We start from the raw sequence: 72089 nt of genomic DNA on the forward strand, positions 1-72089 counted from the left end.
CCAGGGTTGGTAAGTTGAGGAAATCAATACCTGCTGTCCACTGTCTCACAAAGCTGACAGTAATAGCAGTAGTAGTGACAGTAGTGGTATGGCCGGAGCAATACTACAGTCACTAAATTTTAAGTTTGATACATTAAATAATGTTTTAAATACAGCTGTGTACTGGCGGCCTCATGGTTATGTATTGCAATTGCAATGTCCCTGGTTCAGATCTGGTTGGGAACTTCTCTTGCCTCATTTCCTCGGGTTCCAGGTAAAGTGTCACATCTCGACAGGGGAGACAAGTCCATGAACGAGTCGAGAGGCCATGGCTTGCTCAGACATGTTTGTCAAAATACCAAGACAGACAGCAAAGCACACTGTAAATGTGTTTGGACAGCTAAGATTACAACTAAAGTTGTTTGAAATATATTTTGGATATAGATGAAAGTAGCCATGCAGCCACACTGGTAAATTTAATGGGAGCTGTAGTGTTTTTGGGGTGGAACAGTGGGCCCTGCTGTGCAGAGTTTGCATGTTTTATCTCATACAGGCTTCACCCTCTACTGGACTCTATGGGTAATACTCTCTTCCAATCACAACCATGCATTACCCACTGAATTTTGTATAAACGTAGCCAGCCAATCTACCCGATTACGAGCAGAGCCCAAAGTACATATAGGACACTTATGACGGTCTCACCATCCTCTGTTCTACAGTGACTGGCAATTTGCCCACTGACCAGCCTTTTTATGAATGGAGTTACTGCTTCTACAACCTCAACATCATCCATCAAGTCCCGACCTCATTGCTGGAACAGACCTTCAGAACTGCCGTTTCAAGTGCCTCAGACCACACAGAGAGCAGTGTTCAGCAGCCACCTCCCAGCGAAACCTGTCAAGAGCTGTCCAAGATTCGACCCCAACAGCAGTTGGATCACATCAGATGCTTTGACGTGATGCTCCGCTGCAATAAGAGTTAGCCAGCGCGTAAGATCAACAACACCAAGATCCCAACTCCGACAACACACTGCTAAAACGTCTCCTCTGTTTCCAGTACTTCAGCATTCCACAGGAGTCTCCCGCCGATATCTCTGTGCAGGGACTCCAGCTGGTGATGACCATTGGTTCCCATTGCCTGGGCCATTCTGTCCAGTTCTGCCTCGTTCCTCTTTTGTTCATGGGCATCAAGGAGGTGAATCTATCCTCCCAGGAGACGACTGATTATCACTCAGCAGAGATCCAATACTTGTGACAGAAATAAGCTGTGTCTGTTATCCCCACTCATGCCGAACAGAGGGGGCTCTACTCCACATACTTCCTGGTTCCCAAGAAGACTTGAGTTCAGACCCATTTTGGATCTCTGCATCCTAAACTAATGCATGCCCACAATATGTTACATATGCAACCATCAAGCAGTTACTGGAACTGGTCCAGCTGGGCAATTGGTTCACCTTTATCAACTTAAAAGGCATAACCTTCATCTCGAGGTGTCTCCCAAAAACAGGAAATTCTTATATTTTGCTTTCTAGGAGATAGTCTACAAGTACAACTGACTGCCATTCAGCTATTCCCTGGCACTCCGCACCTTCAGCAAATGTGTGGATGTGGTGCTCCAGCTACTGCATGACCATGGCATGAGGGTCTTTTTTATCTTGATGACATCATCATCATGGCCAAATGTAAGGTACTGGCTATGGTTCACACAGCCCAGTTGATCTTACACGTAGTCAAATTGGGGTTTGTGATCAAGTGGGAGAAGAGCAGCCCCCTACCACAGCAACAGGTGGAACATCAGGGGGTTGTGCTCAATGCACCCAGCCTGTGAACCATTCTGTAAAACACATACAGATGCCCCGGCAGCAAGCCGTTTGCAAACTGCAGCTTGGTGAGACAGTGACGGCATTGACCTTCATGCAGGCGCTCACGTCCATAGCAGCTACCCACCCATTGTTACTGATGGGGCTACTGCACATGCAGTACCTGCAGAGGTGGTCTGCCAGCCTATGCTAAGATGCATAAGCAACGCTTAGTTACCATTCCTTCCTCAGTACAGGAGAACCTGAGATACTTAGGGTCCCCATCACACCAGTCGTAGGGAACACCACTGGGACAAGTGACCTCCTACATAAAGGTGTTCATGGATCTGTCCCTGACAGGGTTAGGAGGGACCTGCCTGGGAATAGTGGTAGGTGGTGTGTGGCCTCCAATAGAGGTCTGACACATCAAGCTCTTTGAGCTATAAACTGTGGTTTTGGTCCTTCAATACTTCAAGCCCTTGACACAGGGAAAGCACATGTTAATGAGGACCAACAACTGCACCATGGAGGCCTACATCAACAGGCAGGGCAGAGTTCAGTCCACTGCCCTGATGAGGATGGTGGAGAACCTGCGGTTGTGGGCCTTAGGGCACCTGTTGTTTCTGAGGACTCATCACTTTCTGGGACTGGAAAACCTCATGTTGAGGGGTGGTCCCCTACCTGACAAGTGCTGCCACCCCGAGGTGGTAAAGCCCGGAGTTTTTCGACTAATGGAATTGCAGGGGCCTCAGCGATCGCTCACGCCCTTTACTTCCGGCGATGCCCCCAGGGAATCGCCGTGTTGTTTACAAATACTTCGGGTAGAAAACCAGCAGAGTTTAGCTATATCACATTTTTCACGTCACTATATCACCATGTAGACTAATCTGATGTTTGTTAAGTCTATAAACACAATGACTGAACAAACGTTACTATCTCTGTGTGCACGTTTTGTAATTAATAACATGGTTATCGTAGATTAGCTGGGCTAACCATTAGCTGTTAACGTTAGCCATTAGCATTGTCTGTAATAACCATAGACTGTATAAAAATAAGGTAGTAACTCAATAAATGGTCCATGAATAAAATATTTGTTCCAGCAGATATCTTAGTTACAACATGATTGAGCTAGCAAAGCAGTTTTGTGTTGCTATGTGTGGTATTTATTCAGTTATGGGAAATCACGATGTCTAGAAAGCATCAGTGGCTGCAGCTGACAGGGACAGTTAGCAAAGCTAACATCAGGACGTCGTCTGTTAAAAGCCTCCCGTTGTCGGATACAACATGAAACTACTCCAGTTAGCTCAATCATGTTGTAACTCAGACATCCGCTGGAAAAAAATTTTTTTTTTTCACGTTGATGAGACAGCGGAGCGGTTGCTATGGACGCAAAGTTTGCTGTTTCTGTAGGTACACATTTCCTGGGGACACCCGCATGTCTTGACCACGCCCCCTCCATTGTGATTGGCTAAAGTGCAGCATGTTCAACCCCCCCCCCCCCCAGATTCTACACTGTAAATTGCAGAATCTGTCTTGACAGATTAATCTGGACCCAGTTCAAGAAAACAAAAGTGGATCTGTTCTCCAGCTGATGCAACATGAATGCGTGCTCCTGACTGGAGGAGAGTATTACAAATAGAGTCCAATCAAGGGCTTCACCTGTGTTTATAGAACTAGGTTTACAATATCGTATAGTAACCTTCATCCTCCCTGAGTTAGCGTGGGTTCTCTCCAGGTTCTCCAGCTTCCTCCCACAGTCCCGAGACATGCAGGTTAAGTGTTGACTCTAGAGCTGCCCATAGGAGTGAATGTGAGTGTGAATAATTGTCTATCTCGGTGTGTCAGCCCCTTGATACTCCTTAGGGTGTACACTACCTCTCACCCCATGTCAGCTGGGATCAGCTTGAGCCCCCTTGCGACTCTGAATAATAATCATTGGTTACAAACAGTTTTTTGTGCACTACAAAATAATCATTAGTGGTTTTTAGACCAAACAGTTCTGGGGACTCCTTTAAAGGAATGGTATATGGACCTGCATTTGTATGCTTTCTAGCCTGCGACCACTCAAAGCGCATTTTGCACTACGACTCACATTCAAACCATTCACACACTGGTGGCCAAGGCTACTGTACAAGGTGCCACCTGCTACTCAGTTTTTGATACACTCATACACTGATGGAAGCAACATTGGGAGCAATTTTGGGTTCAGAAGCTTGCTCAAGGATACTTTGATATGCAGACTGGGGGTGCCGGGCATTGAACCGCTGATCTTCAGATTAGTGGACGGCCCGTTCTACCTCTGACCCACAGCCACTCTAACTATTCTCTGAATCAAAGCTGAGCCTTGTCATGGCACAGCCACACTAAGGTCTGATAGAATTAGCATGGCACATTTACCAGAGTCAAGAGACAACAGCGGATGGGGGAACAGAACCATTCGCTTGACTACTGTTTAGAATAAGTGAATTTGCAGGACCTACAGTACCATACACTTCCTTCAACAGGCATGTGGGAAGAGAGTTCAGGGGACAAACAGACAGCTTAGTATATGAAGCTCTTTTTTTCCATTTGAGTGAGAGACACAACCTCGAACTTACTGAAGACTGCAGAGCAAGGGGGAACAACAGAAAGTGCATAGACAGGAGGTTATCAATTTTACTTAAAGGGAAAGTGCACCCAAAAATGAAAATTCAGCCATTATCCACTCACCCTCATGCCGAGAGAGGCTCTGGTGAAGTTTTAGAGTCCTCACAACACTAACAAGATCCAAGGGGGAGTGAGTAGTAGCACAACTCCACCTTATGCAGGCTGATGGCGCCCCAGATTAGAACGTCCAAGAACACATAATTGAAATCACAAAATATCTCCATACTGCTCGTCCGTAGTCATCCAAGTGTCCTGAAGCCCAGACATAAAAAGTTGTTTGGAAAAACGCCATTTGAACTCTGTTTTTAGCCTCATTGTAGCCTGTAGCTCTGACTGCTTCCCTGTGCACCGCGCTCACATGTGAATTATATTCAGATTGCACTTAAGGAGTTTTTGGGAGTATAATAGAGGCCAGTAGGTTTGTAAATTCTGCACATGTGAAAAGCCAGCTGTGTCTAAGTAAATCCCACACCTTTAACTCCTTAAGTCAGGGGTCTTCAGCATTTTTCAGGCCCCTTGCCTGATAGAGAGGCAGCCATACACAGGATTTACATTTTTGAAAAAATAAATCCTTTCAAAATATTATCAAACAATATTTTGTTGGACCCTGTTGAAGACCTAGGCTTTAATTCACACTTTACTCTGCTTCATCTTTCTTTTCTTTTTTTCATTGAAGCCCTCAGACCCCTGGTATTACTCAAACTTATTTGTTTTAATACATTTACTAAGTCAAAATGTGAAAATTGTTTTAAAATATTCTTTTTATCTAAAGGTCTTATAACCCTACGTTAGTAGAGTCATTTTTAAGAGAAGTGGTCTAGCTGCCAGAAGTTTGCCATCCAGAGGAAGACGTCGGGAAAACCATGCATGGTGGAAATTGATGACAGGATGTCAAGTCCTCCCTGTGTGCCCTTGAGCAAGACACTTAACCTTTATATTGATTTCTTTCATTTCAATTTGTAGCTCAATCTATGTTAGATACTGAGACCCTAGGTATGTAGGAAAGAAGCCCAGGCATTTAAGGGTTTAAGCTTTAGATGGCGTTTTTGTTGATGTCTTCACAGGTTCTGCCACTCCTGAAAGAAAAATCTTGCTTTAGGGTCCTTCTTGAGAAGCCTGAAGAACCCAGTGATATTACAGCAGCTGTTGTGGCTGCCCTCCTGAAACCCAACTACTCTGTTCTGTTGCTTCTGGGAAGCAACAGAAGACCAAGAGAGGAGTTAATGGTGGTTAAATTCAGAGAGTTTCTCCAATGTGTACAAGGTAAATGGATATGATTATGAAATTTGGCTGAAAAATAAGCTTTTCCCTGATAAGCTTTAAGCCTTCATGAATCCAGAAATCACTCCATATTACAGTCCTGTAACATCTTGTACAAGTCAGATGCTACACTCTCCTTATGCAAGAGTCATTTAAGCAATATCACACTCAAGGTCGTGATGTTGTACTGTATATCGTCACGGCTGTGATTCAGTCATAGACAATTACAGCCGTGACGATATACAGTACAACATCACGACCTTGAGTGTGATATTGCTTTTATACAACAGTTCAACAACAGCTTAAACAGCAATGCTGAGTAAGGAAATGTTAACAAAAGATGATGAAATAAATTATCTAAGTATGTTATGGAGCTCCGCGAAAAAAAACAGTTCCCCCAATTTGTTGCCAGGCAACGCAGCACACACGCGAGGACTCACAAGCTACTTTGTATTTACATTGATCTGCAAGTGTGTAACTTCGGCCACTTCAGCTGATGAAACGCTGATTAATTCAAATGTCATTTTGGGGAAAATATCCATCTTCTTGGTGTAATGCTAAAGTGTCAGTTTGTGTCAATGTAGCGAGTGTGACAGTTTGTATTTATATTTATAACACCTGTGAGCGGAGTGATTTTACTGTTGTAAATGTCTCATGTCCCAGTGATGTTGTACTCTATATCAGCACTCATGGAATGCCTCTCACCCAATCAAATTACTCAGTCGGAACTAACTGTTGTATAATAGAGTATGTAGTAGAGGATATTGCTGTCTGTGTAAAACTTGTGCACTATCCTGCTACAGTTGTAAGTGCTACAATATGCGTGTGGTGTTAAGTGTTTGTTAGGCCTTTTTTCTACATTTTCCTACCTATGTTGAAGACAGTTACAATCATTTCACTGTCTATAATCTGTGACAGATATACTTTGAAGATATGTAGAGATAGCTTGGTTTTGTACATATATTTGTAATGTCTATATTTCCTGGGTTTTGTATCTTTTTCACCCTTGTAGAGAAAGAAGTTGTTGAACGTCTTCATGCCAGGACCCTCACTGAGGAAGAGCAGGCGTTTATGCTGACATTGAATCCTGGACACATCCTAGCCTTTGCAACGGGAAGCATTACCATTTTCTGGTGGCTCTCATGAATGGTGCCATTTTCAGTGCAGTGTAGTGTTCCTACCAGTCCACTCTGATAGTATTCACAGTGCAGCATTTGTTAAATGTACACCACTACTGACTGACATGTTAACATTACATTCTTTAGTTCAGTGCCTTCATTAGTATGGGCTCAAGAGTTACAGTTAGACATTTACAATTTTGTGGTATACAAATTCCCGTACTCTGCAATATAATGTTTTTCCTTTGTTACCATCATTTTCAAGAGGGTTTACTGCAACAACCAATTCTTGCAACTCCTGCTGGTAAAGTGGGCAAAATTAGTTTGCGCTTTAAACTTGTCTAATGTGTGATTGATCCTGGGAATGTACACAAGTTTTAACTACGTAACTTAACATGAACAGTGTGGACGGTACCGGCGGAAGTGCACCTTGGAGTGCAGCACGCACACCTGCCATGACCGCCCATTCAGTCTCTCCTAATTGGAGAGAACCAGCCATGTTTCAGTCCTTCCCTTACTTAACATCCCCATCCACAGCACGGTCGGTCAGAGGTCAGAGGGCAGGTCCGTGCGCACTGAGAGGTGTGGGCTATTTGCATATTTTCTAAACATTTAGCTTTACACTTGGCCACACATTTAGATTTAACATTTAGATTTAGATTTAGATGTAACATTTAACATTTAGATTCACCATTTAATTTCTACCTCAAATGTGAAGAAAATGAGCTAAATGTGAGAAAAGTGAGCTAAATATTCAAAATATATCAGCTAGAAAAGTGTGACTGAATTTTTACATTCGGCACCCCATATGAGCTAGCATCATGACTTAGAACTCAGCTGGTCCATTACCTGGTAGCTAAAGTAAAGTTACCTAGTTCATCAACTTTTTGTAGTTTTAGTTGAACATATATATATACAGTACAGGCCAAAAGTTTGGACACACCTTCTCATTCAATGCGTTTTCTTTATTTTCATGACTATTTACATTGTAGATTCTCACTGAAGGCATCAAAACTATGAATGAACACATGTGGAGTTATGTACTTAACAAAAAAGGTGAAATAACTGAAAACATGTTTTATATTCTAGTTTCTTCAAAATAGCCACCCTTTGCTCTGATTACTGCTTTGCACACTCTTGGCATTCTCTCCATGAGCTTCAAGAGGTAGTCACCTGAAATGGTTTCCACTTCACAGGTGTGCCTTATCAGGGTTAATTAGTGGAATTTCTTGCTTTATCAATGGGGTTGGGACCATCAGTTGTGTTGTGCAGAAGTCAGGTTAATACACAGCCGACAGCCCTATTGGACAACTGTTAAAATTCATATTATGGCAAGAACCAATCAGCTAACTAAAGAAAAACCAGTGGCCATCATTACTTTAAGAAATGAAGGTCAGTCAGTCTGGAAAATTGCAAAAACTTTAAATGTGTCCCCAAGTGGAGTCACAAAAACCATCAAGCACTACAACGAAACTGGCACACATGAGGACCGACCCAGGAAAGGAAGACCAAGAGTCACCTCTGCTTCTGAGGATAAGTTCATCCGAGTCACCAGCCTCAGAAATCGCAAGTTAACAGCAGCTCAGATCAGAGACCAGATGAATGCCACACAGAGTTCTAGCAGCAGACCCATCTCTAGAACAACTGTTAAGAGGAGACTGCGCCAATCAGGCCTTCATGGTCAAATAGCTGCTAGGAAACCACTGCTAAGGAGAGGCAACAAGCAGAAGAGATTTGTTTGGGCCAAGAAACACAAGGAATGGACATTAGACCAGTGGAAATCTGTGCTTTGGTCTGATGAGTCCAAATTTGAGATCTTTGGTTCCAACCGCCGTGTCTTTGTGAGACGCAGAAAAGGTGAACGGATGGATTCCACATGCCTGGTTCCCACTGTGAAGCATGGAGGAGGAGGTGTGATGGTGTGGGGGTGTTTTGCTGGTGACACTGTTGGGGATTTATTCAAAATTGAAGGCACACTGAACCAGCATGGCTACCACAGCATCCTGCAGCGACATGCCATCCCATCCGGTTTGCGTTTAGTTGGACCATCATTTATTTTTCAACAGGACAATGACCCCAAACACACCTCCAGGCTGTGTAAGGGCTATTTGACCAAGAAGGAGAGTGATGGAGTGCTGCGGCAGATGACCTGGCCTCCACAGTCACCGGACCTGAACCCAATCCAGATGGTTTGGGGTGAGCTGGACCGCAGAGTGAAGGCAAAGGGGCCAACAAGTGCTAAACACCTCTGGGAACTCCCTCAAGACTGTTGGAAAACCATTTCAGGTGACTACCTCTTGAAGCTCATGGAGAGAATGCCAAGAGTGTGCAAAGCAGTAATCAGAGCAAAGGGTGGCTATTTTGAAGAAACTAGAATATAAAACATGTTTTCAGTTATTTCACCTTTTTTGTTAAGTACATAACTCCACATGTGTTCATTCATAGTTTTGATGCCTTCAGTGAGAATCTACAATGTAAATAGTCATGAAAATAAAGAAAACGCATTGAATGAGAAGGTGTGTCCAAACTTTTGGCCTGTACTGTATATATATATATATATATATATATATATATATATATATATATATATGCAAAAATAAATGTCTTTGTCCTTTTGGTAAGGCTATTAGGTGCTGCATAGCTGACAACCAGTTGCTGCCTACAGGTGCTGATTATAAACAATGCCCAGGTAAGATGGCGAATGGTTATCCCATAAGTTACGACGTATGCCAATCCAGTTATTATATCTATGCTTGTAGATGCACAGAATTGGTTCCACTGTGACAGAGACAAACCAAAGGTCTTTGCACACTGACCAACCTCCATCATCACTGGAGACTGGGCAGAGAAATAAACTGTTGTTTATCAAGAAATTGTTCCAAAGTACCTCCAAAACCGCAAACTGTGCTTTTTACATTTCTATTTGTGAAAGGATTGAATGAGATACAGCATGTTAGCCAAAGAGCTTCAGAGCTGTTGGTAGATGTATTGTTGAACTTTAGACAGAACCAAGCTAGCTGTTTTCACCTGCTTCCAGTCTTTATGCTAAGCTAGGCTAACTACATCTTGATTCTTTACTTAACACACAGACATTAGATGATATTCATTTTTTATCTCATCCTTGAAAAGAAGGCAAATAAGTGTATTTCCCAAAATAGTGAACTATTCCTTGAACCATATCTTTATGTAATGATTATAAGACATTCTCTCTATGTTCTTTCATCCCAGATGTTGAAAGCACCCAGCAGGGTCACTAGCTATGTTTCCATCCAAAAGTGATGCGAATCATTGGGAAATGCGCATTAAAAGAAATACGAATCCTGTGTGTTTCCATTAAATGTACGGACTTTGGTGAAAACTACGAACTTGCGTGAGTTTTCCGCAGAACCGGAAACAAAACAAGTCTCGCGTTCTTCTTCTTCTACGTTTTCTGGCGGTTGGCAACCAGCTTGTAAATGCATTACTGCCTTGCCAACCTGGACTGTGGATATCACCATGGAGAGATAATTCGAACATAACTGTTTCCTTCCCCTGTTTTGCGAATCAACATTTTTTCGAATCAACCAAAACCCGGCTAAAGTTAGCATATTTTAGTTTGTGCAAATCAGGGAATTTTAATTTGAATTTTGGTGTTTCCATCACAATTTTCCGATGTGATACTTTTAGATGCACATCTAAACAGGCTGATGGAAACATGGCTACTGTAAGGGAGCGCTGAGTCCTTAAATCCTACTCTGGTCACCATTTGGTTAACCCTTACCTCTGACGGTGAGCCTTCAGGGGGAATTTCCATAGTATCAGTGCAGGAGTGCTGCTCCAGCTAGCCTAAACAAACACAGAGTAACCACTGCAGGCACCTGTCACACATGGAAATCCACCATCCTGTGACTCATTCCCTTTCACACAATGGCTAACCTGTAATTTACCCCTAGCACTTAACAAGACCATCACCGTAACATGAGGAGATGTAAAGAATCGACTGCTGTTTTCTTTGGCCAAGTTCACTGGAGCTGAATGGAGCGGACAGCTTCTCTTTTCACTGGATGTGAGGCTTGTTTCCTTCAGCTCTGAGGCTGGGGTTGATTCCTGGCTGCAGCAGTGGCAGAGACAGAGGATAGGATATCAGAAGCAGCTCACTGCTTGTGGTTTATGTGGTTTCTGCACAGATTATTGGGTTCTAAGTGTTGGTTCAATAAGCAGTCTGTCTTTTCTGTGACCTGAAGAGCTTCAGTTTGGCTTCAGAGGGCTCTCTGACTGTGAGAGTCCCATTAAGACATATTTGTACCAATGGGGCCATCTGGTGTTCATACACTGAAGTAACATCTTGGTGTTAACAGATACACATGTATACACTCTTTCCCTTGAGATTAAAACCAGGTGTTACCATGGGTTGTTTCACCTCTTTTGCCATTTGGATATTTGAATCAATTGAACCCCCACTTTGTACAGTATATTGCTGTTGATGTGAGAAAAACATTTTTCGGGAACACATATGAAATTTACATTTTCAGATGTGAAATAAATGAAGACTCTATGTGCTTATATCATGTGTTTCAGTTTTATCTGAAACGTCAAAAAGCACATGTATGCCTGATTATGTTTGAATTTTTCACTTTGAAAATTTCTTTGAATTTGTAATAAAAGTACATGTTCAAATGTGAAATTGATGTTGTCATATATATGATGTCTTGCATTCTTACATTTTCAGATATTTCACATGCAACAATCAATCATTTATTTGTCACATGGAATTATAAGATAAGATAAGATAAGATAAGATAAGATAAGATAAGATAAGATAAGATACACCTTTACTGATCCCACAAATTCCAGTGTTACAGCAGTCAAGGGGAAAGAGTCAGATGAATGACTCACACACATGTAAAAATCATCCAAAGAGCAAAAGAGACATAAGAGCCTAAATTTGGCAGGTTCTTCTTCATTTGTCAGCATTCATGTCCTATTACTGCATGTCACAGCCTTTGTGCTCCACTGTCTTGCAGGTTCCCTTAAATCACAGCTATGTCTGGATTTATTATTATTGTCCTGCTTATTATTGTCCTGCTTTCACTGTTATCATTTTATAGTCACATACATACACCGTCATATACCAATATTTACTTAAAACATATATGCTATCAAAATACTATTATTATTATTATCATTAGTAGTAGTAGTAGTAGTAGTAGTACTAAAATCAATGTTATTGTAGCCATCGTTTGCCCTGCATCTCTCTCTGTCACTGTCTCGCTTAGTCTCTCTCTGTCTCTCCCTCTCTTTATGTATCATTTTGGCACATAGATTACTGTTAATTTATTATGTTGATCTGATCTGTACAACATATATTACATGCCTGTCCATCATAGAAGAGGGATCCCTCCTTCCTTGCTTTTCCTGAGGTTTTTACCATTTTTTCCCCCGTTAAAGGGTATTTAGTGGAGTTCTTCCTTATCCGCTGCGAGGGTCCAAAGGACGGAGGGATGTCGTATGCTGTAAAGCCTGCTGAGGCAAACTTAGATTTGTGATACTGGGCTTAGTCAATAAAATTGAATTGAAAATTGATTTGAACAAATTTAGCGGATATGACAGCTACTGGGAACTTCTGTGCCTACCAACACAACAGTGGGAGTCAGTGGACGACAGTTGCAGTTTTAAACCACTGGTTAACGTTGTGAGATGGTTGCAGTTAGGCACCAGAGGTACTTGGTTAGGTGTAGAAAATAGGTCACAGTTTGGGTTAAAGTAAGTATGATTGTTAAGTAATGTAATTTACAGGTATAAGTTACCTTATGTTGCAACACAAGTTCAGTGTGATACGTGCATGATTTTAGTTAAGTACATCAAGTAAGTTAACAGACGTACGTAAAGTAATGTTGATTTATGGATTCACACAGGACATCTACATCAGTCTCCAGGGTTAAAGTCCTGTATTTGTTTGACCTATCCATCCACCCAACCTCCTTCTTACATGGACTTTGTCACTCTTTATACTACATCATTTGACCCTACTTCTTTGGTTCCATCATAATTACTACAGGCAATAGAGGTAGTTGCCTAACAATAAAGTAAATATGGGTATTAATAAGCTGCTTGCACAGATGACCTGTAAGGCTGGGGGGTTTTTTGGACGGTCTGTTCACATGGGATGTAAAAGAGCACCAAATCAGCATAACCCACTGGTGAAAATACTCCCCAACAAATGCACTATTTCCTCCTGTTTGAATAATGTTTCCTAAAATTAAGGTGACCAGCTGTTTCAGGAAATTAATAAACCTACTAAACCTAAACAATATACAGTAGAAACCACTTATAGTAATAACAACAATAATATCAACTGCTTATATGAATCAAAAAGCTTTGGACAGCATTATTCCTATACAAAGGCTGTTTGAATAATTTGGTTACAGTAATTAAATAGTCCACTTAGCCCACATTTAATCTCTTTTAAAGAGGAAGGGGGGAGAAAAAAGAAATATGGTTATTCTGTACAGCCCACATCCACAGATACAAATTACCCAATCTCCCATACCCTCCCAGCTCTTACCCCTCACCTATCAGTCATTCCTGGGTCCCCGGTGCTAAGGGGACCACAGGCCTGTCAGACCTCCAGCAGCCCCTCAAAGAAATATTCCCCCCACCCCCCCCCCACCCCCCGTCACAGCCCACCCGTCCCTCCCCTTCCTCACCCCTATCCCTCTTGGGCCCACCAAACAAAAATAAAGTCACATTGAAGAGAGAGTGGTTGGGGCTTCTGCTTTGCAGATCAGTCAGTGGATACCTGATTGTCACTCATGGGGTTGGGCCCTTAATCCTATTGTTTCTCTGACAGGATTACTCTCTGTGGTCCTTCTCTCCCTGTGGCTGTGTGCGGGAGAAAGGCCAGATTAAGGGGATTAGCGTGTATCCTCCTGACTTGTCAAACTGGGATGTAAGGAACCATTGACTTTCTTGGGGACCCTGAATGAGGAGAGGCAGAGAGGTGCCTAAAGAAGAGGTCATGAAAGGCAGCGAACAAGCCAAAATTCCCGAGGAGACAATGTGATTTGTTTGCTTTTGTTCCCTTGAACTGGGCTGAAAAGTTCAAACAGCTGGCCCAAAGGAGAGGAGAACACCAAGCCAAGAGAGGTAGAAGGAAAGAGGAAGAGAGTAGAGGGAAGTTAACTGAACAAATTTAATGACAGTTAACTACTGCTTTAGCCAGGATTATGCTGATGTATGGGTCTATTCAGTTCTTGTGTAGAGTGTACACTGAAGAGATAAAACTCTAGCAACACTTGCAGTATACAACCCCAATTCCAAAAAAGTTGTGTGAAACTAAAGAAAAACAGAATGCAATGATTTTCAAATCTTTTTTGTTGTCACATTTTGCGATTCATAATTCATCTCACATTTTCAATGGGAGACAGGTCTAGTACCTGCAATATTTTACTAAGCCACGTTGTAACACAAGCAAGGATGTCACTGAAAAAGACGGTGTGTGGATGGCAGCATATGTTGCGCAAAACTTGTATGTACCTTTCAGCATTTATGGTGCCCTCACAGCTGTGCCAGTTACCCATGGTGCCATGGGCACTAACACGCCTGCATACCATCAGAGATGCTGGCTTTGAACTTTGAGCTGGTAACAATCTGGATGGTCCTTTTCCTGTTTAGTCCAGAGGACACAACATCCATGATTTCCAAAAACAATCAGAAATGTGGACTTGTCAGACCACAGCACACTTTTCCACTTGGTGTCAGTCCATCTCAGATGAGCTCAGACTCAGAAAAGTTGGCGATGTTTCTGGTCATTGTTGATATCTGGCTTTCACTTTGCATGGATGCAGAGACAAACTATGTTTACTGACAAAGTTTTCCAAAGTTTTCCAAAGTCTTCCCAAGTCTTCCCAAGCCCATGCAGTAATATCCTTTATACCAGTGGCGTAAGGCAGTTACAGCGGGCCACAGTGCATGCTGTTATGAGCGGCACTATTACGCCCTAGTTAAAAGTTATGAAGCACACACACACACACACACACACACACACACACACACACACATAGTTTTAGGTATATATATTTTAGCAACAGTGTGTCTTACTGCCGCTTTTACGTTACATCCACTTGCAGATACTTGATATTGGACACATTAACATACATATTACACAACAATCATCATTCCATATCTGTATAAGACAAATCTACAAAGGAAAAAAGGAAATTATTAGTTTAACTTGATAGTTTTTTATTGGTAAATTATAGTTTTTTAAATAGTTTATGTAGAATACGTTTATAATTTGTTATAGATTGACACTGTTTTACAAAACCAGAAAACCATGATGGAGATGGGTTTGCCTTATTTAGGGCATGTATGGAAAAAAGCACCATTTTTGTTTTAATGTGAGTTCTTCTTTGAACACGGGCGTATTTCCAGGTGGCAGTCGGGCCCCTCCACCCCATGGGCAACCGCACTGCCTGCACTGTCTATATTTACGCCCCTGCTTTATACAATAGTGTTGTTTTTAACTGCAGGGTTGCCAAAGGAGTCAAGGGTCATGGCCATTCAGTGTTGGTTTTCAGCCTTGCCCCATACATACAGAGATTTCTCTGGATTCTCTGAACCTTCTATATTTACAAAAACCAATTAAGTGTATCAGTTTGAACATTAAATAGCTTGTCTTTGCACTGTATTCAACTGAATATAGATCAAAAATGATTTGCAGATCATTGCATTTTGTTTTTATTTACATTTTACACAGTGTCCTAACTTTTTCTGAATCGGGGTTGTAGAACTACAGCATATAATAAGACCAACATGTCACGACAGCTGGTATTGTTTTCACCTTGAGTCTATGTGTGCAAGTCATCATTACAAAATGTGGTTCTGGTGACACCCATTGTAACGGGAACAACCACAAAAGCTGTTTTGAGTATTTTGCCATATAATTACATGTCTGTCTTTCTATCTGTTTGTCTGTCTCTCCATGGACAGATTTTGTCAACCTGTTAGCGTCACAACCATGCAAGATGCAGTCACAAAACTTTACAGATGGGTAATTGAGATCCAAATGAATGCACAGTTCGAAGGGTGTGGTTCAAGCACCGGCACCGGTGCAGGGAGGTAGGAAGTAGGGAAGGGGCCATTGTACCCCACTTTATGCCCCTGGCCATCATTCATTTAGGTCACAGAAAGCTGTAGTGTTGCTGGACTCATTTTATCACACCATGGTCGGTCTCTAGTTTTCCATTTTGTTTTGTTTTTTTTAATTTATATATTATTTATATACAGTACAGGCCAAAAGTTTGGAAACACCTTCTCATTCAATGCGTTTTCTTTATTTTCATGACTATTTACATTGTAGATTCTCACTGAAGGCATCAAAACTATGAATGAACACATGTGGAGTTATGTACTTAACAAAAAAAGGTCAAATAACTGAAAACATGTTTTATATTCTAGTTTCTTCAAAATAGCCACCCTTTGCTCTGATTACTGCTTTGCACACTCTTGGCATTCTCTCCATGAGCTTCAAGAGGTAGTCACCTGAAATGGTTTTCCAACAGTCTTGAGGGAGTTCCCAGAGGTGTTTAGCACTTGTTGGCCCCTTTGCCTTCACTCTGCGGTCCAGCTCACCCCAAACCATCTGGATTGGGTTCAGGTCCGGTGACTGTGGAGGCCAGGTCATCTGCCGCAGCACTCCATCACTCTCCTTCTTGGTCAAATAGCCCTTACACAGCCTGGAGGTGTGTTTGGGGTCATTGTCCTGTTGAAAAATAAATGATGGTCCAACTAAACGCAAACCGGATGGGATGGCATGTCGCTGCAGGATGCTGTGGTAGCCATGCTGGTTCAGTGTGCCTTCAATTTTGAATAAATCCCCAACAGTGTCACCAGCAAAACACCCCCACACCATCACACCTCCTCCTCCATGCTTCACAGTGGGAACCAGGCATGTGGAATCCATCCGTTCACCTTTTCTGCGTCTCACAAAGACACGGCGGTTGGAACCAAAGATCTCAAATTTGGACTCATCAGACCAAAGCACAGATTTCCACTGGTCTAATGTCCATTCCTTGTGTTTCTTGGCCCAAACAAATCTCTTCTGCTTGTTGCCTCTCCTTAGCAGTGGTTTCCTAGCAGCTATTTGACCATGAAGGCCTGATTGGCGCAGTCTCCTCTTAACAGTTGTTCTAGAGATGGGTCTGCTGCTAGAACTCTGTGTGGCATTCATCTGGTCTCTGATCTGAGCTGCTGTTAACTTGCGATTTCTGAGGCTGGTGACTCAGATGAACTTATCCTCGGAAGCAGAGGTGACTCTTGGTCTTCCTTTCCTGGGTCGGTCCTCATGTGTGCCAGTTTCATTGTAGCGCTTGATGGTTTTTGCGACTCCACTTGGGGACACATTTAAAGTTTTTGCAATTTTCCGGACTGACTGACCTTCATTTCTTAAAGTAATGATGGCCACTGGTTTTTCTTTAGTTAGCTGATTGGTTCTTGCCATAATATGAATTTTAACAGTTGTCCAATAGGGCTGTCGGCTGTGTATTAACCTGACTTCTGCACAACACAACTGATGGTCCCAACCCCATTGATAAAGCAAGAAATTCCACTAATTAACCCTGATAAGGCACACCTGTGAAGTGGAAACCATTTCAGGTGACTACCTCTTGAAGCTCATGGAGAGAATGCCAAGAGTGTGCAAAGCAGTAATCAGAGCAAAGGGTGGCTATTTTGAAGAAACTAGAATATAAAACATGTTTTCAGTTATTTGACCTTTTTTTGTCAAGTACATAACTCCACATGTGTTCATTCATAGTTTTGATGCCTTCAGTGAGAATCTACAATGTAAATAGTCATGAAAATAAAGAAAACGCATTGAATGAGAAGGTGTGTCCAAACTTTTGGCCTATACTGTATGTATAAACTGAAATGATAGTGTTACATAATCTGAAGGCACAACATCTGCTAGAGGACTTTCAAAGCCGATGTTCTTTTAGTTCATCATACTGTTACATGGTGCATTTACCTAAATAAAGTCATGCTAAATAGAATTACCACAAACTAATCACAAATTACTCCTTACCACAATGCACAGATAGTGAGACAGATAGGGGGTTTAGAGGGGCCCACAGCTCATTTTTGCCCCAGGGCTCTCAAGGGGGTAAATCCAGCCTTGCCCTGGACAGGTTTGAGTCTATGACAGATAATAAAACATCAGTCTCTCTGTCATATGTCTTTTCAATTACAAAAATTTAGGTGAAACTTTAAGGACAGAAAAAAGGCCAAGGCTAATCTCAAAGTTCAGGAATATTCATTCTGAGGACTCAAAAGTCAGATGGTAGCTTCTTGTCACCCATGGCCATGGTTGTATAGGGAATGGCTTGGTGTATAGATTGCCCACACAACCCAGTGCTCCCACAGACCTAGCAGACCAGTAGAACCCACCTTCATCAGGACTCCCAAATTCTCGAGCAACTCTCTGGGTAGCAATTTTACAATAACACACAACACAATGGTGGTCATCACTGTGTCCCTCTTCTCTAGTGCTGGCCTGTGGAAAACATACATAGAAAACAAAGTGGAACAGCATTTTATGATTTCAACCAAGAAAAAGCCACATGAGGCCAAATTATATAACACAAGAGCAGGCTTCAGTACATGTGCCAAGTTGTCTAGTATTTGAAAAGCATCCACCTATATGCACCATCACTGTTCCCAGAGACAGGCCAGAAAGGATGTGGTTATGGTTCTCGTTTAACTTGCCAACCAATGATTGGCTATGGTCTAAGCCAAAGGATACCAGTTTTACAATTGTAAGACTGGTGAATACATCCTGGGCCTGAGGTTTACATCTGTGGTGCCCTTTCAAAGCAAAGAGCAAATGAAAATAAAAATATGCGGGCTGGGTGTGTGTGTGTGTGTGTGTGTGTGTGTGTGTGTTGGTAAAGGTGGGGGTGAGAGGGGTTTTTTTTTGTCACTTACCTGTAGTGATATCTAACCTTGGACATTGTGTTTGGCCTATTGTACAGAACCTTTTCCATAGTCCACAAACTATTCTTAATGTTTTCTGTGCTCATATGCTCATATTGTCAGTTTTCAACCATGTGAACACCAAGAATTTTATTTTATTCATGCCCACTGCATTGAGGTGGTGGCAGAAATATCTAAGAGTGATGTCTCAAATCTGGACAAATAAAACCTCCAGTAGATGGGCTACCACAAGAGGTAAATGAGAAAATTTGTAGACTAAGTTATTCATTTAGTAATCTGGTTGAGAGTGACCCTTTAAATGCTTGAACCCTTAAATGATCTGCTCGACTGCTTGGCAGAGCACATTTTAAGTCACTATATCTTAACAAAAAATTAACTGAACTTAAGTCAACCTGACTGGGTTAACTCTACCATACAGTTTTTGTATGTAGTGCTACAAAAACCCACTAGATGTTGCTGTGTCTTTAAACATTATGCCCTTTTCGGTTCATCTCCTTCAGGAAGTTGGTAATAGAAAGTCACTTGAGATGAAAAAGACTCTGTGTGGTGGGATTTTAAATGGTAGGTATATTTTTGACATTTATTAATTTCAGAGGTCTTAATAAGAGATTTATGTAACTTTGTACAAAAAATAAAAGTTTAATAAGGGTCAAACAACTTTAAAAAACATGCAACCATGATCTACCAAATGGTTCATTTGTCCTTTCATGGTGAAGGTAGTGAAGCTAAGATATTAAAATTTACAATTTTTATTGAATACAAATAGGATGAATATTCAGTTGTTAATACCATACATCTAATGTTATTCCATTATTTATCTGATGAAAACATTTATAACAGTATGATTTTTCACCATATCTGAGATGTTTTGAAAATACTGTGATGGTATATATCCATAAATACATGAAAATAATACGGTTACTGGTGAAACAACTTCTTTTTGTTGTGGTTATTATTATGGAAAGAAAAAAATGCAAATTAAAAAAAAAATTCTTAGTGTGGACATCAAAGGTTTAACTGATTATTATTATTATTATTATCATTATTATTATTATTATTGGTGATTATATTGATAATGCCAGTGTTTCCTATTATCTCCCCACTGCATGCATTTAAAAAAGATTAAAAGTTGAGTGCTGGGGTAAAACTGATCACATCTGCCTGGTGACGTAGATGTATGCTGATGACAGATGATGCACACGTCAACCAGAGCACCTTTTTAGAGCGACAAAAGCAAGAGCCAATCGCTGTTCAAGAAACGCCTATATTTATGAATGGACCAATGGCTGAAGAGCTGAGCCGTTTAAGGAAACTATTGTTAAAGTTTGGCTGGACTTGTTTTGGTCTGGTCAGCCACCGAGACCGACGTTTTGTTGACAATGTGATTGTTAATTAACAGCTGAGTGGTAAAGAAATATTAGTGTCAAATGTTTATGGCAATGGGGTCAGTGAAACTCAACGCTGGGCAAGAAAATTCAGCGACGGCGGCCACAGTCGCAGAGGTAACACCCAGCCGACCTTCTTTAACAGTTGGTTAGCTAACGTTAACTTAGCTAACGTTAGGTTACATTAACTTAGCTTTTAGTGAGCATGTTGGCTAAATCGTATTAGCCCGATTCTCACTTGTTTCATTCTTTGGTTAAAGGTTACTTGCTACGAACTTGTCAGTAGTTAAAAACTTCTTTCCCTGAAGGCCAGCTTTCGTATCCACCGTTAACATGGCTAATGAAGTTAGCAGTGTTGTGAAAATATCAGTTAGACCAAGCTAGCTAATTCGGGTAACATTAACGTTTTTGAGTGATGGACATGAACACACGTTTTGCTTTCTGATTTATATCAAGCAATACGAAGAGTTGACCTAACGTTATATCTTGGCTTTAGAAATGCCAAGGATGGTCATTTACTACGTTTTATATTACGGTCCGGACTCAGGGGTAAAAATTAGATCGAAAAATGAATGCTACAATATTACGTCGTAGATTTACAGAAGCTATAGTGTCACATGACACATTTTACATCAGAAACGTCAGTGGTGTATACTCTTAGTAAAGTAATTAGTTTGTCCTGAAATTGCATAAGTTCAATAAGATATAATTAACTTTTTACTGTAGTGATAGCTAACATTCTGCTAATCCGTCAGATTGTGTGAGTGTCCTGACGAAGTATTGACAGATTAGCTGTTTAAGGCAACACACACTTTATACGGCATGTGGTTTTTATGGATATTTATTCACTGGCAATACAACTAACATTCTTAATCAGGTTGCAGAATATGGTACAAACCAGATTGGCCAAAAAATAGAAACATCAGGATGGCCATCATCAATACAGTGAAGATGTATCCATTCATCACCCATGATGGCACTAGTTGGGTCTAACCCATCGGTGGTGGTTAGGACTGTGAAGTGTGACAAGTGTAGATCCATAAACATTATCTACAAATCTGAAAACTGTGATGACTGAAAGTGACTCATTGGAATCTAGACATAGCTTCTGGTCAGCTGTATTACTTAGCAGAAAAGACAGGAAGTTGTCTTTGCTCAGTGACCTGCTGCAGATAGAAATGTTAGTTAAATGTGTCAGGACATCCACTCAAGAGGCTGACTGTGTTTACTTGGTCAGTGTGATATTTGATTCCAGAGGCTGTGCTCAGTTGGATCCAGACAGTCTCTGGGCAGCTGAGCTCAAGTTCACCAAGAGAAGCAACAAATATATAAATCAAAGACATTAGGATTGGACCTGAAATGATCAGACCACTAATTGATAAGTTGATCCATAGAAGATTTATCAGCAACTCTTTTGATAACCAGTAAACTATATAAGTGGGGAAGGGAAGGACTGCGTGATATATTTACTGTATTCTTGAAGGCATGTAAAACCTTCAGTATAGTTTTATGGCTTATATTGTGTATGCATCACAGTAAAGCTTGTTTTTATGCTTTTATTGTCCCACAACAGTGGTGTTTGAATCTTGGGTAAAATTGTGTTAAAGAGTACACTGCAAAATAAGCACTTTGTGAGTGATAATAATATTTATTTTAAAAAGTAATGAGTGTTATGTTTGAAAAATAATTTTTGGCCACTGTCTCCTCAGTGTCATGATGGTAAATTTAATGTCAGTTTCAGAGGATTTCAAAAAATAATTTATAATGTGCTTGATATTAGTTATGGTAAGTAATATATTCATATAAAATGCCCAGCTCTTAGTATAATCAGAATGTGGTATGTTCATGTGTTTACAGGCCAAGTTGGTGTGCCAGGGAGTAAACAACCAGAGCTACACCTGTGAGTCAGGTCACTGCTGTGGAGAGACACAGTGCTGCAGCTACTACTATGAACTGTGGTGTGAGTTACCCATCTCCTCTTTATTTATTTATTCATTCTGAGTGTTGGATGATTTATCTTCATGACACTTATAAATAACATGCCCATATATAAATTCATACTGCTCATTCAGCGTGCATTTGCTTTATTTTTATTTCATCAAACAAATATTATACTTCAAAGTAAAGGAAATCTCAAAACAACAAAGGGAGGAAGCAGAATGAGGTGCTGATGTTTGATAAAATTCAGGAGTAGTACCAGTTAAGCAAGTAGAGCCAGGCCCTGTGTATAATCTGTCATTCACAGTCTGCACTTGTTTACTTTTTTGCTGCTTGGCTGCCTGGTTGTCTCTCATTAAAATTGCACATGAATGCTTCTGTTACATAAGGACTCCATACCTTTCAAAGCAACCTCTGATTTTTTTATTCTTTTAAATTAAGTTGTTGTTTTGATACAGAGAACACCAAAGTTGACCAGTGGCAAAGGCCAAAGATAGAGGAAGGACTTATGGGGCTTAAACAAGTGAAGGGGCGTTAATGTTGACTGAGACAGGGTGTTGCTCACTACTAATATCCCTTTTCCACCAATTTAGCATCCGTACAAAGGTTTTTTTAAATACAGGTAAACCCCCTAAAAATAAAACAGTAGACCAGAGCGGTGTTTATAGCTCTGCAGCATACGAGTATGCCTTTCTGTGTGTGTGTGTGTGTGTGTGTGTGTGTGTGTGTGTGTGTGTGTGTGTGTGTCTGTGTGTCTGTGTCTGTGTGTGTCACATTCAACATCACGGATGGACTAGAAAAAAGGTTCGTAAAAACTAGAAAGCTGTAATAACATTATGGTGGTTACTTCTGTTTACATATCTTTTACTTATTCGGTCTCTCCTTCAAACTGGGTGCAGGCTAATTTGGAACAATGTTTAAGTGCTGCTTGGGGGCAGATGGACGGTGTTTGTGGTGGCATGTCATTGCATCTCGCTGGTTAAGGAGCCACCAGGGTGTTGTGTTCCCATCAATGCCGATCAGAGCTGAAGCCGATAAATACCATGATTTCTGCAATATTTTTTAAATTGAATCCACCATTTTCATATGAATTATAAATGTATTGTCTTTTAATCTTGTCTGGCTTATTATTCCAAAGGAACTTAAATATTTTTTGTTCAGAAGTTTTAAAGAAGGATGCCTCTGGTGAAGGAAGTGCCAATAGGAGATAAATGAACTGAGGAATTACGAGAGTGTTTATCAATGTAACCTTTCCTTGTAATGTCAAAATCCTTCCTTTCCAAGGTTGTAAAACGTAATCAATTTTCTCCATTTTTCGATCATAATTTATCTTAACTAAATCTTTTGGATTATCTGGAATATGAACTCCCAAAACATCTACTGAACTGTTACACCATTTAATTGGAGCTTGGCACTGTAAACCAAAATCTGTACCTCTCAATGATCCTATTCTCATAATAGTGCATTTACCAAAATTTGGCATTAGTCCAGACAATTTTGAAAAAAGTTTAAGGCCATCTAATGAAGATTTCTCGGGCTGCAGGAAAAAAAACGCGGTCCATAAGGGCGTATTGGTCCTTGCAGGGCGGACCGAATGGTTCAATATTTTACCGAGGACTGCTGCATCCCTACTGCGTATCGTGTCAATTTTGTTTCTATACCGTTTGGTTTTAATCCTGTAATACATGAGTTATTTCTAATTTTAAGAGCAAGAATTTCAGTACATAACAAAAGCAGATATGGGGACAGCGGACACCCTTTACATACGTCTCTAGACAGAGTGAAACTATTAGATAAGTGTCCATTGTTTACTATTTTACTGGTGGGTTGATTGTGCATGACCTTCACCCATTTAAAGAGAGTTTCTCCAAAATTAAAAAACTGGAGAGATTTTTGGATAAAATCCCATCTTACTTATCAAAGGCCTTTTCAAAGTCAGCAATAAATAAAAGTCCAGGTTTTTGTTTGCTTTCATAATAATCTATTGTATCAAGAAGATGCCGTATGTTATCACCGATAAAGCGCCCTTTTATGAACTCCGTCTGATCATAATTTATTATATCACCAATTATCCTTTTTATTTTCAATGCAATACATTTAGAAAGGATACGGGTATCACAGCAAAGGAGTATCAATGGTCTCCAATGTTTCATATATAGAGGATCTGTATAATGCCCTCGTGAATCTTGCTTTAAAAGTAATGTAATGATGCCCTCTTTCTGTGTATAAATATTACTGTCAACAAGAGACTGTGGTTCTTTTTCAAAAGAAAATATGGCTTTGAAATAATCCACCTCCTCACACAATATTTCCTGGGGAGACGTTAAAATAACACCATTTGTGATATGTAAATTCATCATATTTTATTTTACAAAATTACTTTGATTCAGCCTTAAAAAATGAGCAGTACACTTTTCCCCTTTTTCCATCCAAATAGCACGAGACCTATTGATGATACCATTCACTAGCTCACAATATAAATTCTCCAGTTCCAATTGTTTGTTTTTAAGTAAATAAGTTATTTCGACACAGGGGAGCTACATTTCGTCCAACTTTTTATTCAGTTCATTTATCTCTTCTATTAAGCTTCTCTCCTTCATCAAATTTTTTTTTTTTTGTTTCCACGACCCATCTTAATAGCATGACCTCTAAATGCACACTTAAAGGCCTCCCAGATGTTACTGTATGTGGGTCCGATTAGTTTTCATTATTTTCAAAAAATTATCTGATGAAATCTTTTGTTTTTTCAATAAACATAGTCATTTAGAAGCGACAGGTTGAATTTCCAGTAGCCACACCCCCGCGGATGTTCAGCGGTAAGAATTTGAATCATTACAATTGCATGGTCAGATCTTAAATGATCACCAATAACGCATTTTGACACCTTAGAAGCAAGAGAAAAAGAAATAAGGAAATAAGGAAATAATCAATACGGCTTGCTTGTTGTCCTCTACGCCATGTGTATCTATTTGAATCTGGATTTTGTAGCCTTCAAATATCCACTAGATCTAAAGGTGCCATGGTTTCTTGAATTTCACCAAGTGCCTGTGGATGGTTATTAAATGAATGAGTGCCTGCACAGCCCTTGTTCATATTTAAAACAGTATTGAAATCTGTAATATTTTGGGTTGTTTTTTTTGTTTTTTTGACAGAAAATGACATCATGAATTTTCTCAAAAAAGCTTGGATTATCTTCATTTGGAGCATATATATTGATTAAATTTATATGTAAATTATCTACAGTTACATCTAACAAAATCCATCTCCCATCCTCATCAGTTTGAACAGATTGAACAGTGTGTGTTGCTGCTCCTTCATAAACAAAATCGTAACACCCTTAATATTACTAAGGCCATGACTAAAATATATAGACCCACCCCATTCTGATTTCCATTCTAACTCATTTTCAGCATTAGAGTGTGTTTCTTGCACACATATAATTTTTACATTTTCTTTATCTTGCAGACAAGTAAAAACTTAATTTCTTTTTGAAATATTCGCCAAGCCATTACAATTATAAGTTGCAGTTGTTATACTGCTACATGTCATATCTCATATAAAGTAAAAGGTAGAAATGGAATAACCTTCTTTTCAAACTTAGTGGGGATCCTGCCTAACACTTTCATAAACAAAAAACACTTACTAAAGTATACATAAAACACAAAAACAGTGAAACATTCCTGTATTTGCTCAGCCATCGACTTAATTAAAATTTGTAGTATTATTACTGTGTCAACCCCTGTCCATTTTAATGAAATAAAACATTTATTGGTGAAAATTAATAAAATAGCAAGTCAAAAAAAAGACCATAAGCAAAAACCCATGCCAATCAGGTGATCCTCACATAAAAATAGTGATATAATGGTGGACATAGGTCTAAACTAATACTTCAGAGTATGCCTGTCGCGATATGCGATAAGTCATTTAATTGCATGGTAAATTTAAAGGGAGACGGTAACTTTTCTGCGATTAATTGCCATATCCATGCGTGTTTGTTTTCCTCGTTTCTCTCCACCAAAGAGACTGGACGACAAGAGCGTTCCCTGCTGTGCATCGTCTGGCAGCCAGGTGAGTTGGTTCATTAGCGTAATGAACGGAGGGAAAGCTCTTGTCATCGAGTGTCTTTGTCTCTGTGGGGGAGGCGGGGCTATGGGCTGCACACAAACACAAACACACACACACACACACACACACACACACACACACACACACTAGTGTTGCACGGTATACTGGTACCAATGGTAGACCATGGTACTAAAACACCATGGTACATATGATACCATAATCACGGTACACGACTGTGGGATAAGTTCAAAGTCCAGTCACAAGAGGGTGAGTGCCCATGCGCCGTCCAATAACGGCGCGTGCTGGCCACCTGGCACTCAATATGCTGCTGCAGTGGTTTGTTTTCCAGTGACATTTCAGGTATTAGCTGAGCTATTGGGTGTCTTTAAGCAGTGAAATTTATTCTTTCTTTCTTTTTACTTGTAGGCTAGATTTGTTTATATATGCTACAGTGATTTGTTTTCCACAGAGCTCTACGGTGCAAGCATTTTACTCGCATTTGCGACTAAAAATAGTTTTGTGCAAGCAAAAGAAATCATTCAGGAGCACGCTGTGCGAATACAGATTTCACCCAGCAGCAGAAATGAAAGGCGAATCCTGCTGGTTGTGGGTTGAACGGGAGTCAAATACGGCGTCAAATACAGCGGCCATAGTGCTCCACGGCGCAAGATAACGGCTTACCGGTGACCGAGAAGCCAGCATCCAGGTCCAATAATTTCCTCTTTGTTGGTGTCATGACTGAACAGCTGACCTGAACAGCTGAGCCATGGCGGCACACAGGTATGTGACGTGTCAGAGGAGAGACGAGCCGTTCACATTTCTCTCTTTGTGGCAGGTAACAGTCCACAAACCTCACCACACTTAAGGGACTGTTCTTTACTTGTCAGGGGAGGAGGGTGGCTTGGTGATTTTTATTTTATTTATTAATTTTATTTTGATCCCCCCATGTTAATCACTTATTGATGCTGTTTTTGAAGTATGAATAAGTCAATAAGTTATTTATTCCATTGAAATATCATTGATGTATTACAGAAAAGTGATTCATCTTTTTATAAATGACAAAAGGCACATCTGCCTCATTTTTGCTGTGGTATCGTGATACTACTCAGAACCGTGATACTTTCACCAGTGTTGGGTAAGGGTTACTTTAAAAGTAATCAAAGTACGTTACTGCGTTACTTTTTAAAGGGGGCCTTCCGCGGGGGCGCGGAAGGCGGGCGGAACAAAGTCAAAACCCACATTTTGAATGGAACTGCAAAACTGTAATTGTGAACACTATATACACACATGAATATGCAAAGCTGCAATTGTAAACACTATATACATACATATATAATTGCTATACAAATGTACTTAATAGAAATATTTACAGAATAGAACAATAGATGAATTATGTACAAGTACTGATGAAAATAGCCTGCATTCAGTAAATTTTTACTTAAGATCTACATATATAGATATACATTTTAATAAAAAGATATAAATAATAGCCTACATTTACTCTGTTAGTTTTTATAGATTAATAGATATACATAGTAATAAAAGATATGAATAATAGCTTGTATTTAGTTTTTACTAGATATACAAGTATATTTAGATATAGAGACATTTACATCTCTACTGCTTGCAAAGTTTGCACTCTTTATCTGAGCAACTAATTCTTCTGGGCTTCCTAAAGAAATACTCCAAGGCCTTATCGTAAGGGAAGTCCTCAGGGTCAGGTCCATTGATGGAAATTCTCAGGCAGGCAGCCAGGTGTTCACCTCTCAAGTGGTTTCTGAGGTCGGTTTTTACCTAAGGATTAATGTGTAAAAAATAAAGGCATAAAATGTGAAAATATTTGTTTTGCTCCTCAAAGTGATCCTCTTACCCTATTCAGAGTGGAGAAGTCCCGTTCACAGTTGACACTTGAAACTGGGATCACCAAGGCAATGCTTGCGAGGAGGCTGAGGCAGGGGTAGATGTTATCCCACTCATCAAACTCACTGGCCAGCAGAGTGAGGATGTCAGCCTGGTTCTTGTCCTTCCAAAAGCAGGTTTGCATTTGGCAATAGTTAGTGAGTGAGTGTGTTATGAATCCCATTGTATTAATTCATTAATTAGAAATGAGCTTAATTCACCCACCTTGAACGCCCCAGTCAGTAGATTGTTCTTGAATGAAGTCCACTCCTGCAGGACCTCATTTTCTTGCTCAGGACAGAATCTTCTGGCAAGATTTTTGAGACTGTTGATTGCAATGTCATCCTGCAGAGAAGCAGATTTTGGTCCCAAGACACTGAAGGCCCCCAGTATTTCCAGGTCATGGAACCTCAGGTCAAGATTCTTCTCCACACCACTTAAGTAAGGGTGCATGATCTACAATGAACATAAGAATGATAAGAGTGAGACAGTATAGTCAGGACCACAAAAAAAATCATGTCAGAGGTAAATTATTATTAACCTCTTGTTGAAATCTGGCCCACTGCTCCTCCCTTGGGGCTTCCTGGCCATCTCCTTGCCCCCGGTCTCTCCTGCCCCTCTCCTCCTCATGCTGGATGTTAAATGTCCCAAGTCCTTGGGGATCATCCAGGTCCTGATGGAGGCGAGACAGGAATGATCCTGGGAGTGGAGTCTGTCCAGCTTCTCTGATGTTTTTCAGGGTATTTATTGTGACAGGGACCTAGATTTTAAAAATTATAAACAGAAAACCATAGCTGCTATTACTGGTCAGATGGGATTTTTCAATGAATACAAAACACAATGACTTTTATACAGTTTTTTTAAAGTAAATGTGCACATTCAGCATACCATCTCCTTTACATGAAGGAAGTTCACATCTGCTTTCTGAAAAACTCTGGACAGGCTGGCAAGGTGGGGCAAAACGTCCGCCTGCAAGTATATGGCAGCCACAAATCTGTATGTGGCACAAAAGGTGTACAGTCCCTTTGCCACCGGACACTTTCGAACTTCTGCCTCCTCTGCCAGGGCTGCCAGGACTGCTGGAAGGTTTCTTTGGAGGTTTTCTATCGCCTTGTATTGAGAAAGCCAGCGAGTGTCTTTTACTTCCTGGAAATGTTGCAAAGAGAGAATATAGAAAATATCTCACGTTTTACATTATGAATAAACAAGAGATAACTGCAACAGTATAAAATTACAATTACCTTAACTTTTAAGTCAGTAACACCCAGGGTTGTGGATGCTGCCTTGAGTGTAGCAGTGCGATTTGCACTGTTACGGAAGTAAACATGTAACTCTTGCAGGTGGTCCCTGAACATGGCCATGTATTTCACATGGTTCGATGAATCCTTACATGCAAGAGCTAATCTGTGGGCTGCACAAGCCACTCCCACAATCTTTGGGTGGCTCTCACTAAGTTGTTTCACAACTCCATTCACTCGTCCTGAATTTTGAAAAAATGTTTCTTTTTTAATAAAATCAGTAACATAGGTTAACAAACATTTTTACAAGATGTATAATACTAGTACCCGTCATCACAGCTGCTCCATCAGTCCCCACTCCATACAGGCGCTCTGTTGGCAGGCCTTTCCTGTGGAGAGCAGACTTGATGGCTGCCACTATCGTGTCTGCCTTACCATCTGAAAGCTCAACCAGGTCCAGGAACTGGTTATAGACATGGCCCTCTTTATCCAGGTATCTGAGAAGAAAGCAAACTATTAATATTCACATATTACACAGGATCTGAAAGTTGTTTATTAAATTTTACTTCCATACCAGACATGCAAATCAAGCTGCCTGGCTGTGGAGACATCTGTGCTTTCATCAACCTCCAATGCTATTGCTTTTGAGGACTGGATTTCTGATAGTACAGGTTCCTCAATGACCTCCCCCAAAATCTCCAGCATCTCATCAATGGTACGATGAGACCTGTAGTTGTTGCGCTGGTCAATCTTCACATTAGGAAAGAGAAAATTTGTGTAATTTTTATTTATTAATGTAAAGAATGGTTTATTATAAATAATCCTGGTGACCTTTACCTTCAATTTCTTAAAATAATCACAACCCAGAAGCTCAGCCAGACTTAAAAGCTTGGGGTAGTTTGTGTGATGGGCCAGTTCATTTTTAATGAGCCAGTAAAGGCATTTGAAGCCACCCATTACTGCCTCATGCTCCACAACAACTGTGGGCTCAAACGCATCCATCACTGAGAAGCTTGTAAATGATAAATATTAAATTGTTACACTCAAACTTAGTTATATTTACATATTTGATGTTGAAATTGGAACCTACCAGATGCAAGAGATGTTTGGCTTTTTACGCTCTGCTGATGGTGCTCAGTGGTGATATGCCTTTCGATGTAATCCTTCCTATAAAGCACTCCTCCAAACTCCACAAAGGCCCTCTTTGCTGGGCCCTTCTTAGCAGGGGGCTTGTGCTGCCTGCATAATCTACAAAACATCCCTGAAATGTAGAGCAATCATAAAATTATAAAACAGAACAAAAAAGAAAACATGGTCATAATTGAAGAAATAATGCAGATACTAAATTTACCGTGCTGCGTGTGATACAGCCAGGATTTAAATTGAGGCATGTTTAGCCACTCAGGGTCAAAACCACTGACCCTGTGTTTTGCTGTTGTCTTCTCTATAGGGCAAAAAAACATAAAAAATTAGGAACCTTTTATGGGAAAAATGCATTTCTGATCTGACCCGACCCCTGTTTTATTTCCCTGTGTTTGTTACCTCCGCCCTAGCTGGAACCACTGCCTGCTGCCTGCTGCCTGCTTCCTCCCCTACATCTCCCTGCGTAATGTTACCCACCACTACTATCCCTTCCTCCTCCTCCTCCTCTCTCTCTCTCTTACTGCCGCATCTCTCTCTCTCTCTGCCGCAGCTGCATCTGCTGCCACAGCTGCAGCGCTAGTTGAAGCCTGGAAATATTGAAAGCAAATACATTTCACACTGATGGAAGTCTTGTCACTATTCCGTGCGTTTCTTAAGCGTCTTATACCGTTTTGATAATACCCCGTGAGGTCCGGAACCTACCTCCTCTTCAAGACGAGGTCTTTTCTTCTTCAGAAAATATTTTTCTATACTCATCTGTGTAAAGGAGTGAACATCCAAGTTAATTACTAATGAGCAGAGCCGATTTATGTAGGCTAACATTACGGCGCTAGCGGCAGCAGCTCAACGGGTGCCTGTCGGCTAACGTACACTAACAGTTAATGTCTCTGCACATTTTGAGCTTCCAGGTTTGATACAGACACAGGCTGATATAACATGATGAGTTAGAGTTGTTCGGACCACTTTTGGGCTTATTTGACCACTTTGTACCGGCACGTCTTACCTTCGTCGTTCGAGCCACGCCTCTTCCGCCACGACTTTTTCTTCTGCGTCTTCTCAATTTATAGGCCCACCACGACTTCTTCTTCTGCATCTTATTAATTTATAGGCGGCGTTACAATGCATACCGCCATCCAATGCGCCAGAATTGTAACGACACGCAACATTCACAAAGCAAACAGTCCGGAGGCGAGGTCGAGTCAAAAGCCGAAAAATGTATTCGTGGTGGCCAAAATTTATTTGTGGCGGGCCGCCGCGAATAAATGAACGTGTGGGAAACAGTGACTTTACTGCGTTACTCCCTGAGTAAAGTAACTCAATTACTTTAAAAGTACTTCCAACGTTACTCCCTGAGAAAAGTAACTCAAGCACTTTTAAAGTACTTTTGAGTATTCTACATTTCCTATTGGGCAATGGACCACAGAGCGCTAAGCCTACATTTTTTTTTCTCCAAAATTAAAGTTGATCCAATTCTCCCATCACAGCCGTCACTTTGACCAGTAGAAACACAGAACAATCTGCTGCCGTAGACAGCTGTATGACAACAACACCCCAGCGTTTTTTATATTTCCTCTAGGGATGTTACCACACAGAGTAAAAGGGGGAAATGATGGTGTGAAACAGCAGAGGCACTTTGTCAACCCGCTGAGTACTGTCATTAGCATCAAGCTAGCAAACAATGGTACATCCTCACGGTCGGACATAAAGTAATAACATTAACAAATAGCGGCGGGGCTTTTACTCACCGCAGCTGCAGAGGCTCCCAGCTTCATTTGAAACAAACTACATTATAGACGGTCCGTTAGTTATTAATCCCTCTGTGTGTTGATATATTTACTTTTTATCCCCTTCGTTGTCTTAGTTAACATATCACACCGTCATTTCAAACTCAACGCTTGTTTCAAATTAAAAGCCCCTTATAACCTCGGCTGAGAGAATCCCTCCATTTTCTAAATAGGCTTTCATTCTGAAACATTTGTCAGAACTTCCTGTGGAAGATACAGTAGCTTGACAGTTTACATATGGTGCGTCAAATGTAGCTCCTGCCATGTGCTGACGCTTTTAGGTGACTACAACAACATGTCGGCTGACACATGAACAGACACAGTGACTCAAATAATAGTCAAAATAATAAAAACAGGACAAGCATAACCTGATGACATCACACACACCGTGAAAGACGACCGGGGATAACTGGTGAGTACCAGCGTGTAGCGTGTACCAGGCATAATGCAAGTCCTGAGTCTGAAATATGTCTGTCAGTGAGTCCTACTCCATCTATTTAGACTCCACCATAGACAACGGCAGCATTTCTCCGACCACGTAGCGAGCCACAAGCTCCGTGGCTTCTTTCCGACTGATAGGTTTAACGTTATCTCCGTTATTAGAACCAAACGACAGCCGTTGCTGTTTCAGAGCTTAAGGACCAGCGTTCTAAAAGTAACGGAAGTAACTGATTTCTTGTTTGAAAATGTACTTAAGTATTTGATCACTCAAACAGCAAACTAACACGTTAGGTTACTCGTTACTGCAAAAAGTAATCAAAGTACTCTAACGCGTTACAAACTAACGCATTAGAGTACACCCGACTTTCACTGGTATCGTACCGTGGGTCCCAAAGTTTGGTACCGTGACAACACTACAACGAAGACTTATTGGACCTGGAGCCGGGCTTCTCGGTCACCGGTAAGCCATTATCTTGCGCCGCGGAGCACTACGGCTGCCGTATTTGACAGGAATATGTATTCCTGTCTGTGTCTGTGACCCCCGTTCAATCCACAACCGGCAGGATTCGCCTTTCGTTTCTGCTGCTGGTTGAAATCTGTACTCACACAGTGTGCTCCTTAATGATTTCTTTTGCTCGCACAAAACTATTTTAAGTCGCAAATGCGAATAAAATGCTTGCACTGTAGAGCTCTGTGGAAAACAAATTACTGTAGCATATATAAACAACTCTAGCCTACAAGTAAAAATAAATAAATAATAATTTTAACTGCTCAAAGATATTTCATAGCTCAGCTAATACCTGAAATGTCACTGGAAAACAAACCACTGCAGCAGCAAATTGAGTGCCAGGTGGCCAGTGCATGCAGTTATTGGCCAGCACACGCCGTTATTGGACGGCGCATGGACACTCACCCTCTTGTGATTGGACTTTGAACTTATCCCACAGTAGTGGTTCCGTGAGGTACCGTAGTGCTACGGTACTCCAACATTATGGTATCATATGTACCGTGGTGTTTTTGTACCGCGGTCTCCCGTTGGTACCAGTATACCGTGCAACACTAATACCATACCATGACTTTGTCATACCAAAAATTGAAAAAAACAACATTTGGCCACAGGGGGAGCCACAGCGATCGGTCGCATTTAAGCCATTTTTAAGCATTTTTCTGTTGTTATAGCGCCACCCAGTTGCCAATTAGAGTTAAATTTCTCCAGTCACCTTGAGGCGTCCTGTTCTACATATCTACCAAGTTTATTAAAAATCGATATGGCGGTAAGGCCTAGATAAGAAATTAGCTCTCTAGCGCCCCCATTTTGTTTGATCGGGTCAATAATGGAGGGGTCCTCTCAGATTATGAGTGGTCATATGCCTACAAAGTTGTGTGGTGATTGGTGAAACCCTTGAGATGTTATACACCTTTATGTGATGAGCCACGCCCTCCGCAATATTCATTGCCTTATAGAAGCTCAGTTTTAGTAAGTTTTCCAACTTTTGCCAAGAGGGAACTTCAGATATTGGTCCCTAGATTATGTTCACCGAGTTTCATGCAGATCAGTCAAACTTCCTAGGAAGAGATCGATTTTAAGTGTTTTTCAAAAAATTCAAAATGGTGGAAAATATTATGGGTCCTTGAGGCAAATTTGTTCCTGGTGAGGAGAGGCATCTCTGTGCAGAGTTTCATGTCTCTACGACATACGGGGCATGAGATATGCCCATTCAAAGTTTGCAATTTCAGTCGGTTGTTATAGCGCCCCCTTTGGCCAATTGATGTATTATTGCTTCATTCGCATCCTCCCATGACCCTCTACCACTGTGCCAAATTTCACATGGATTGACCAAGTCAGTGAGGAGAAAAACGTGGAACAGACGCGCGTGCGCGCTCACACACACACACACACACACACACACACACACACACACACACACACACAGAGTTTTTGTCATTATATAGTAAGATGTTTGGTTTTGTCACAACAACATTAAAAAGTGACACACAAGAACTGTGAACTGTTTATATGCTTGTTTGTTAGTACTGAAGCTAAGATTTTGACCGTTGCGTAGACAAACTCTTTGTACTATATGTCAAGATATGTATTAATTGTGGTGTTTTTGTGTTTTTGGTTCCCTGCAGGGTTCTGGCTGGTGTGGGCTCTGATCATTATCCTGACATGCTGCTGTGTTTGTCAGCACTGGCGCTCCAAGCAACGTTTCCAGCAGCAGCGCCGGCAGAACGAGATCAACCTCATTGCATACAGAGAGGCTCACAACAACTCTCACCTACCCCTTTATCTCAGTAAGTAGTTTGCATGCACATTTCATACATAGTTAGTTTCTACCTCTCAGACACATGAGGCCTGTATTCACAAACATTCTGAGAATACTCACAGAGACCTCCTAACTTAGCCTAAACATTTTTTAGTAAGGAGTCTTAGCTTAGGAGTGACTTAGGAAAGATCTCAGGGCAACTCTTACTAAGGAAGGGACAGAAACTTTTATCTTAGTGAGGAGGTATGGTTGACCCCGTTGCTGGGTGTGATGCATTCTTGTAACAGATGTGATTGGTTGTCACAGACACCTTTTGTGAGCCTGCAAGGTGTGGACACTCAGGGGAAATAAAATGAAATGCTGACTGTTAAAGTGATGTCATTTTTAGTGTGATCACTCTGCTGATGGAAGGTTGAGACAGACAAAAGTCATCACTGCTGCACTGTTGGATTTTTCAAGTTTTTCAGATATCTTAGTCTTGTGATCAATTATTTCTGGTGTTATAGTATTATTGCGTTGAGTGTGAAATGTGTGCATACCCCTAACGAGAATGATCACATATATTATCCTTGCATGATGTAATCTGTAGCATTTCATTGACTCACTGTCATGCAGCGTTTGGGGAATATTTCTCCGACTCCTCGTGTTTCCACCATTCTCTCCCCTGCTTTAGAAACTCCTAAGTCTCTTATAAGTCCTCCTCCCTACTCTTTTATTTGTACTTTATTTTTATAGAAAGAACAAACACAACATACAGTATAAAAAACAAAAAAAACATAGAACAAACAGTTGGTCACCTACACATTCATACATACGTTATACTGATTGAGATACAAGTCATACAGTAATGGCTCAGTTATCATCTCTTGTGGTCACAAACATAATCCATTTTTCCCAGTATTTCAAATACTTATCCATCCGTAGACTTAGCGAAAAGGTCATCCTTTCCATATTTTGAATATTAGTCACAATATCTATCCAGTCTGTCTCTGTTGGAGGTGTCGCCTGCAACCATTTTCGGGTTACAGCTTTCTTGCTGGCTGCTAATAATATTTTTGAAAGATATTTGTCTCGCATCAGTAAATGGGGTGCAATATTGCCCAAATAGATTGTAGAAAAAGAGCAGTAAATTTCGTCACCAAAAATATTTTGTATTACCCGTATAATCTCTTGCCAGTATGGCTGAATAGCTGGGCAGCTCCAAAATATATGAAAATGGTCTGCTAGCTGTTCTCCACAGTTCCTCCAACATAGACCTCTGACTGTCTCCCCTGTCTGCACACATTTTAACTTAGGAGTTATGAAATACCTGACCAGATTCCGCCAGCAAAAATCTCTCCAAAGACCAGAACTAGTGGAAGTTGACTGCACAGAGCACATATTCAACCATTCTTCTTCTGTGATGATAGTTCCAGATTCTTTTTCCCACTTTAATCTAACCTTATCTGTTGAGTGTTTCTTATTAGATTGAATATGGGAGTACAGTGTTCAAACAAGTTTCTTATTGTCCTTATTTTTGTACATGTCAATAAATATGTCAATTAAGTTAGTCTCACATTCCTGTGTTGGTTTTATCTCATCATTAAAATAAGTCCTGATTTGAAGATACCTAAAGAAATCCAGTTTTTCTAACTCATATGTATCCGAAATTTTCTGAGAACTATCAAATTCTCCCTTCGATGAAATTGAACAGTAAGAACTTCTATACCAGTGTTTAAACCTCCCGTCAATCCTAGCAGGTTTGAATTCGGGGTCAAAAGAAACCCATCTTAGCAGTTTAGACTGTCTTTCAAGTAATGGTGATTTACATTCATTAAACCAAATTTGAAGGCAAACTTTAGACCATTGATTCAGGCCACTAGAATGCTGTTCATACAGTATTTTACTAACCAGTATAGATTGTAACGGTATATCTAATTGTAAAGTTTCCAAATCCTTCCATTTTGCTGTATAATTCGGGTTACAGCAGCATGCCAGTGATCTTAATTGCGCTGCCTTATAGTAGTCTGCTAAGCATGGTAATGATCTACCCCCTTTCTCTTTAGACAGTTGCAGTGTTTTGAATTGAATCCTTGGCCTTCTTCCCACCCATATGAATCTTGAGATCCACTTATCCCATTCGTTAAATTGCATTGGTGTAACCATTACTGGCAGGGATTGAAAGAGATATAACAGTCGAGGAATACTACTTAATTTCAGATGAATTCCATTTAAAATCAAATTTATTTAGCATGTCTTTCTGAGGAGTGTAGTTATAACATAACATGGGGCGGCAGTAGCTCAGTCCATAGGGACTTGGGTTGGGAACCGGAGGGTCGCCTGTTCAAGTCCCCGTCCGGACCAAAATATGGAGCGTGGACTGGTAGCTGGAGAGGTGCCAGTTCACCTCCTGGGCACTGCCGAGGTGCCCCTGAGCAAGGCACCGAACCCCCCAGCCGCTCGGAGCGCCTGTCATGGGCAGCCCACTCTGACATCTCTCCACTTAGTGCATGTATAGGTCCAGTTTGTGCATGTGTGTGTTCGGACCTGTGTGTAATTGACAAACAGAGTGAAAAATTGAATTTCCCCTCGGGGATTAATAAAGTATATAAAATTAAAATTAAAAATTAAATTAAAATTAAATTAAATTAAAAAATTAAAATTAAAAAAAATTAAAATTAAAATTTGGGTTTTTTGCACATTTAATTTATATCCAGAATAGGTTCCAAAGTCTTTCAGTGTAGACATCAACCTAGGGATGCTGACCTCTGGCACTGTTATAAGCAATAGCACGTCATCCGCATATAGGCAAATCTTTTGCTCCAAGCCACTGGCCATTATTCCTTTTATTGTTGGGTCATCCCTAATTGACTGTGCTAAGGGTTCGAGAAATAGCGAGAAAAGAGCTGGACTGAGAGGACAACCTTGACGGCAGCCTCGCTCCAGCTTAATGGGCTGTGAGTGATGTCCGTTAATTTTTACTCTGGCATCTGGGGAGAAGTATAGTGTTTTAAAACATCTAATCGAGTCATCTTTAAATCCAAATCTTCTCAGCATCAGATATAAGTACTCCCAGCGAACCGAGTCAAACGCCTTTTCGGCATCTAGACTGAGTGCTACAGCTCTGTTATTCCCCTTAGTTACATGATCAAGTACGTGCAGCACCCGTCTAATATTGTCTTGCGTCTGTCTGTCAGGTCCTGTAAAGTTTCCTGTGCAGACCCCGTTATTTTACTACACACACTAACAACTTTGTTTAGGAGATTTCTCTCTTTTACCCTCAAGGAGTGAAACCAACAGATAAAGGAAAACGTGATCACAGACTCAATAAAAGAACGATAAAACTTTTCTTATAAATCAAGTCCATATTTTTCTCAAATGTCAGCTTATTGTCAAGAATAGTGCCTACAATTTCAACTGCCTGACCATCAATCACTGTGAAGTCAGGAGATGAGGGCTGCACACGTCTAAAATCGGGTCCATGTCATTGGTTCGACATCCCATTAGTCCGACTGTCCGCGGTGCTGAACGGCTCGCGGCGGGCGTATGGTGTGCCACGACCGTCTTGAGGCGGAGCAGGCTCACGGCTTATGTGTTTGTCACTTTCTTTTTCATTTTAACCCAGACCATGATCTTTTCCTGACCCTAACCAAGTGGTTTTTGTGCCTAAACCTAACCAGACCTTAACCACACGGCATCATGATGATTTCGGAACGGACTTCGGAACAATGAGTTTAATATGGTCGGAACAATGGGCTGTCGAACCAATGCGCAGTTCCCTTCCCTCCATGTTCTTGGTGGATCCCCTTCTTTAAGTGTGTGGTTAAAGCAGTCCAAAAGTATGGGCACTATTTGCTCTTTAAAGGCCTTATATCATTCGGCCGGGAAGCCATCCGTTCCCGGCGCTTTATTGGCCTTCAATTTAGAAATTGCTTTTTCTGTTTCCTCCTTTGTGATATCTGCCGTTAGGGCTTTATTCTGTTCTTCATCTATGGAGGGTAGATCTAGTGATTCTAGAAATGTATGTATATCCTGAGGACTAGTTTTATTTGGTTCCCTGTATAGTTCTCTGTAGTAGTTTTCAAAAATGTGTTGTATGTCCTCTAATTTGTGGCACACTTTTTTAGTTCTAGGGTCTCTAATTTCAAATATGGAACTCTTTGACTGTTGCTTCCTTAGCCTCCATGCCAGGAGTTTCAGGGCCCTAGGGCCATTCTCATAATATCTCTGCTTAACAAACTTGGATTTTTTCTCTAATTCCTTCTCATAGAGTCCATTTAATTCCTTTTTGATAGTGTTGATTTTATTTAGAATGTGGGGATCCTTCCCTTCAACATGTTCCCTCTCTAACACTTTCAGATTTTCTTGTAGATCAGATAGCTTTTTATCTCTTTCCTTTTTCTTACATGATGTGTAGGCAATAAGCTTTCCTCTGATCACTGATTTAGCAGCGTCCCACAAAACACTTGGCGATACTTCCCCATTATTGTTGTTTTCCATGTGCTATTTAAATTCCTTTCGTACATAGTTCTTACATGTGTTATCATTTAAGATACTTGTATTAAGTCGCCAAAACGTGTTTTTCTTTTTATTGTCTAGGTGCAGGGTTAGATAAACAGGTGAATGGTCAGACACCTCGAATCCCTATACTGCATTCCTTGAGTCTGTGTCTGTCTGAGTTATATGTAAAAAAAAAAAAAAGTCAATTCTTGAGTGCACTCTGTGACTTGCTGAATAAAATGTGTATAAAATGTGTACTGTCTTTCTGTTGGGTGGAGCTCCCTCCATACATCAATCATCCCGAGGTCTGTCAACATATTCTTCATTACTCTAGTGTTGGGAGCAGGTCTCTTTAATGTGTTAGAGGAGTCTAGCTTGTAGCTGGATATTCCAGTCTCCTCCACATATTAAAACCCCAGTCGCTTCAGAGGCAATCAAATCAAAAATTTCTCTTATACAGGAATTATCCTGGCCAGGTGGTATATACACATTAACTAGTGTAACTTCTTTCTGTTCAAGGAACCCCTTAACAAATACATACCGACCCTCTTTATCACAGAGTTCAGCAACCACTTGGAAATTGACTCTGTTAGGAATCAGTATTGCTACCCCTCTTTTTCTCCCTGTCTTATAACATGAGTAAAATGTATTTATAAAACCATATTTTTTTAACTTTTCATGTTCAATTCGGTTGAGATGGGTCTCCTGCCAGAATACTACATGCAGTTTCTCCCTTTTCATCTTTGCAATAACCTTGCCCCTCTTAATTGGATTGTGTAAGCCATTTACATTAAGGGTAACTACCTTATATTCCTGACATTGCATTTAATCCCACAGTTAACACAGGTAGGTTAAAGACATGTTACAGGTGACCAAACTTGAACTGTTTTTGAACTATAAAACAAACTCAAAACATTACAAGATAAAACAAGCCAACAAATTAAAAAACTCAGGTAGACTTGCATTTTGAAGTAGTACAACACTTCTTAAAGTGGGGGGAGTAGTCTAGTGAACCACCAGAGCCCCCCTTCAGTGCAACCTATAATATCCCTGCTCCAAGGGTGTATTTGTGCAGTAAGTTCGTCAAGATCTGATCTCTTTCCCATAATTGTCGGTCAACTATATTCACTATGGGCTAAGGGCGACCACACACAGTAATAAATTTAAAGTTTAGCACCTCATGAAATTAGGAACTGGTAGTTGTGTATTAAATGAAAATGAGAAATGGAGAGAAAACAGAAACAAATGGGACTCAGTCTTAGTGGAGAGGGGGGAGTCAGCCACAAGAAAACAACAAAACAGGTGACATACAGTTTTTGCTCCCAGCCACTATACAGTGCACCTCCATCCCCCAGTCCCATATCACTAACATTTTTAACTGGACTGTAGCTCTCAGTCGAGTCTCTGCTCTTATAATGCAAGATCGTTAAACAGTCTGTTACCTCCCGTTTACGTTGTCACTGTGTCTATCACGGCCGCTGAAAACCTTGCAGCCTTTGCTTAATCCACTCCTGGTGGGACTGGGTGCTGGCTGTCTTCACTGGACGCTGCCAAGTGTTTTTCCGTATTTTCTCTGGGATCCCGGATTCAGCAGTGCTCTCACGCTCAAGCGGGAAGCCCCTCTTCTTCAAATCCTCCGCCGCCTCCGCTGCACTCCCATACGTTAACCGGTCCGCTGTCGAAGAAAACTCGTAGCTTGGCTGGCGGTGGTGTCTGAAACCATATTCTCTTTTCCCGCAGAAGTCTCCTAATCTGCACATACGCCTTTCTTTTTGCCAGCGTTTCTGCAGAGTAGTCATGGTCGAAATAAATCCTCCTGTCGCCATAGTAGATCTCCCTCTTCTTCCATGCAGAATGCAGCACCAGTTCTTTGGTTTTAAACTCCTGAAAGTATACAACCACTGACCTGGGTTGTGCCTCTTTTGGGGGTTTAGGGCCGAGCGCTGTGACACCGTTGTATTCCAAGTTCAACTTCAGAGAGGGGCTGCGGCTCTTTTTTGATCATATTGTCAATAAATTGCTGGACGTTGTTTTCCTCTGCTCTAGGTCATAAGGTGAACGCAGTTATCATTTCATCTCATTCCGACATCTGGAGACTACACGATCTTTACTTCATAAAAAAGATCGATACATGTTCAGCTAATCAGCGGGAGTTCGTAGCTCATAACCCTGCAAGAGTCCTGTGATCGGGGTTGTAATTCGGCACTTGTTCTGTCTGAGCGTAATGATCTGTTCCACCTGAGCGTAATGAGATTTGGTACGCGAGTGGTGGCACGGCTGTCACGTGATCACGCTACACCAATAAGGTACCTGCATTTCGTGTCACCATGGTTTCATTCAGCAGAGGAAGACAGACCCGGAAGTCCTCGAAAGTGAGCAGAAATGAGCTGAAACAGCGCTATTCACATCGCCATGTCCATGAAACACGATGAGACAAATAGACAATAAGGTGAACTAAGCAAAAATGTCTTAAAACACATTTGATTCAATACCTGGGCATAACCGACGTATTATTACATAGACAACATAGCTGTCCAGCGTAGTACGGAATACGAGAATGGCTTTTTTTTGTGTGTGTGTGTGTGTGCACTGTTCTCTCGTGATGAGTTATTATTTCGCTCTCTCGATATAACAAAGATTGTTTTCCTGTGATAATTGTCAAGTCTGATGATTGCGCACTGGTTAATGTGATCGTCTTGATTTCAGCCTACAAGAGCTGTCATGGTCCTGCTAGATGCCTCCTGTTATCATTAGTCACACTTCTACTGTTATTATACACATATGATTATTGTCACATAGGCCTACCGTATATTTCCAAGTAGTCGCCCGGTGGCATATAGCCGCCAGGCATCTAATAGCCGCCGGGGGTTTGACCCCATTTTGCGTATTAAATGCCGGGGCGATTATTTCCTCATTCATTGCCTCAAGGAGGGACAGCCCTGCAGGCAGGTAGAGAGCAGCTCGCTCAAATATCCGTGATCGCCTACACCCGTGTGCGTAAAAGCACACACAATTCTGTGTCCTCTCACCGCGGATGCTGTGATTTGATGGCCCGGTACTCATTGTAGCCCACTCTTATAAGACCCAATAATAATAATAATAATAATGATAATAAGCTACTATGGGCCATGCCTTTTAAATTAAATTACCAGAGGAGTTCGCTGAAAAACAGGTAATGTCAGCCTGAATTACTCGCATGCGTCCCCGGTGAAAATCGCTGGACAGGAACTGTAACCAAATAACGGCCTGGTGCATTATACCAGTATTGTTTTAAATTGTGTTGCTTTTAATGTCTCTGTAAAGCACTTTGAATTACCTTGTGTTGAATTGTGCTATATAAATAAACTTGCCTTGCCTTGCCTTGCCTTGCCTTGCCTTGCCTTGCCTTGGTGCAGGTCGGTGCAAAAAAACCCAAAACAAAATAAAAGCCTTGAGCAAATAGCCCCTGGTTCTTTTAAATGCCTGGGGTCAAAATCGATTTTGTGAAATAAACGCCCGGGCTACTATTTGGATTTCAGGACTTTACTTTTCAGCGAACTCCTCTGGTAATTTTATTAAAAGGCATGGCATATAGGTCCACAGTAGCTTATTATTATTATTATTATTATTATTATTATTATTATTGTTATTATTGGGTCTTATAAGAGTGGGCTACAATGAGTACAGGGCCATCAAGTCACAGCATCCGCGGTGAGAGGACACGGAATTGTGTGCGCTTTTACGCACGCAGGTGTAGGTGATCACGGATATTTGATGTGGGAAAGATGTAGCCAGATGTATTACCTGTTTTAGATACGTGGTTGTCTGTCCGTCCGTCCGTAGCACAAGTCATGTGCGCCACTTCACCACCGACCCGTGCGTAAAAGCGCAGACAGTCCCTCAGCCCTGCAGGCAGGGAGAGAGCAGCCCTCGCGAGCTGCTCTCTCCCTGCCTGCAGGGCTGTCCTTTCTTGAGGCAGTGAATGAGGAAATAATCGCCCCGGCGTTTAATCGTAAAGGCGTTTAATACACAAAATGGGGTCATACCCCCGGCGGCTATTAGATGCCTGGCGGCTATATGCCACCGGGCGACTATTTGGAAATATACGGTAGGCCTATGTGACAATACATGTGCATATGTGTATAATAACAGTAGAAGTGTGACTAATGATAACGGTAGGAGGCATCTAGCAGGACCACGACAGCTCTTGTAGGCTGAAATCAAGACAATCACATTAACCAGTGCGCAATCATCAGACTTGACAATTATCACGGGAGAGCGAAATAATAAGTCATCACGAGAGAACAGTGCACACACACACACACAAAAAAAAGCCATTCTCGTATTCCGTACTACGCTGGACAGCTATGTTGTCTATGTAATAATATGTCAGTTATGCCCAGGTATTGAATCAAATGTGTTTTAAGACATTTTTGCTTAGTTCACCTTATTGTCTATTTGTCTCATCGTGTTTCATGGACATGGCGATGTGAATAGCGCTGTTTCAGCTCATTTCTGCTCACTTTTGAGGACTTCCGGGTCTGTTTTCCTCTGCTGAATGAAACCATGGTGACACAAAATGCGGGTACCTTATTGGTGTAGCGCGATCACGTGACGGCCATGCCACCACTCGCGTACCAAATCTTATTACGCTCAGGCGGAACAGATCATTACGGTCAGACAGAACAAGTGCCGAATTACAACCCCAATCACAGGACTCTTGCGGGGTTATGAGCTACGAACTCCCGCTGATAAGCTGAACATGTATCGATCTTTTTTATGAAGTAAAGATCGTGTAGTCCCCAGATGTCGGTGAGGAAATCAGTTTCTGTGAGACTTTTTCTGATTCACCTTACAGCCTACTCCCTCTAATATGCGTATGAATGTGTATGTTATTACGCCTTGAACGTGATTCCAGGTCTGTTAGCTTAATCTGCAATATTTCCTGGGCTTGTAGTGACTGACTCAGCGCCTCTCTTAAGTCCACGGTCCACTCCTCGATGTCGGCTATACGGCCTTCAGCTTCGCACACTCTTTCGGTTGTAGCTTTAAGGTCGGTTGCTAATTCACCTAGCTTATGTTGAATTTCCTCCCTTATGTCGGCTAGTTCCCATTTCAAATCTTCTCTGATGCTGTCTCGAAAATTACCCAGCTCAGACTTCATCTCCGTGACCATAGTTTTTATGTCTGCGTGGATGGTGGCGATGCTAGCTTCCATATCCATTGCTGCTAGCTCAGTGTGTTGTCCTCGTCCGCCATTACTGTCTCCGTGTTCCTTGGCTATGGCCCCTTCTGTCGCCAATTTGTCTCCCTTCTCCGCTTTCCTGGGTTGTTTACCATTGCCCTTCTTGTATCTTTCCCCCTCCATCATTAATTAGAGCAAAGCTTGGAGAGTATTTGTATTTAAATTGGGGAATAAACTCCGACCGAACGGGAGGGATTATTTATGCGGCCATCCACCTCAGTCGCTCCACCATAAGTCCCCTCCTCCCTACTCTTAACATCTTTTAACCTTTGAAGCTCTTTTAAGGTCTAAGAGGTTTTGTGAATAACATTTATCTTTACAAGGACCTAGTCTTAACTGTAAGGGGAAATTCAGAAAACGTCACAATTCTAAGAATTTTCTTAGAATTTTTGTCACTAGGAGCAACTCTTAGCACTAGGAGGCTAGGAACCATTGTAGTTCTTAGAACGCTGTTTTGAGGGACTTTTTAGCTCCAATTACTCCCTCAGCACAAGATGAACCTTGAAACAAGTCTATTGTAGTACGCTGCTCAAATGTCTGTATCTGCGGCAAAAGGCGTATTGGTCCTCAGTCCGAAGTGCTTGATCTGTGTAAAAACACATGCTTAAGTTTAGCTGGAGATAATAAAAGGTTCTAGCAGTTTGAGTAAGACAGATCTAGTTACAGTCTTTTTAGTACAAAATTCTGCTTTAAAGCACTGTAGAGCTAATGGGAACTGAAGAGTTGGGGTATTTCTCTGTGAGTTGATCACTTTGAATGACCCCTTTTTTACATTCTTCATGTCATTTGATTCAGCCCTTTTATAAATATATTGATATTTGGAGCTTTAAACTAAAATTATTTTTATAACAGATTCTTTGTGATCATGAGAATGCTTTGTAGAAAAATTGTTGATGGAATAGTGCTCAGCATCCATACCCTCAGTTATTGTACTTGACCAGGAATGACTGAGACTGCCATGATGATATGACTTGTCCTCTTTCATACTTGTATTGTACATGTAAGTGTACTGTGTTTCTCTCCAGGATTCTTGCCCACCTACCTGTTACCAGCCTATGAAGAGGTAGTTGATCGCCCAGTCACACCACCTCCTCCCTACACCCCTCTTCAGCCAGCACCTACTCCCACAGACCCACCTGAGGAATGCCCTTGCCCACACTCATCAGTCTCTGTCCCTAGTGATGCTGATGCAGTACTCCCTGCTACTCCAGAGGTCACGCAGCCCCACCTTCACAGCGCGTACAATCCCAACAAGGACTCGACGCCGGGCAGGTACCGGCGCTTCACAGGGGATTCTGGGATTGAAGTGTGCGATGGCCAGGAACTTTGGGATCAGCACAGCTTTTTAGAAAATGAGGAAGAGACAGAAGAAGAGGGGACGGGACAAATGGAGGACCCATGTGATCGCTGTGGTCCAGAGACCTTTGAACACAGCCATATTGGTGGAGCAGACATTACTGAAAACACAGATGGACACGCAGCCATGGATACAGAGCCACAGTCCCTTAGGTAATCCAAAAGAATGCCTTTAATATCTGCAGTCCTAAAACAAAACTCTGCAGCAGTCTCTTCTGCAGTATTATGCCTTTGGTGCTCAGAGGTTTGGCCTGTTTTCACCTGTGTACATATGTAACACCAGTGTGTGACAGGCCTGAAGACAAATATGACTAAATATTTTAATACATATTTTAATTTTAATTTTAATATATTTTAACAATTTTGAAAACTGTAAAGCTACATCATGCAATTTCTGGTTTGGAGCAGAGTGTGTTTTTAGCCAAGCTCTGCTCATTTTCAAGTCGAATTTGGACAGTTGCTCACATTGAAGAGCTGTCCAACTGTCTGCATTAAAATTTTCTCCCGCCAGGGGGCAGCACTGATTTTCATGTTCATATACTCGGTTCTTAAAACTTTGTTCAAAGGTTCCTTGAGTCACAGATCCTGATGTAACTTAAGGAGCTGTTGCTCTGTCACTGCATAGGTCTAGGTGAGGGTTCAGTAATATAGAGCTAGAGTTTTTTTGCAGATACTGATACATGACAGTTGTTTTTTTAAATCCAGTAACCATATAGGAAAAGATAGTTGTTTTTTTACATACAAGCATAACATGATTTTTTTTTTCCATAAAGATGCCTTAAATTTGATTCTAAAAGAACTGTGACCAAAATATGTACCAATTAGAACATTTTGTAGTGATAATGTAACTATGTAATGTAATGTAAGCCACCTTAAACATTTCCTCTGATACTGATATATCAGTGATAAGATGAAATCAGCCCGCTGTCTAGTGGAAGCTATGTCTTAAATATCTCAGGTTGCAGTAAGCTACGTAGAGCACTGTAGAAAATCATTGAGCAGGACTGCTTTAGCATCATTGACTACATTTGCATGCACAGATTATTCTTGTTTTGCCCTTAATCCCAAAATAGACAATATTGTTATTAAGCTATTTACACGGCTAATGAAAATTCCATTAATAGTCCAATTAACATGCCCCAGCATGTCAATGTTCTATAAAAGGCATGGCCTCATTTATGATATAATATTTTACAGAGGTAAAATCATTATGGCAGTACTTTTTATATTACGTCATTTATTTACCTATATATAAGAGAAAATACACTTTCAGCACTGTGGGGAAGGACAGCTCCAACTTATGATGTATGTCAATATCGAAAAGTGGAACAACTTGGGTGGCTTGTCATTTTTTCAAAGGTTTCTCACCAGTGGTGGACTTATTGGATCATGCAAACACAGCCTCCCTCTTTCATTCCCTTTAAAAACCTTGAAAATCTTTGCATTGAGATATTTCTGGACATAACAAAACCTGTTGATATCCAAGGCTTTCATAATGTTAAAAGGTAGATGTGTCTTCTTCTGACATGAATTGTGGGCTTTTCTTTTGCATCCCTACCCCAGCTTTGCAAACTGTTGGTGAATTGGTTTGGTTACAACACATCAATGACAATGTACAAAACTGACTATAAACAGACAAGAGGCTGTGTCGCAAACTGCAGTAAAAACACCAATTGAGATGTATATTGTGATTGCGCTGTATACATGCCTAAAGAATGCTATTAAAACGCGAATAATACAGGCATATCCCACATCCCATCAGAAAATGTAAAATTCAGAATAAGGCCTCATTCAGAATATCTAAATGGAATATGCTATTTACATGACCTGCATCAAATTCAGAATACTGTCATATTATGAATAATAGTGGAATATTAGTGTGCATGTAAACATAGTTAATGTCATGAAGTACCTTAAGTTGTCAGGTATTATTGCTGGATCAGCCCAAACCAGACAGTCCTGGCTGGTTATTGTATCCATAACACTTTCTACATAGATATACCACAAACTGTATCATGATAAATATTATTTTAATGATCTAAAATTACAAGTATTGCACATGTGGGTTTCATACATTTTGCCCACTTTATAACAAGTTGAACTGGTAATTTCAGCTCAATGCTACATTTGACATGAATGCCCAGTCCAACCAAGCTGAACAGAGTCTAAACTGCAGCTAAAGAGCCGCAGAGGAACGCCACATACTAGTGCTCTGTAATAATGCTGTATGTGACACTTAAAACTCACCTGGCATCTTCACTGACAATATAAAACAACTTTGCATATTGTACTCTGGTGTCTTAAGATATATCCTGGTTTATACTATGAATTGGCTACTTTATTATGTGAATAATCACATTTTGAATCTATAACACAGCATGTAGTTGATTCACATTTACTATACATAAGCATTGCCATCATAATGCCACACATGGGGACAACATTCAAGTTCAGAGACCATAGCTGAGCTGATGACAGAGCTACAGCCCCTAAATATCCATGTTTTTTTGTTGATCATATGATCAACAAAAAAACATGGGACGCTTTTCGGACAGTTGTCACATGATTGGAGGTTTTGCAAAAATGTTCTGCATTTGTTTCTTTGATAATAACGCTGACAATCAGAAAGTGGTAATTTAGAAACCTAGTGTTTTATATAATCAGTTTTCCATCATTTAGATAATGTACCAGATAGTCAAGTCTGATACAACAAGACTAATGTTTTACAGACTGTCACACTTGGTATAGTCAACCAGGACAGGTGAGAAAAGTATTGAGATGGTAAAAAAGAAAAGGTAAATGTGCAAAATATTGCTAAAACTCCAATCATGGTCAAATATTGTTTATAAAAGGGTTTTAAAAAACTCAAGATTGATTTAATGATACTTCTTGAAAATCACCAGCTGCATACTATGCATTCACTGCCAGCATGTTTGTATACAGGATGGACTCTTAAGTACATGATCAGTTTTCTGCTCCCTGCTGATGATCATTAGGTCTAAGGTCAAAGAGTCTTAAGTCAGCATCACACTGCTGTTATATTAGATGCCATAGTGCCATAATGTATAGCCTTATTTAGCCTTTGAATAGAAAATATTTAGGTGAACTTATTCATAGCTCTGGAGTCTCTTTGACTTTGAGTTGACAATTGTAACCCCTCAGTGTACTCTGATACAATCATCATTCAATCCATGCTATTTTATGCAGGATTTGGGTTTCTTGAAGTTTTGCCAAAAAATTCTGCACGTCAGATCTGGGTTTAATACTGCACAATGACCAAACTCAATTTGTAAAGACTATATGAACATATCACCATCAGTGTGTTTATTCTGAAAGCACACAGTATACAAAGGGGATGACTGACTATGGTGCAGCTTGTGGATACACTCCATGTAAAAACGTGTCAGTCAAATACAAACCTTTCAGTGCACTGAGGGAACGTTTCTCCAGCTGAGCACTTTTCAACATTATGCAGCATTGAACAGTGGTCTTCAGCACCTGCTGCTACACTGTATGTGTACATATATGTGTATGTATATACATATATATATATGCTCTTTATTATCATCTGCTGAATGAAATTATATTTTTCTGTAGCATTTTGTATAAAATATGGTTATTAAAAGTTATGGATGACACATGGCTACTACTGTTTTTTTGTGTGGGACTTTAAGTAACTAAACAAGATCACTTATACAAATGTAACTTTTTTCACAAAGTAGAGCTTTGTTATACACATTTTATTTTACATTGATCCTCATGGAAATAAAATCTAATATATATATATATATATATATATATATATATATATATAAATATATAATCCATAAGAAAGTGTGTAAACCCCTCCCACTTTTCTATGGTACTTAATTGTTTTATTTACTCCTTTTTATGCCTCTATGCTGGTAAAAGCTGTGGCAGGAGGCATTATTTTTTAGGGTTGTCTGTTTTTCCATAAGAACGTTTGTCCATACATGTCAGTAAATGCATCTGTCTGTACTATTCTTGTGAATGCAGTATTTCAAGAAAACCAAGGGGGGAGTCTTCCAATTTGTCACGTCCACTTGTACTCAACTATGAAATAAGTACATTTTGGTAGTCATAGGTCAAACATAAGGGTCACTGTGAACTTGTCTGTCTCATTCTTGTTAACCTGATATCTCAAGAATACCTTCAGAGAATTTTTATACAAGTGTGGTCTGACAGATTTAAAGAGCAACTCAGGACTGCCTTGAAGAGACTAACTGGGATATTTTCTTTCAATCCTGCCAGGATGCTGACAAACTTACAGATACCATCACACCATGTATTTAATTCTGTGAAGAAACCATGTCTGAAACAAAACTGTGAGAATTTTTCCAAACAAATCCCGGGTATCAAAACAGCTAAAAAAAAAAACTGAATGAAAGGAAGATTGCCTTCTGTGCTAGTAATACTGAATTGCTGCGTATAAAAAGGAAACAGTTACGAGGGGAAATTTTTAAAGCAAAATTGATTTTAAAAATTAAGTGGAGAGCAAATTCATAAGTGGTAATATTAAACAAGTGTGGGATGGATTGAACATATTAATGGACAGATCCAGTAAAAAGAGTCAGTCATGTAAGTAATAGACAGAACTTCATTATTGATTTGAACAATTTTTACTATAGATTGGACACTGCATGGCAGGACAGAATGTGATGAAATATGCCAAAACCTCACTGCAGAGACACCAGTAGTTATTAGTGAGGATGATGTTGCCCCAAGTCCTTTAAAACGGAAGCCAAAAAACAGACCACTGGCCCAGACAGTCTGAAAGCCCGACTTCTTGAAGACTGTGCTTTTCAACTGAAAGCAGTTTTTGCAAGGTTGTTTCAGTCTATCCTAGACACATGCACAGTTCCAAAATCATGGAAAATCTCAATGATAAGGCCAGTGCCAAAACAGTCAGGCGCAAGTTTACCAAGTGATTTCAGGCCTATTGCAGTAACTTCCATTCTGTGTAAAACCATGGAACGTGTTTTGGCCAGCCAGCTGAACAGCACTGTGGCCACTATGCTAGATCCACTCCAGTTCATGCTATTCTCTCTGTTTACTAATGAATTTATGATCAATGAGGAATATTTTAGATTGTTTAAATATGCTGATGACATGGCTTTAGTTGGTCTTTTACAGCAAAAAGACCCATCAGCCAAGCTGCCTACCTGGCCCACACTAAGGCCCTTCAAACATGGTGCCACATCAGCAAGTTAGAAATTAATGTGACCAAGACTAAGGAATTGCTTATCTGCACAAAACCAGATTTAAAGACAGAGCCAGTTTCACTCAACGGTCAACTTGTTGAAACTGTGGAAAATTTTAAATACCTCGGTACGGTTCTGGACTCCCATGTGAGCTTCTCTGGAAATACTGAGTATATTTTCAAGAGATGCTCACAGCGACTTTATCTTCTTAGGAAACTCAGTAGCCTTGGTGTTAGTCAGCAGATTTTATAATTAGTGTATAAAACTATGCTTTAGAGTGTTTTAACTTGTCACCTTCCTGCCTGTTACAGTCACCTTAACTGTACATTTAAGAATAAACTCTGTAGGTTTGTGACACTGGCAAGTAAAATAGTTGGCAGGCCACAAAAGCCCTTGACCCAACTCTTTCCTGAAAGGAAAAGAAAGAAAGCAAGGAGTATCTTGGCAGATAGTTCTCAGCCTCTCTTTGGCCAGTTTGAACTCTTGAGCTCTGGGAGGCGCTATAGAGTCCCTCTGGCAACCAAAAATGTATTTAAGAAGTCCTTCATCCCGAGTGCTATCAGTGTCCTTAACTCAACCAAGTGATTGATGAGTTTTAAACGACAGACAGACAAGGTGCTGATTTAATGTGTTAAGTGTTTATAATGACTCTATCTGTTTTACTGACTGTTTGCTTTTACAATGTTGTCTTTTGTGTTTGGTGAGCTGAAGACAAATTTCCACCCATGGTGGACAATAAAGATATATTCTATTCTATTTTATTCTATCCTATTCTATTCTATTCAGGGCCAAGGTCACTGTGACCTTGCATCCGTGTCATTCTTACGAACGCAGTATCTCAAGGCCTGGAGGGAATTTCAGGAGATGCGGGGTGCGGGAACGCATGAGACGGCATCACCTGTCGCGCATCCCCCTGCCTTCAATTATCCTGTCTAATGCCCGTTCTCTCCACAATAAAACTGAGGCTCTTGTCCGCCACCATCATGAATTTAAAGAAGCCTGCATCCTGGCCTTCACAGAGGCCATAGACGGGTTTGGGGTCCCGTTCCGCACCGACAGAGCATCCGCGACAACCGGGAAATCACGCGGAGGTGGGGTATGTGTGTGTATCAATGAACGTTGGTGTAAAACTGTTTTAGTGAGAGAGAGACTCTGTACCAAGGATGTGGAGCTGCTTTCTCTGTCCATGCGCCCTACGTATTTGCCACGAGAATTTCCACAGATTTTTGTGACTGTTGTTTATGTCCACCCAAAGGCAAATGAAAAAAACGCCTCAGAGCTCATCTCTCAGTCTGTGCATAAACTTCAGTCCTTATCCCCTGATGCCCCTAACCTGGTTTTGGGAGATTTTAATCACTGTTCACTGGATAAATCCCTCAGGAGCTTTTATCAGTACGTTTCCTGCCCCACCAGGAAAGACAGGATTCTTGACAAGTGTTATGGGTCCATCAAAAATGCATATAAATCTATCCCACTCCCCCTGCTTGGCTCAGCTGACCATAACTGTGTGTTCTTGGTCCCATCATATCGGACATGTCTTCAGAGGGGGAAGGTGGCAACCAGAAACATCAAAGTGTGGTCAGAAGAGGCCACACTGACTCTCCAGGGCTGTCTGGATAGCACAGCCTGGGAGGAGTTCATTGAATCCTCTAGTGACATTAACGAACTCACTGATGTGGCCAGCTCCTGGATAACCTACTGTGAGGATATTGTTGTTCCTGTTAAGTCTGTTAAAACCTATCCCAATAGCAAACCGTGGGTGAGCAGACACTTTAAAGTGTTACTAAATAAAAAGAAACAGGCTTTTAAACAGGGTAATTTAACTGAAGTTTTGTCTGTACAAAAGGAAATTAAACGGGAAATTAGGAGAGCCAAACTATCTTATAAACTAAAACTTGAAGACAAGCTTAGCAACAATAATCTGGGTTCGGCATGGGACAGTATTAGGTCTGTGGTTGGTCTGACTGACAGAATGTGAAGAAAAGGGTATTATTAGATGGGTTCACCTCAGATCTGGCTCTGGCTCAAGAGCTAAACAAATTCTACTGCAGATTTGATGTGCATGATTTTAATAATGAAATAATGACGCTGAAAAACACCACCCTGGAACCAAATCAACAAGCCGCTCCTCCTTTTGATGTACTTTCTGTTGTTAAAGCTTTTAAACACTGTAAAAGAAGAACAAGTGCTGGTCCTGATAATATCAGTAGTCGAATACTCTCCAACTGTGCTGAACAACTAGGCCCTATTTTTAATTACATTTTTAATTTATCCTGGTCTCAGCAGAAGGTACCTAATCTGTGGAAACAGTCGACTATAGTTCCTGCTGCCAAGTCTAAACATCCCAAATCTTTAAATGACTTCAGGCCCATAGCCCTGACCTCATTAGATATGAAGTCATTTGAAAAACTGATCAAAGTTGAACTGCTGAAAATTACTTGATTGACCCATTGCAGTTTGCGTACAGGTCCAAGAGGGGGGTCCAGGACGCCACCATAACTTTATTAACAACAATCATGTTAGACTGATGTTTGTTGACTTTTCATCTGCCTTCAATACTATTCAGCCTCATCTACTAATCCAGAGACTGATGAACAACTTTGGTCTGGAAGGCAGTATTGTTGGCTGGATCTTGGACTTTCTGACCTGCAGAACACAAAGAGTCAGAGTTAATGGTCAACTCTCTGATCTATCTGTATCATCTACTGGCTCACCTCAAGGATGTGTCCTCTCTCCTCTGCTGTACATACTGTACACAAATGACTGTCGTAGCAAATTTGAAAACCGTCATATATTGAAGTTTGCGGACAACACTGTCATAGTGAGCCTGCTGAACAACTCTGTAACTTCACATGGTCCTGTGGTTGATTATTTCTTAAAATGGTGTCAGGAATCGTTTTTATCTTTGAATGTTTTGAAGACAAAGGATATGTGTGTTGATTTTAGACGTGTGCAGCCCTCATCTCCTGACTTCACAGTGATTGATGGTCAGGCAGTTGAAATTGTAGAGTCCTATAAGTACCTAGGCACTATTCTTGACAATAAGCTGACATTTGAGAAAAATACGGACTTGATTTATAAGAAAAGTTTTATCGTTCTTTTATTGAGTCTGTGATCACGTTTTCCTTTATCTGTTGGTTTCAATCCTTGAGGGTAAAAGAGAGAAATCTCCTAAACAAAGTTGTTAGTGTGTGTAGTAAAATAACGGGGTCTGCACAGGAAACTTTACAGGACCTTTACAACAAACAGCTGATTAAGAAAGCAAACTCCATCTTGTCCGACTGCTCTCATCCACTACACCAACAGTTTCAGTTTTTACCATCAGGTTCACTGCTCAGACTCCCACTTGCTAAAACAAACAGATACAAGCACTCCTTTGTTCCTTCTGCTGTCTCTTTTCTAAATGCCAGGAGGAAAAGGTAGCTTATTCATTAGTGCGGAACATCTTAATTCTTTTTGTTTTTAACATGAGTATGAGTGAGTATTTATTAGGCTTGTCCACAATGTGTTTATTATGCTGTGTGTATCTGTGTATTTGTGTATTTTTGTACTTTGTGTTGCTCCCACTGCTGCGAAACTAATTGCCCCACTGGGGACAAATAAAGTGATTGATTGATTGATTGATTGATTGATTTAAACTAATCTGAGGAGGCAGAGAGAAAACGAAATCTGCAAAGAGGCACTGAAGATGAGCAAAAATGTCCAATTAAACATGAGATGACAAAAACTGAGAGTGCACCAGGGAATGATAAAATATGATACATCATGTAGAGGGACTGAAGGACTATTACATCGACATCATACGTAAATTTATGGAATGGATGGTCAGTGAGAGGCTTTACTTATTGGAGAAAAGACGTATGGTGGCAATGTACCAAAGTGGATCATGAGACAAAGGGGCACAATGGATCCAGTGTTGTCTGGAGATGAGTCAATAAAGAGACAGCAACTGCAGTGTTTTTTGATGTGGAAAAGGCATATGACGAGTTATGGAGAGAAGAGTTGTTGATCAAATTAAACTCACTGGACAAAGTGACAACATCCACACTCAATCCAAAATGAAACAGCTGTGGTAAGAAGTATAGGAATAGATGGGGGCAATCAAAAAACAATAAGCAGAGCAAAGTAAGGTTCATAGTACCCTTTTCATTTTTGAAAAACACAGTTCCCACAGGTCACTGTAAAAAGTCCAGAGACAGTGGAGCACATTCTAGTAACGCACATGTGGGGCAAAAGCGATAAAAAGGCGTGTAAAAGTAGCAGAACAGATGTATTATAATGTGTGTGCAAGTAATGGACTGTCAGTAACGCAAATATGATATTTATATCGGAGTTTTGCATGTGAAAGTCGAAGTGAATACCATGTTTCACCGATTAATACATAACTGTGGAAAGCCATAAAGTTACCACCTGTAACCTGCTAAAGTATGAGCAGAGATGGAAAAAGTACTGAAAAATTCTACTCAAGTAAAAGTACCTTTACTTTGATGAAATTCTACTTAAGTACAAGTAAAGCTACCCATCTAAAAATCTACTCAAGTAAAAAGTAGTTTGTTTAAAATGTACTTAAAGCAGAAGTTACTTAGTTACTTCCAACAACTTGATGGGGATCACTCCTATGCAGTGCAAAAATGGTCCAGGGGTCATAAATCCAATCCGAAAACTGGTTATTTTTCTATGATGAACCATAGAATTCAATTAAATTTAGGGCTGCACAATATCATTAGAGCATCACCATCGCAATAGTCACATTGTGAGACTCGCAGTATAAATTCATCATATCAATATAATATTAGTCAAAGGCAATATGCCGTACTTATTTTGCTGGTTAATACTTTAGGTTGTGAAGTTCTCAATTTCCATGACAGTTTGATTGTAAAATGTATATTTCATGCAAATACAGCCTTTCCAAAGCCCAAATGATGACTTCTTTCCAAATAGAGCTATTCAAGTTATTGCAATACACTGTATATTGCAATACATATCGCAGTATACAAAATCGTCGTTGCATTGTCAGTTTTGTCTAATACTGCGCAGCCCTCATTCATTTTGATTCACCAACACAACTGTTAGACTGATGATACACAGAGCAACTTTTTGAGCAATGTTGTTGGGCATTATTCTCAGGGATCCAAACAGGTGTATGGTCAAAAAAGAGAGAACTTGTCGAAGTGAAATTCTCAATATTAAAATACACTAACATTAATTTGGAAGAATACTGTGTATTCCAAAACAGAACAAATCCACTGAGCAACAGTGTTTTCCCTATATGCAGCTAGCAGCGGTGGTGCTCCCCTGCTGAAATATGACCACCGCTGCTGATTTATTTTTAGTTTTTTTGTCTTAGCTCTTTAGAAACTACCGTTATATTATTTGGCACTATGGACGCGTCATATCCAGGTGAATTCACACACTTGTGAGTAAACCATATAAGAGGAGAGGAGAGGGCTCCGTCTTATTCTTATCCGTCTTATCAGGAGTTCAGTCCTGATGCGCGCGCACGCACGCACACACACACACACACACACACACACACAGGTGAGCACTAGAGGCTGACATTAGGCTCGTTCGAGATGAACTGCGCCTCGCCTGAAAAGTAGACGAGAGCAGGCGGCCGCAGCGGGGGGCGGTGACAAAAAGCTGCGGTGAAGTCGGACAGTTTCCCGACAGTTTCCAGCAGCCTTCAGTCCGTACAGGAAGTCACAGACACACTTACATCCTGTCTGGAATGATGTCAGTTCATTAAAAAAGTGATCAGACCCATATATCAGTTTGTTTTCACCATCAGTCACACAACACGTCTTCTGTTCACAGAATAAACCTTAAGATCAGACAAATACAATCTTAATCTCTAGAATTCAACAAAAATGAGTAGTTTATCTAAAACGTCATCTTGTTGAGTCCACGTCTAAACCAATCAGCTGTTAGATCAGGTGAGAGCCAGGCGGTGCAGTCGGTGGAGAGCAACTGCAGCGCCTGGCTCTAAAAACTGCGGCCGCCTCGCTCTCGCAGCTTTATCGACGTCTACTTTTGTAATACGTCAGAGCAAGTCGGGATGAAGTCGGACACAAAACTAACCGGCATGCATTGTGCGCCGATCGCCGGTGATCGAATCTGCGCAGGACTGGCTCATCTCGAACGAACCTATTTTTTCAGGAGTCCCACGGGTCACGTGATTCCCGTGGGATTTCCACGGGATGGGAATCAGTTTCACTATTCGTCACGTGATTGAGACGGGATATTGGGCGGGACTGGGAATCATAATTAGGCCTGTCGCGATATGCGATAAGTCAGTTAATTGCACGGTAAATTAAAAGGGATTAATTGCCATATTCACGCGTGTTTGTTTTCCTCGTCTCTCTCCACCAAAGAGACTGGACGACAAGAGCGTTCCCTGCTGGCAGCCAGGTGAGTTGGTTCATTAGCGTAATGAACGGAGGGAAAGCTCTTGTCACTGAGTGTCTTGGGAGAGGTGGGGCTATGGACTAATACACACACACGCGCGCACACACAGTGCGATCTTGGTGAGGGGGGGCGAGGCGGAGAAAAAAAAAATCAGTTGAGCGTAAGAGAAAGACATGGAACTTGTTCCTAAACTAAATGCAACGGTCCCTGTGTGCGAGTGTTTTGGATTTAAACCAAATGACAGAGGGCAGCCCAGTAATTTGGACGAGCCGGTGTGCCGGGTTTGTTCTAGAACCATCTCAACAAAAAGAGCGAATATGACCAACTTAACTGCAAACCTGCGAGTGAGAGACTGAGGGCCGAATTCACAAAGAATGAACTGCGGCCGCTGATAGAACCTTGAATTGCACTTCACTTTCACCCGCAGTTTGCTCCGTCTTAACGTCCTATCTGACAGTATTTGCACATTTTAATTTTTCTCGTTTCTTCCCTGTTTTGCGAAGCACTTTGAGCTCCACCCCCTGCATGAAAGGTGCTAAATAAATTAAGTTTTTTAATGTTTCAAATATTGATGACTTCTTAATTTTAAGTATTTATTGATATAACTTTTATGCATGTATTGCTTTTTTCTTTTCCTAAGTTGCATCTAAACTTTTTGCTCTGCTGTTGAACTCACTCTAATGACTCAGTGACTGAAGCGAAGGGCTTTGACAATGTTCCATCCAAATGTATATTTTCATTAAATGCAATGTAAACAGGTATAGGCCTCAAAGTTGATTTCATTCAACTGTTTATGTCTCATACATGACATGAACCAGTGAAGAAAATGCCAGGAGCAACGCAGCTACTTGAAAGAGCATTTCAGTTTTAGCTACAGGAGGTCAGGAGTGCACAGTATGAGCTCCATAACAGGTACCCTGTGGAGTTTTTGATCACCGGTGGAACTATGGAGCAATATTTTGATGACTGGGCTCCTGTTTTGTTTGTGTCTTGTGATTGATTAGCATGTGTGCGAGGACACGTGTACATGCATGAGCATGCGAGTGGCACAATACACATTCCTATCAACCAAAAAACATAGCAATTATCATTACTGACCTGTTGTGTAAACAAGGATGTAAAAACAAATTAACTGCAAACTATTATTAAGTACCTCAGTACATCTATATCTATCTACCAATGTAGGCTAAATATTCAGCTGACATTCACACTCAACACCTGGAAATGACAGATGTGCTTATACTTTGACAAGAGAGTGCAGGCTGTGATATTAATATATGAGACCCGTCAACTCCTGACCTCTTGTGGCTGAAATGAGTCTAAAATCCTATCAAATACTGATCAAAGTTGTTAAAGCATGGGAAACTGTTTCTGTCAAGTTATTGCCTTCACATAATGCAGTGTAATAAATATCAGTTGGAATATTGTCAGTAGACCCTCCTAAAGTCCTCTTACTCTATCAATTATCAATTATTTATTTTTACTAAAGTTTTGCTGCTGTTGAACTAATTTCAGACTGAGAAAGGGCTGTAAGATAATACAAACATTATTTTATTATTATTAGAATAATACAAAAATAATACTTTTGTAACCAGTTTCTAACAGTTGCTTTTAAGTTCTCATCAGTTTTTTTCCTGAGCAAATGAATTAGACATAATTAAGGATGATATAAGAATAATGACAAATAACTAATTTCTGGCGATTACTTTCAACTGCCATTAATAATGACATTGAAAGAATGACATTAATAATAATGAGCAATGCCATCTTAAAGCCTATTTCTTCTTTTTCACTCCTTGATTTATATTTATATTAAGAATGAGGCTGCTAAATATTTATTGATATAAATAAAACTCATGAAAAGATCAAAAGCAACAATGCATTAGTCCATCTCTCAACTCTTTCTGACTTCCCAACTCTGTCTGTGATGCTCAGCCTTAATCTATGTAAATCTGAGTAATCTACTACAAGAGCTCGGCACTGTAGTTTTTAACAAACATTACTCAAACAGTGAATAGTGCATTTGTTGCAGACTTTTCCAGCTGAGCTTTCATTAATATTTGCTGCTTTAGTGAGTATTTTCCACAGCAGAATGTTGTATGTTGGATTTACTCAAAATAAACACAGTGTGTGTTCATGGTGATGAGTGAACATGTCACCCAGTGAAAGCATGTGACTCACTGATGAGTATCTAATAGCTGTTTTACAACAGTGGAGGTACATGGCACATTTAAATAAGATAGACTACATTAGATTTTGGACATACAGATAATACATGTTAGTAGGATCAATTCATTGTTGGATTTGGTCTTTTCATGAAATGTGTTGACACTGATGATAATGTATAATATCACCAGACTCGTTCTTGATAAAAGTTTTGTAAAGAAAGTCTAGAATAATTTTTAGCATTCATGTACAGTGTATCCTGAGGATCTTATAGAATTTGAAAGATCTGAAATCGACTTTGAACAGCCAAAAGGTGACACGAGGAAAAGGCTTAAAGAGGGTCTAACCCTCTATAACCTTTGATAATGATCCATCTTTATATATTCTTTCTGCTGCTCACACATTAGTTTCACAAACTATCTAACACTGGTGTATAGATTCTGGAAATGTGTTTACCTGCTAATCATTTCATATGCTGGGATGTAACCAATCAATTAGACATCTAAAATATTGACACCAGAAGACTGGTAGTAGCTTAATCCATAGGGACTTGGGTTGGGAACCAGAGGGTCGCCTGTTCAAGTCCCCGTCCAAACCTAAACTTTTTAAACTTTTGTGCATAAAGTGTGGAAAAACAAGTTGGAAGGCTTATCTTTACATTTAGATATACTAGGGGTTTCTCTCTTTATCTTGTTTTTAGAATTTGTTTTGGATTGTTTACTGAACTGTAACTTCTTTTAACTTTTTAGCGTCATTTCAATTATTCAAAGTTAAGCCCACACTGATATTTGTTAACAACAATGAATTCATGAACTAGAGCTTCAAGCTAACATCAATTTTGCTAACAAGCTAATTAATCACTCCAGGCCCACAGGCTAATTTAATTCAAAACACCCTAAAAAGCTTTAGTTTTTTAAAACGCTTCGTTTTATTACCCTCTCCATGTCGAAATGCTGGAACTGAGGTCAGTCAGTAGTCCGTTGGGACTGTTTTGGTTGTTGGTTTTAGCTGGCTTAAACTTCGTTAAAAACCTCTCTCTGGGTTCAGGAGTGAAATGGTGACTGACGGGAGAGCCACCTGCTTATATACAGCCCATAGCAACCATAGAATCCTAACGTCCTTTCGTCATTAACGTCAGTAATTGCGTTATTTAAATAAAGTAGCTACCATAGTCTATGAGTAGCTACGTCACTTACCTGACATGTAGCTAATAATTTAGCTAGGAGGTTTTAACATATAAAAAGTCCTGACAATTAAGGCTCTCTGTTCAGCAGCGGTTAAACCACAAAACTTTATTTACAAAATGTTGCTTCACAGTGCATCGTGCATGCTGCTATAAAAACAAGTACAGAGATGTCATTAGATTACCTTTTCCCCGACACGCATCTGTGTATTTTGAACATGGAGTTAAGATTTGTAACTTACTGAGTAGATTTGTGCTGTTAAAACATCTTTTTACATCCTGGTACATCATCACTACTGTGCATGAGTTGTTTTCACATCTCTTGCTCACAAATATTACAGATTGGAGATCTGAATATTTCTAGATGGCTGATCTGCATGTGCTTATATTATATCATATCATATCATATCATATCATATCATATATTATATTATATTATATTATATTATATTATATTATATTGCCTGAAGAGAAACTTCAGCTTGATGAAAGCTAAAAGTTCAAAAAGGGTTTAGACATGATGCAGTTCACATTACAATCAAAACAGCATAATGAATCCACCGTGATTCAAAGTTGTAAAACTATAAAACATGAAAAAAGTCAGTGAATAGAGGCAAGCCTGAAAAATGTAAATAAATAAATAATAAATAAAATATGTAACAGCACCTGACCTTTGACCTTTGCTTCATTTAATGAATTGTTTCAAACATGTCATAGAAATAATCTCTGCAGATGTAGAAGCATCATTAGCGTGAACCACTGACATGACTTGGTACCAGTGAGAAGGTGGGAAACCTTGCTGATGTCACAAATGTCTGTTTTGTCAAGTCTACAGTTTCCAACTTTATTTTATCACTATTTCTCCTCATCTTCCTTGTTTTCCTTCATGTCAAAGGCTTCACTTTAGAGCTACAAAAGTGTCTCTTTTTGTGCTGTGAAGTCTGTGTCCTCCCTTCGTCCTGTTTGTCTGGGGACAGACACTTTCCATCAACTGTGGAATGACTATGAGGGGCTTTCTGCATCTTTGTGACCAGTCAAACAAAGGTCCTGGTGTGTGTTCATGATAAATATATTTTAATCCACTGGAAAACTAAGTAATTTTAGGTCCATGTTTTCCATGCTCCGGAGGACAGATAACTTGAGCACACCAGTTTGGCTTTTTCCTCACTGTGATCAACAGGCACTGCAGAGGGCACATCCACTGCCAGCAGATGGCAGTGCAGTCTCTCACACTGCAACAAAAAGATATCTCACATTCAACAAAGTAACAGATCGACTGTTGTCTACTATTTAGTTCACACTGATGAAAGAGGAACAGAGTACCATTTACCCATCACAGTCTCCATCCATTTAGATTTTTATTTGCTGAGGTCTCGTCTACCTCTCTGTTCATGAACGAGTATTTGAGGGTTGAGCATCTTGAGCATCCTTTTGCATGTAGGCATTGTAATATCAGCTGTGCGAAAATGAAAACTTGGAAAAACTAAGCTTCTCTGTCAATACAGCACGCACTGAGGAATGTATTGCTTCAATTGACTGAATTTACCATTAACACTTAAAATGTGGCGAATTTAATATGAGGTGCATGTTGTCAGTGTAAAACAAAAATAAGGCAACACAACAGAGTACCAGCTTAATGAGGGACCAGCAGCATCTGGGCAGGGAGGTTTAAGTAGCTCAGGAACACTGGCAAGGTGTTCCCAGTTAGGGCAATCACACCTCAGCTATGAGTTGTGTGAATGTGTGAATATAATCAGTGTCAGATTGAGTTTATGTTGTTAAATAGATGTTTTGTGCCAGGGAAAGTCGATAGTGAGCAAGGAGGAAATACCTGAGTTGTTCAAGTAAGGTAAAGCTGCAGTTTCCGCTATTGAGTTGTTCAGTATCCCTAGCCTGCAGCATGCCGTGTATGTGTGTGTGTGTGTGTGTTTTTTATCTTTCCCTTGAGCCTCCCTGAATGAAATGCATAACCCTCCCCTCACCATAAATAAATATCTTTTTTATATATTCACATCAAAGAAAAGCAATATTGGAGCCAAGGCAACGAGCAAACAGCACAGAGTTATCACCAAAACAGACTCTTTTTTTATGCCAAATGCAACTCCTCCTTAAAACATACTATTTAAGGACCATCTTTTTCTATCCTTATGGTTTCTGGCAAATGGATGTTTTTGGCCAAGAAAGAAAGCATGCCTTTTAAACCCGCCAGCGGGATTCTGTCTTAACGAAGCTGTGGTGTGTTGGACCCAAAACGCAGACTCAGGCAGAGCACAGTGATCACAGGTTTATTAGTGGAGACAGAGTGAATGATGAGAGAAAAGGGGCTCGGTGAGTGGAGAGGGGCCCGGGAAGCAGGGCAACGGAGGTGGCTGAGGGCGACAGTGGAGCAGAGGCAGGCAGTGGCTGGCAATGGCAGGTGGAGGGGAGCTGAGTGGATGAGACAGCCGGAGCGGGTCCAAGGGAGCAGGCAGTGCTGGAGAGGATTCCTGGGGCATGGAGACAAAGGTTAGTTCTCACACTGGAGCTAGAACAACACAGAAACAAAAGGCTAGAGGTTAGCCTGACGCAAAGTACCGCAAAGAAAACTGCAACGATTTGGCAGTGAGTGACTGACAAACTGGAGTATTTGAGCAGAGGCTTGATGAGCTGGTGGGCATCAGGTGTGTCACCTGCAATAGCTGCCAACTCCCGGGACCCGCCCCTGGAGGAGAGAGAGTAGCCATTTCTCAATGTGTTCTTGTGCGGACTTGTGTTCTTGTGGACTTGTGACACGTCATCAGTCACAGCCCAAGTACTGTTCCAATTCTAAGTTCACATCTAGCCAAGTTCAGTCCAAATGCCCGGATGTGTTCTCGCCACGCCCCTTTTACCAGGGATGCATCTGAGCAGACTTGTGTGGACTTCAGACAGTCAGGTATCCCAGCATGCATTTCACAACAATCATGAAAATGGCGAGTGAGGGAAAGGTGCACAATTGTAAGCCGTAATTACCGATATGTTACTGTTGTTTTGTCACAGAACGCAATGTTTTCATGCGTAGTTTAAACTTCAAACCCGTGGTCAATGTATTAATACAGAGCCCACTTGAATTTAAGGTACCGCTAGATGACAGCGGTGTCAGCGCTCATAGATAATAAACTTGTGTATGAGCGCTCAGGCTGCCCCACCGAGAGCAGCCTCTCTCAGGTAGTCCTTTTAAACTCGGCGCTGATATCTCTGTAGTAGTTAAATATGAAATGTAATTCGTTTGGGGTATGTTTAATGGGCAATATTCAGTCTCAGTATGTAAGATATATTATTATATTATTAAATGTTGTAACATTGTTCATTTAATTGTTGTTCTTTGTATGTATTCTCTTGCTTATTTGTGTTTTTACCATTCAGTAATGATTTTAAGAATTTATTGTAATTAATTTATTGTATTTAAAGATTAATTGTATTTACTGTAGTATTTATTCAACAGCATTTTATATATTGATTATCTGATATGAATTGTATACCTGATGTCTGAAGTGTGGCTGAATAAAATTCTCCTCTTAACATCTGACCTGTTTGATCCCATTTATATTGGTGAGGACAGACTAAATGACAGACTGCTGTCAGTATAATCCAGTACAGTTCAACAGCACCACAATCTACAACTCAACACTTGTTAGACTTAATACAACATTAAACAGCTTTTGTTTTTCCTAGGTGTACCAAGTAAACTGTCAAGTCTACATAAAAATGTAGACAGAAAGCATAATGATGAGACAACTGCAGCGATGGACAGTAACTAAGTATATTTACTCAAGTAGCTACTGTACTTAAGTACAAATTTGATGTACTTTGGGTATTTCCATTTACTTAGAGGGAAATACTGTACATTCTACTCAAGCTACATTTATTTGATAGCTATAGTTACTTTTCAGATAGTTTGTTTTATATGTTGAAAGTTTCATTTACAAGTTGATGTGTGTTGTTATAGATTAGACTAGTACACCAGTGAAAGGTGTTAAAATTAGTTCTACCATGACAACATTTAAATGCTGCTTACATGTAGTCTGCATGTAAATTGATCAATTAATACTCAATACATATTCATGTAGGCCTATATGAAGATTACAGCACTTGAAATTGGGTCACTCTACATAATGAGTACTTTTAACTTTTCATTTGAAGTAGGCCTACATTTTGCTGACTATACCCATATACTTTACCGACTGGGAAATGTTTAAGCAGGCAGCCACATACAACAACCACACAGACACTGAAGAATACACAGACACTGTTACTTCTTATATCAGTAAGTGCTTCGATGATGTGACCCACACAAAAACCATCATTACCCGAGCTAACCGGAAGCCATGGTTGACAGGGGATGTCCATCAGCTGCTGAGGGCCAGAGACAACGCCTTCAGAGCCGGGGATGAAACTGGCCTGAGAGCAGCGAGAGCCAACCTGTCCCGCGGCATCAGGAAAGCAAAACAGGAATACACACACAAGATAACCTGCCATTTCAAAGACAGCAGAGACACACGGAGCCTGTGGCAGGGCATTGAGACCATCACGGACTATAAACCTGCGCCACAGCTCTGTGATAGCAACATCTCTCTACTCAACAACCTCAACAGCTTCTTTGCACGTTTTGAAGCACAAAACAACACACATCCACAGAAGACTCCACCGCCTCCCCATGATCAGGCTCTGTGCCTGTCTGCTGCCAGTGTGAAAAGGACACTCTCCACTATCAACACCCGCAAGGCAACAGGTCCAGACAACATCCCTGGTCGTGTGCTGAAGGACTGTGCAGAGGAGCTTAAGGATGTATTCACGGACATCTTTAACACTTCTCTGAGACAGGCTGCTGTTCCATCACGTTTCAAGTCCACCATCATCATACCTGTGCCAGAGGAACCTGCTCCATCCTGCTTCAATGACTATCGCCCCGTGGCACTGACCCCCATCATCATGAAGTGCTTTGAACGGCTAGTCATGTCACACATCAAATCCATCTTCCCCCCTACCCTGGACCCCCTCCAGTTTGCACACCGGGCCAAACGGTCCACAGAAGATGCAATCTGCTCTGCTCTCCACCCAGCCCTCACCCACCTGGACACAAAAGACTCATATGTGAGAAGACTGTTCATAGACTTCAGTTCAGCATTCAACACCATAATCCCACAACACCTCATCTGTAAACTAGACCAGCTGGGGCTCAACACCTCCCTTTGCAACTGGCTGCTGGACTTCCTCAGTGAGAGGCCACAAACAGTATGAGTCGGCAACAACACCTCGAGCAGCATCACACTCAGCACAGGGACCCCCGAAGGCTGTGTGCTCAGTCCCCTGCTCTTCACCCTGCTGACTCATGACTGCACACCAACCTACAGCACCACTCACATGGTGAAGTTTGCGGACGACACAACTCTATTGGGTCTCATCACCAAGGACGATGAGACCCACTACAGGAAGGAGGTCAACCATCTAACCACGTGGTGCAGAGGCAACAACCTCATGCTGAACGTCAGCAAGACCAAGGAGATTGTTGTTGACTTCCGGAGAGGCCACACCCAACACCCACCACTGACCATCAATGGTGCTGCTGTGCAGAGAGTGAGCAGCACCAAATTCCTGGGGGTGCACATCAGTGAGGACCTCTCCTGGACCGCCAACACTGCATCACTGGTGAAGAAAGCACAGCAGCGCCTCTACTTCCTCCGCAAACTCAAGCGAGCGAGAGCTCCCCCACCCATCATGTGCACATTCTACCGGGGCACCATTGAGAGCATCCTGACCAGCTGTATCACTGTGTGGGGCGGGAGCTGCACTGACCTCAACAGGAAAGCCCTGCAGCGCATAATGAACACAGCTGGAAACATCATTAGTGCCCCACTCCCCTCCCTACAAGACATATACATCACCCGCCTCACCCGCAAAGCGACCATGATTGTGCGTGACGCCAGCCGCCCCGCACACAGTCTGTTCAGCCTCCTGACCTCAGGGAGAAGGTACCGGAGCCTCCGTGCCTGCTCAACCAAACTCACAAACAGCCTCATACACCAGGCTGTCAGGATGCTGAACTCTCTCCCCACTCTCCCACTCCCTCCCCTCTGCTCCTCCCCCCAAAACACTCTGGACTCTGAACCCTGACCTTCAGATTGACTGTCTTTTTGCACTATTACAGTACAATATATCCGCTGCTATTACTGACTGTTTTTGCACTATTACAGCAAAATACATCTGCTGCTATTACTGACTGTTTTTGCACTATTTAACATAGCCTATACAGAAACTTCTGCTGCTATTTTTCCACACAGTATATAGTACACTACTATACATATTCAGATTTTAGTTTTTATAGATTTTATATTTATATTTTATTTTATTGTTTTTTTACTTTTAGTACCTATTAGTAAATATCTTTATCTGTTGTGCACTTTATTGTTACTTTAGTGTTAGAAAATGTCTTGTCTTTAACTGCTGTGCTTGTGCATTTTTATTCTGTCACCGTGGGATAGAGAGAAGACATTTTATGAAAATATTTTTATATTTAAATGTTTTTGTATGTCAGTTATATATGTTGAAACATTAAAAACATATAGCTACATATTCATTTCTTACAATGTCAATGAAAAGACGCAGGGGTGGGCTGTGTTTATATTGTTTTATTCTAAATGCATGTATACAACACAGTACAGTACAGCCAAGGCGAGAGGAGGTGGTGACATCATCAAGTTCGCTGCTGCTCCAAAAGCAGAAACTACTCCCGTCCTCCCGTTCTTGGGAAGTCCGGACGCTTGCGTGGACTTGCCAAGTCCGAACTTGCCAAGTCCACAAGTCCGAACTGCTAAACTTGAGTATTGAGAAACGGCTAGTGAGACACACAAGGGAGGGAGGGGAAAAAATACACCAGGGCCCTATTTCAGAAAGCAAGATTAGTGAAAACTCTGAGTAGGCTATGTTGAGCCTGAGATGAGGGAAACTCTGAGTTTTCCATTTCACAAAGCCAGCTCAGCGAAACCCTGAGTCAGTTAATATGGCAACTTACTCCGTGAAGCAAACCTGCTGGCTTGCAGGTTTGCTTCATCTAAGCCTGAGGCTGAGCGTGTAGCAGGAAGGAGAGACATGGCGTGTCCTTTAGTGAATGAAGTTGTGGATGTTGGGGCACAGCTGCTGCGTAAGGAGAAGGTGATTAGACCCAGTTTGGATTTCTCCCCAGAGGAGTGTCTGTATGAAAGACAGGCTACTGTTTGACCTCACAGTCTTTCATTTAGCCTATCTAACGATCTGTTCCACCCAGATATATCAAATATTACACACCATGGATTTACATTATCATCGGAGCAAATTTTATGCGCTGCCCTTTGATTCTTCGGCAGCGGTAGTTTTCTTTAGCCTATAACATCAGAAACACTGAACACATCAGAGAGACAGTAAGAGAGCTGTAAGGAAATGTGACTCTGGCTCTGAAGAGACTTTTGCCCGTTTTTTGTGGTTTTCCCTCGACATAAATTGGAAGTATTTGCAACGGAGAATCGGTGGTTAGTGGATTGAGCACATGCGCGCAGATGGCACTGGGGACGGGGAGGACATGTCCCCCCAGATTTATAGTGACCCCGATTCGTCCCCCCAACACAGGTAAAAAAGAGGATTAATGTTCCGTTAGTTAGGCTAACTTACGTTGGAGCACAAAGTTGAAATGGCAGCGGCAGTAGCCTTGTCAGTGATCAATCCACGTTACACCGATTCAAGAAGGGGAAAGGCTGGAACAGATCCTTGCTGAGTTGGGAAAGCAAGGTGTTCAATTTTCCACGTAATTCTCGGTTAATAACACTGCACAGCTGATCCATTGATAGCCCGGTGTTTGTGCTACGACTAATGGTGCGTTCAGCTGTACTCGTAAGTCGTTTTGAAGTCGGAAAAGCATTGAAATCTAGCATCTACAAGCATAAAGGTTGAGTTTTTCATTTCCTTTCATTAACTGTCCATTTTTTTCGAATTCCATGTTCCATGTCCCAGTTTTTAAACTGGGAAGCGCTCAGTTTGGAGGTTACGTTGTTCGGAGCTCCAAGTTCCGACTTCCAATGTAAATGTAACGCACCATAAGGCACGGGGGTCCTAAGAGGAGCTGGTAGCTGTGCCTGTGCCTGTAGCGGTAACCATAGTGATCATATACAACTGTCTAATGACTGAGCTGGTGATTTTTCTGCCACATGAAGCCAGAGAAGAAAGAAAAATAATCACAGCGTTTTTTTCAAGAACCCAAAGATGTCTTCTACCTGAAGTATGCTAAATGTAAAATAACAGCATTCTATGCTGAAGGTGAATACATATATATATATATATATATATATACAGTACAGACCAAAAGTTTGGACACACCTTCTCATTCAATGCGTTTTCTTTATTTTCATGACTATTTACATTGTAGATTCTCACTGAAGGCATCAAAACTATGAATGAACACATGTGGAGTTATGTACTTAACAAAAAAAGGTCAAATAACTGAAAACATGTTTTATATTCTAGTTTCTTCAAAATAGCCACCCTTTGCTGATTACTGCTTTGCACACTCTTGGCATTCTCTCCATGAGCTTCAAGAGGTAGTCACCTGAAATGGTTTCCACTTCACAGGTGTGCCTTATCAGGGTTAATTAGTGGAATTTCTTGCTTTATCAATGGGGTTGGGACCATCAGTTGTGTTGTGCAGAAGTCAGGTTAAAACACAGCCGACAGCCCTATTGGACAACTGTTAAAATTCATATTATGGCAAGAACCAATCAGCTAACTAAAGAAAAACCAGTGGCCATCATTACTTTAAGAAATGAAGGTCAGTCAGTCCGGAAAATTGCAAAAACTTTAAATGTGTCCCCAAGTGGAGTCGCAAAAACCATCAAGCGCTACAACCAAACTGGCACACATGAGGACCGACCCAGGAAAGGAAGACCAAGAGTCACCTCTGCTTCTGAGGATAAGTTCATCCGAGTCACCAGCCTCAGAAATGGCAAGTTAACAGCAGCTCAGATCAGAGACCAGATGAATGCCACACAGAGTTCTAGCAGCAGACCCATCTCTAGAACAACTGTTAAGAGGAGACTGCGCCAATCAGGCCTTCATGGTCAAATAGCTGCTAGGAAACCACTGCTAAGGAGAGGCAACAAGCAGAAGAGATTTGTTTGGGCCAAGAAACACAAGGAATGGACATTAGACCAGTGGAAATCTGTGCTTTGGTCTGATGAGTCCAAATTTGAGATCTTTGGTTCCAACCGCCGTGTCTTTGTGAGACGCAGAAAAGGTGAACGGATGGATTCCACATGCCTGGTTCCCACTGTGAAGCATGGAGGAGGAGGTGTGATGGTGTGGGGGTGTTTTGCTGGTGACACTGTTGGGGATTTATTCAAAATTGAAGGCACACTGAACCAGCATGGCTACCACAGCATCCTGCAGCGACATGCCATCCCATCCGGTTTGCGTTTAGTTGGACCATCATTTATTTTTCAACAGGACAATGACCCCAAACACACCTCCAGGCTGTGTAAGGGCTATTTGACCAAGAAGGAGAGTGATGGAGTGCTGCGGCAGATGACCTGGCCTCCACAGTCACCGGACCTGAACCCAATCGAGATGGTTTGGGGTGAGCTGGACCGCAGAGTGAAAGCAAAGGGAACTCCTTCAAGACTGTTGGAAAACCATTCCAGGTGACTACCTCTTGAAGCTCATCGAGAGAATGCCAAGAGTGTGCAAAGCAGTAATCAGAGCAAAGGGTGGCTATTTTGAAGAAACTAGAATATAAAACATGTTTTCAGTTATTTGACCTTTTTTTGTTAAGTACATAACTCCACATGTGTTCATTCATAGTTTTGTGATGGCCTGTACTGTATATATACAGTACAGGCCAAAAGTTTGGACACACCTTCTCATTCAATGCGTTTTCTTTATTTTCATGACTATTTACATTGTAGATTCTCACTGAAGGCATCAAAATTACGAATGAACACATGTGGAGTTATGTACTTAACAAAAAAAAAGTGAAATAACTGAAAACACGTTTTATGTTCTAGTTTCTTCAAAATAGCCACCCCTTGCTCTGATTACTGCTTTGCACACTCTTGGCATTCTCTCCATGAGCTTCAAGAGGTAGTCACCTGAAATGGTTTTCCAACAGTCTTGAAGGAGTTCCCAGAAGTGTTTAGCACTTGTTGGCCCCTTTGCCTTCACTCTGCGGTCCAGCTCACCCCAAACCATCTCGATTGGGTTCAGGTCCGGTGACTGTGGAGGCCAGGTCATCTGCCGCAGCACTCCATCACTCTCCTTCTTGGTCAAATAGCCCTTACACAGCCTGGAGGTGTGTTTGGGGTCATTGTCCTGTTGAAAAATAAATGATGGTCCAACTAAACGCAAACCGGATGGGATGGCATGTCGCTGCAGGATGCTGTGGTAGCCATGCTGGTTCAGTGTGCCTTCAATTTTGAATAAATCCCCAACAGTGTCACCAGCAAAACACCCCCACACCATCACACCTCCTCCTCCATGCTTCACAGTGGGAACCAGGCATGTGGAATCCATCCGTTCACCTTTTCTGCGTCTCACAAAGACACGGCGGTTGGAACCAAAGATCTCAAATTTGGACTCATCAGACCAAAGCACAGATTTCCACTGGTCTAATGTCCATTCCTTGTGTTTCTTGGCCCAAACAAATCTCTTCTGCTTGTTGCCTCTCCTTAGCAGTGGTTTCCTAGCAGCTATTTGACCATGAAGGCCTGATTTGCGCAGTCTCCTTTTAACGGTTGTTCTAGAGATGGGTCTGCTGCTAGAACTCTGTGTGGCATTCATCTGGTCTCTGATCTGAGCTGCTGTTAACTTGCCATTTCTGAGGCTGGTGACTCGGATGAACTTATCCTCAGAAGCAGAGGTGACTCTTGGTCTTCCTTTCCTGGGTCGGTCCTCATGTGTGCCAGTTTCGTTGTAGCGCTTGATGGTTTTTGCGACTCCACTTGGGGACACATTTAAAGTTTTTGCAATTTTCTGGACTGACTGACCTTCATTTCTTAAAGTAATGATGGCCACTGGTTTTTCTTTAGTTAGCTGATTGGTTCTTGCCATAATATGAATTTTAACAGTTGTCCAATAGGGCTGTCGGC

The 72089-nt window shown here is 41.0% G+C and overlaps 1 protein-coding gene and 2 long non-coding RNA genes across 4 annotated transcripts; 1 reads left to right on the forward strand and 2 right to left on the reverse strand.

The window, feature by feature from the left end:
- Positions 1–20066: 20066 nt before the first annotated feature.
- Positions 20067–49628, forward strand: wbp1la (WW domain binding protein 1-like a). Of its 2 annotated transcripts, XM_033613894.2 has the most exons (4): positions 20067–20273; positions 22014–22116; positions 34798–34959; positions 45660–49628. In XM_033613894.2, the coding sequence occupies exons 1-4, from the start codon at positions 20199–20201 to the stop codon at positions 46145–46147; spliced, it is 828 nt and encodes a 275-aa protein (XP_033469785.1). In that variant the 5' UTR covers positions 20067–20198; the 3' UTR covers positions 46148–49628. The 2 variants fall into 2 exon arrangements, with proteins under 2 accessions (XP_033469785.1, XP_078016727.1); XM_078160601.1 differs by lacking the exons at positions 20067–20273; positions 22014–22116 and adding an exon at positions 25243–26162.
- LOC144458427 (uncharacterized) lies at positions 27830–28457 on the reverse strand. Its single transcript, XR_013487910.1, has 3 exons — positions 28284–28457; positions 28030–28182; positions 27830–27953 (listed from the first exon to the last, which is right to left on the reverse strand). It is a non-coding gene; the product is annotated as an uncharacterized LOC144458427 (long non-coding RNA).
- LOC144458428 (uncharacterized) lies at positions 29672–30303 on the reverse strand. The gene is made up of 3 exons (XR_013487911.1): positions 30134–30303; positions 29871–30046; positions 29672–29793 (listed from the first exon to the last, which is right to left on the reverse strand). It is a non-coding gene; the product is annotated as an uncharacterized LOC144458428 (long non-coding RNA).
- Positions 49629–72089: the final 22461 nt, after the last annotated feature.

The sequence above is a fragment of the Epinephelus lanceolatus genome, chromosome 17 (genome assembly GCF_041903045.1).
Source record: "Epinephelus lanceolatus isolate andai-2023 chromosome 17, ASM4190304v1, whole genome shotgun sequence".
Taxonomy (NCBI): Eukaryota; Metazoa; Chordata; class Actinopteri; order Perciformes; family Serranidae; genus Epinephelus; species Epinephelus lanceolatus.

Bases quoted from the DNA above. Each gene is read 5' to 3' on its own strand.
- wbp1la (XM_033613894.2), top strand. From the start codon at position 20,199: ATGTTTATGGCAATGGGGTCAGTGAAACTCAACGCTGGGCAAGAAAAT. The intron at 20,274-22,013 runs GTAACACCCAGC...ATGTGTTTACAG, and splicing joins CGGCGGCCACAGTCGCAGAG to GCCAAGTTGGTGTGCCAGGG. The intron at 34,960-45,659 runs GTAAGTAGTTTG...GTTTCTCTCCAG, and splicing joins TCACCTACCCCTTTATCTCA to GATTCTTGCCCACCTACCTG.